At 43.5% G+C, this 72089-nt stretch overlaps 2 pseudogenes; one reads left to right on the top strand and one right to left on the bottom strand.

The window, feature by feature from the left end:
• Positions 1-9231: 9231 nt before the first annotated feature.
• On the top strand, positions 9232-18081 carry LOC101108958 (AKT-interacting protein-like; annotated as a pseudogene).
• Positions 18082-53342: 35261 nt separating this feature from the next.
• On the bottom strand, positions 53343-61617 carry LOC101108692 (S-phase kinase-associated protein 2-like; annotated as a pseudogene).
• Positions 61618-72089: the final 10472 nt, after the last annotated feature.

Below are 72089 nucleotides of genomic sequence, written 5' to 3'. Positions count from 1 at the left end.
TTCTTCCTTCAGGGGATCTTCCTGACACAGGGATCGAACCTGGTCTCTTATGTCTCCTGAATTGGCAGGCTGATTCTTCACCACTAGCGCCACCTGGGAAGCCCATGTAAATGGTAAGCACTGCCATGTCACCCAGAAAAGGAAATGGCAACCCACTCCAGTGTTCCAGTACTCTTGCCTGGAAAATCCCATGGACGGAGAAGCCTGGTGGACTGCAGTCCATGGGGTTGCTAAGAGTTGGACATGACTGAGCGACTTCACTTTCTCTTTTCACTTTCATGCACTGGCGAGGGAAATGGCAACCCACTCCAGTGTTCTTGCCTGGAGAATCCCAGGGATGGGGGGCCTGGTGGGCTGCTGTCTATGGGGTTGTGCAGAGTCAGACATAACTGAAGTGACTTAATAGTAACCAGTGTTCTTGTTTGGAGAATCCTAGGGACGGTGGAGACTGGTAGGTTGCTGTCTATGGGGTCGCACAGAGTCGGACATGATTGAAGCAACTTAGCAGCAGCAGCAGCCATGTCTCCCTTTCTGTTCGGCCTTTAGGGTTGCTCCAGTTCCTTAATATGATCTTCTCTGGTTATTTCTGAGGCTGTGACTAGAGCTATTAAAACCTGCAATTTGCAGGCAGTGCTAATGCTATTAATAATTTTCTACTCAACCTACCTTTCTGTAGGCCATCAGGTGACAAGGATATTTTTAAATAAGCATGAATTATATAAAAGAATTGGTTCATGAATGAAGCCCACAATCATATAGTCTATGCCAAGAGTTTAGAAATTCCCAGTTGCTATATTCTCTATTCAATGGAGAAATTGCACGTGTCTGATAACTATATTTAGATTCTCCATACCACCTTCTTTGGCCAGATATTCTCTTTGGTGATAGCAGCGGTATTATGCATGCCTTTGAGAAGAGAAGTCCTGAGGACTCTGAGGAGGGTGTGGTGACCTGGGTCATTACCCAGACCCCAGATATGAGGCTGCTTAGCAGCTGAGCTGGTGAGTACAAGAAACAAGGAATCTGAGATGTCAGTGGGCAGCCCTCAGGCTTCTCCCCCAGGGCTGGCAGGGAACAAGTAGTCCAGATTATGGTGTACAGGAGCTGCCGTGTATTTAGGCATAGTTTGGGGCACAGCTTGTTTGCTCAGGACTGAGTAATAAAGGGGAGAAGGCAGTGGCACCCCACTCCAGTACTCTTGCCTGGAAAACCACATGTACGAAGGAGCCTGGTAGGCTGCAGTCCGTGGGGTTGCTAAGAGTCGGACACGACTGAGCGACTTCACTTTCACTTTTCACTTTCATGCATTGGAGAAGGAAATGGCAACCCGCTCCAGTGTTCTTGCCTGGAGAATCCCAGGGACGGCGGAGCCTGGTGGGCTGCCATCTATGGGGTCGCATAGAGTTGGACATGACTGAAGCGACTTAGCAGCAGCAGAGTAATAAAGGCAATGCCAAAGAATGCTCAAACTACTGCACAACTGCACTCATCTCACACGCTAGTAAAGTAATGCTCAAAATTCTCCAAGCCAGGCTACAGCAGTATGTGAACCGTGAACTTCCAGATGTTCAAGCTGGTTTTAGGAAAGGCAGAGGAACCAGAGATCAAATTACCAACATCCGCTGAATCATGGAAAAAGCCAGAGAGTTTCAAAAAAATATCTATTTCTGCTTTATTGACTATGCCAAAGCCTTTGACTGTGTGGATCACAAGAAACTGTGGAAAGTTCTGAAAGAGATGGGAATACCAGACTACCTAACCTGCCTCTTGAGAAACCTATAAGCAGGTCAGGAACCAACAGTTAGAATTGGCCATGGAACAACAGACTGGTTTCAAATAGGAAAAGGAGTACGTCAAGGCTGTATATTGTCACCCTGCTTATTTAACTTCTATGCAGAGTACATCATGAGAAATGCTGGGCTGGAGGAAGCACAAGCTGGAATCGAGATTGCTGGGAGAAATATCAAGAACCTCAGATATGCAGATGACGCCACACTTATGGCAGAAAGTGAAGAGGAACTAAAGAGCCTCTTGATGAAAGTGAAAGAGGACAGTGAGGAAGTTGGCTTAAAACTCAACATTCAGAAAACGAAGATCATGACATCTGGTCCCATCACTTCATGGCAAATAGATGGGGAAACAGTGTCAGGCTTTATTTTTGTGGGCTCCAAAATCACTGCAGATGGTGATTGCAGCCATGAAATTAAAAGATGCTTACTCCTTGAGAGGAAAGTTATGACCAACCTAGACAGCATATTAAAAAGCAAAGACATTACTTTGCCAACAAAGGTCCGTCTAGTCAAGGCTATGGTTTTCCAGTGGTCATGTATGGATGTGAGAGTTCAACTGTGAAGAAAGCTGAGTGCTGAAGAATTGATGCTTTTAAACTGTGGTGTTGGAGAAGACTCTTGAGAGTCCCTTGGACTGCAAGGAGATCCAACCAGTCCATCCTAAAGGAGACCAGCCCTGGGTGTTCATTGGAAGGACTGATGTTGAGGCTGAAACTCCAATACTTCGACCATCTCATGTGAAGAGTTGACTCATTGGAAAAGACCCTGATGATGGGAGGGATTGGGAGCAGGAGGAGAAGGGGATGACAGAGTGTGAGATGGGTGGACGGCATCACCAACTCAATGCACATGAGTTTGGGTGAACTCTGGGAGCTGGTGATGGATAGGGAGGCCTGACGTGCTGCAATTCATGGGGTTGCAAAGATTCGGACATGACTGAGCGAATGAACGAACTGAGTAATTTGCAGCACATATTGGTGTATGTGGCACACTGATGATCCTCAGGGCTGAATAAAAACTGCAGATTCACTTGATTTGACTTTGTGAAGCACACATATTTTTAAAAAACTTTTAATTTTGTTCCAGAGTTTAGCTGATTAACAATGTTGTGGTAGTGTCAGGTGCACAGCAGAGCAACTCAGCCATACATATACGTGTATCCATTGTCCCCCAAACTCCCCTCCCATCCAGGGTGCCACAAAACCTTGAGCAGAGTTCCCTGTACTACACAATAGGTCCTTACTGGTTATCCATTTTAAATATAGCAGTATGGATACGTCCATCCCAAACTCTCTAACTATCCCTTTCCCCCAGCAACCATAAGTTTGTTCTCTAAGTTTTGTGTCTCTGTTTTGTATGTAAGTTCATTTGTATCATTTCATTTTAGATTCCACCTATAAGGGATGTTGTACAATATTTCTCCTTCTTTGTCTGACTTGAGTGCATTTATTTTTATATATTACTTAAGTGTCTTTAGGTGAAGATATTTGTTCCACCTCAGCTCCTGTCTTCATAACTCCCTAAATATATTGTTTATAGCTGCTTGATACTCTGAAAACTTGAGGTTTACAACACTTCACTAAGCAATGGTCATCTTCATTGGTAGGTTGATTTCAACATCATGACCTCTGGTTCCAGTGAGCCCTTGGTAGCCCAGGACAGACCCCGACCCCTTCTCTTCCCATTTTTGGGAGATAGGGTTCGTTGAAGCCAGATAAGGATTCGGGGTTCCAGACAGAAGGACAGAAGTTCAAGGTCAGGCCACCATGTCTGCCAGGGCACCAGAGCACGCTCAGGATTCCAGGGGAGCAAGCAGAGCCAGAAGAGAAGTAGAAGAGGAGTGGATGCTGGTACCTCTTTGCAGGGTCCTCAGCTAGCTCCCGACATGCACTGGGCATTGGATGGGGGTAGCAGCCTTGTTCCCAGATCCCACCTGCAGCTCTTGCTAGGCCTGGTCGGTATTCTCTTGGAGCATCTTGCAGCCCTCCATTGAGGAATCTGCCAGTGTTGGGGCAGAAGGATTGCTTCCTCCTGGGGATGAATTATCCCCTTCCATTTTTTAAAAAAAGTTATTTATTTATTTTGGCTGTGCTGGGTCTTCATTGCTGCATAGGCGTTTCTCCAGTTGTGGTGAGTGGGGGCTACTCCTAGTTGTAGTGTGTGGGCTTCTCATTGTGGTGGCTTCTCTTGTTGTGGAGTATGGGCTCTAGGGTATGCGAACCTCAGCAGTCAGTAGTTGCACCTCCCAGGCTCTAGGGCATAGGTTCAGTAGTTGTGGTGCACAGGCTTAGTTGCTGCCCGGCATGTGGGATCTTCCCAGATCAGGGATCGAACAATGTCCCCTGCATTGGCAGGAGGATTCTTCACCATTGAGCCACTAGGGAAGCTCCATCCCTTTCTCAGTCTTCATTTCCCTGCCCTAGTTTTTCATTTTGCAAGAAATGACAATTGAGTATCTGTGTGTGTGTGTGTGTGTGTGTGTGTGTGTGTGTGTGTGTGTGTGTGTGTGTACAGGGGACGATCAGATGATGCTGGGCTCGATTATTATTTGCAAATTTGCCAGATTACTGGCTTGAGAATCCTTAGCCCCCCTGGAGATGGTGGACATTGGTGTTTTGTTGCTAATTTTATTGCTGCTGCTAAGTCGCTTCAGTCGTGTCCGACTCTGTGCGACCCCATAAATGGCAGCCCACCAGGCTCCCCCATCCCTGGGATTCTCCAGGCAAGAACACTGGAGTGGGTTGCCATTTCCTTCTCCAATGCATGAAAGTGAAAAGTGAAAATGAAGTCGTGTCTGACTCTTAGCAACCCCATGGATTGCAGCCCACCAGGCTCCTCCATCCATGGGATTTTCCAGGCAAGAGTACTAGAGTGGGGTGCCATTGCCTTCTCCAGCTAATTTTATTAGGAAGTGACAAATGCAGGACTTTCATAACTCTTCTTTTGTGTATTGAACCTGTCTGGCGGTCAAGTGAAGTTTATGAACACCCTTCTCTGAATCAAGAGTTTAAATGTATAAAATAAAATACATAGGACTGCAAAGGAAACTAATGAAGTAGTTATTGAAATATTATTACTGCACTAAATATAAGATATAGCGGCAGGTCTAATAAATACCATGATTTCAAAGCAAAAGAGGCATAAATACTATTTAGATGTTCTTGCAACCACTGTACTATGACATGAAAATACCAATGATTTCTGCTAGTGACAAAGCCATAGGTAATTCTAATACCACTCTGGTTTATTACCTACATTCATAATTGAAGGGAAAACTAAATTTATGTCGGTTAGTGAAAGTAAAAGTGTTATGATTTTACCCAACTAATACAGAGATTAACAAATATGATTAAGAATTCTTGCTAGTAATTTTTGTTTAAGTAAGATAGCAGTTTTAGGTTGAGCTCTGTATATCATTTTCAGGAAATATCCTTCAGTTTTTATTTTATTGAGTGTTTTTAAGCTGGGTATTAAATTTTCTTTTCAGAATCTATAGAGATGATCTTTTAATTTATTCTGTTAATATGATGATTGTGTAAATGGGTTTCTCATATTGAATTCTCCTTTCTGAGGTCTATCTCTCTAGATCCCTCACTTGGTAATATCTGAACCTTCCTTCTCCTTCAGCCTATGCATTCCTGTCCCGACCCATTTGTGTTTCAATCCTAGCAGAATGTCCTTGCTGCAGGGCTGTCTCCTTTCTTTGAGATTTCTGCCTGACCCATCACTCTAGAACTTCTGTCATCATCTTTGGATAACTCACTCACACATTAGAACCTGAAAAGAGGCACTCCTGTTGATCATTGCCCTCATATTGGCTAGCTGAGTCTTCATCTGAGGATTCCTTCCATTTAGAAGTGAGCACAGGTAGGTCATTTCTAGATTTCTTATTTCTTAGTCCATTCATGTGCCCCTGGGCTGCTCATACACAGCCATAAGACTCTTGTTGACTGCCTCCACCTGCCCTTATTCTGAAGTTCTTGGAAATGTTATCAGCTAGATTTTGTTTTGTTTTGTTTTGTTTTTCTGGTTGCACCGAGGCTTGTGGGATCTTAGTTCTCCAACCAGGGATTGAATCCAGGCCCACAGCAGTGAAAGTGCAGAGTCCTAACCACTGGGCCTCCTGGGGATTCCTGTTATTAGTTTTTATAAGATGTTGTCTATGGGTTTTTCTTTTGCTTTTATAGAGGCACTGGGGGAAATCTACATTTAAGCTGAATCTTGCTACCAGGAGAGATCTCCAATGACCATTTAAAATCTCTTAACGGTTTATTAGTCTACTGGCATGCAGGCTTAGCTGTCCCAAGGCATGTGGAATCTTCCTGGACCAGGGATTGAACCTGAGTCCCCTTCATTGGCAAGTGGATTCTTAACCACTGGACCATCAGGGGAGTCTGTTGTGTTAGACTGTAAATATCTGTTTTCATCAGTACAAAACTGAAGTAAAAAGTCCAATTGATAGTCTCTGATTTAAATATATGGGTCCAATGAGCTCATATTTTCTCTGTTTTGGGGGGTGAAATATATTTACTTCTATCTTATTTTCTATAGTGTGGTATATTTATTAGTTTCTCCTTTCCTGTCTTCTCTTGGATTGGTAAAGTTTTCCTTGTCCTCCATCTCTCTCTTTCTTTCTCTCACTTCTGCTAATGTGTAAATTACACCTCGAGTTTCCTTTTCTTAAAATTTTAACTTATATCCAAAATTGATCTTTTTCTCAAGGTTTAAAATATGCACCTATAACTTCTATTGTCTTTTTGATAAAACTAACCATATATTCCTTAGTGGCTTTTTTTTTTTAAGGAAATTGCTTTATTATCTTAAATTTCTCTGAACTGAATGATCTCCGAGGTGTGTTCAGTGTCTGTCTTTTATGGCATCCGTTGTCCTCATATGACTCAAAATTGCAGTGTATGGTTCAAGAGGAGGAGCCGTTCTTGGCCTTTTTTGTTCTTTTTCTCCTACTTGCCTTCTTTATGTCTAGAAGTTTTATACTGAACTAGGCTTCACAACTCAAAACTAGGACTTATGATAGAAGTTTGAGGCTCCTGTCTCACAGGGATGCTTCAGATTCAGTTCTGGAGCCGATGGGTAGTGTGGCCGAGTTCTGCCTGCGTAAGTGTCTGATTCCTTCTGCTACTTTGCCATGCCGTAACATGCCTTATCACTTAGTTGTGTCTGACTCTTTGAGACCCCATAGACTGTAGTCCGCCAGGCTCCTCTGTCCATGGGATTCTACAGGCAAGAATACTGGAATGGGTAGCCATTCCCTTCTCCAGGGGATCTTCCTGATCCAGGGATCAAACCTGCATCTCCTGCATTGCTGGCAGATTTTTTACCAATGCTGCTACCTTGGGCAGCAGCTTAATGTTGAATATAGCCAGGAAGCTGGGCCAGCTTCTTTCAGTGTTTGTTCTTGAGTGAGGGAGCCCCACCTCACTCTATTCCAGCTCCTGATTTCACAGGCTGGGCCTCACATCAGCCCACTACTGAAGTTGAATATGGGCTACTTGTATTAATGTCCTTGGAGCGCAGAAGGTCCACAGCTCTAGCCCTGCCTAAGGTTATGTATTAATCTCTCATTTTCTTCCATCAAGATGCTTATCACTTTTTAAAAAGCTTTAAAAAAATTATTTATTTATTTGGCTGCACCAAGTCTTACCTGCTACTTGCAGGACCTTGTAGTTGTGGCATGCGGGCTCTAGTTCCCTGACTGGGCATGGAACCTGGGACCCCTGCATTGGGATCTTGGAGTTGTAGCCACTGAATCATGAGGAAAGTCCCTTATCACTTTTTTTTTTTTTTTAATACACCAAGGTTTAAGATGGAGCATTGCTTTGGTTTGGAGTAGAGGACTGTGTTTTGTGTCTTACAGTGCAAATTCACATCATCTGCTACAGTTGAAACTTGGAAATTTTTATACTCTTTGGCTCAGTAATTAAAAATCTAGGAATTTATCCTAAGGACACAATTGGATAATACATGTGCAATGATGTTTGCCACAGTTTTTTACAGTCATAGCAAAGAGCTGGAACCAACCTAAATGTCTGTCAGTAAGGGATTCAATAATTTATAGTATTTCTAAATACTATTAAGAAATATAAATATTATTTCTAAATATTATTACTAAATTATGATATTGTAATTCCAGAGAATAATCCTCTAATTTGAGACTCTAGTTAGGTGGGTTTGAAAAGCTTTGGCCCTTATAATTTTTATTTTAAATAAAAGAGCCATAGGTGATTCTGATTTGCCTATAGGATTATGAACCACTGATAGTAGGAGAACATCTAATATCCTGGGAAGTAAATTAGTTTTTAAAATTGGAGTATACTTGCTTAACAGTGTTGAATTAGTTTCTGCTGTACAGCAAAGTGAATCAGCTATATGTATACATATACATACATTCCCTCCCTCTTGAATCTTCCTCCCACCCCTCCATCCCACCCCTTTAGGTCATCAGAGGGGTGGGACTAAGTCAGGGTTTGCCAAACTATGGCCCAAAGTCTAAATCCATCCTTCTGCCTGCTTTTGTTGGCCTATGAGCTAGGAATGTACTTTACATTTTGAAACAGTTTAAAAAACTTCCCTGAAAAAAAAAAAAAAAACTTTCCTGGTAGCTCGGTGGTAAAGAAGCCACCTGCCAAAGCAGGAGATAGGGGTTCAATCCCTGTGTTGGGAAGATCCCTTAGAGAAGGACATGGTAACCCACTCCTGTATTCTTGCCTGGGAAACCCTGTGGGCTGAGGAGCCTGGTGGGTCCATGGGGTCACAAAAGAATCAGACATGATTTAGTGACTAAACAGCAAAAGAGCAAAGGGAGAATAATATTTTGTGATATGTGAAAATTATATGAAATTATATGAAATTCAAATTCAAATTGAAACCCAGCTACACTCATTCAATTAAAGTTTATCTATGGTTGCTTTCTTGCAGCTGTGGGATTGAGTAATTGTGATCAAGACCATGTGCCTGTGGCCTCAACTACTTACTCTCTGACCTTTACAGAAGGTTTGTGACCCTGTTCTAAACTACTTCTCTCTCTTGCCACTGACTTGACAGTAGCTGCTTAGTCATCAGTGTAGGGGTGTATGTAGGGAGAAGATCATTCTTCCTTAGTTTGTAGGTGAAAGTAGTCCACCCTGCTGTGAAGTCTGAATATGTTTCTCTTTATTCCACAAAATATAAAACAGATGCACCCAAAGAAGGTTCAGAAAATGGTTAACAGGGCTCTTAGAAGAAGCAGAGCAGCATTCTGCTTTTGTTGTTTTGATTAAACCACCTAAGGAGGATTAGACAGAAAAATTATGTTTCAAACCATAGGCAGTGTTGCCTATGGGTGGGCCATCCAGCTTTCCATACCTGGGGAAAGAGCTTTTGAAGCCATATGTAATCCTTAAAGTTCCTCTTGCAGAAACTGTCCATGGCACTGCATAAAATGATGGCTTTGGAACAACTTGCTTCAAGTAACTCGTTCGTCTCATTTATGTTGAAACTTTGCTCTTGTATTGGACGTTGGGCACGGTCTTTCTATGAGCCACCTCGGTGTCCTCCTTCACCACCATTTAAGCTCTCACTAGCTTTTCTCCCCCAGGCCACATGGTTTCAGCACCCTGCCTGCTTCACTTCCACCCTGGCCCTGCTTCAGCATTGCTACCCTCCCAGTACTAGGGTCCCGTAAGTCTTCCCATGTGTCCTTGAGGGGGAAACTGAAAACTAAGGATTTGCTAGAAAGTAAGATACAAGATGTTAGAGGTGAAAGCCCCACAGTGTCTCTCAGAAAGAGGGTTGCAAGACAGAAAAGACCTGATGTGCAGATTGGGATCAAGGCTTTTAAAAGGCAGAAAATAACTAGCAGTAGAATTTTAGATTTAAATGCATCTTGAAGCATGCAGTAATAGGATGTCTGTGGGACCCACGGGCACCATGGTGATGAGTACTGTTACTGAAAGCCTGAAATGCAGAGTCTGGGGGCCGGGAGTGGGAAGCTGAGAGAGAGAAGGGGAGGAATGGAGACGTGAATGGATGCAGAAGAAAAAAGAAATCTTTGGGGAAGGGAGTACCTTTGGTGAGAAATAGTCAGGAGTGGAGAAGGAGAAGTTTGGAGTGAGGGCTTCCTCAACTCTGCTTTGTTATTTGTCATGAGGGGAAGTGACACCCAGGGTTGCTGTGAGGATCACAGAAAGGCAACTAGCGGAACTTTCCTGGTGGTTCAGTGGTTAAGAATCTACCTGCCAATGCAGGAGACATGGATTCAATCCCTGGTCCAGGAAAATCCCCTGTGCTGTGGAGCAACTAAGCCCATGTGCCACAACTATTGAGTCTGTACTATGGATCCTGGGAGCTGCAACTACTGAGCCCACCTACTGAAGCCCCTGTGCTCTAGAGCCTGTACTCTGCAACAATAGAAGCCATTGCAATGAGAAGCCCACGCACCACAGCTAGAGTAGTCCCTGCTCACCACAACTAGAGAAAGTCCATGTGCAGCAATGAAGATTCCGCACAGCCATAAAAAGATGAATTTTAAAAAAGAAAGGCGCATAGCGCAGCCCTAGGCATACAGCAGACCTCCTCTCCTCCCCTCCCCTCCCCACCTCCCCAGCCACACCCCCCCCCCACTTTGTCAACTTCATCCACCTCCCACATCACAGTTTGTGACGTATCACCTCCAGGCTGCTCACAGAGCCTCTTCAGTCTCAGGCTGAGTCCATTTACTCTGACGTCAGTCCTATGTCAGTCATGTGTGCCTTCCTGGAAGGTACCAGAAATGATATTACTTGGTGTCAGTGACCTCTTCCATGCAATGGGTCAAAAGAGAGGCATTTTAAATCTCATTTGCTTCTTTCATAGGAGACTCAGATGTGCCTGCATCCTACTAAGGTGTGTTGAAGGATTACCCAAGGAGCACTTCCAAATTACATGATTATTAAGTGAAAATGAAAACACTAGGGCCAATCACAGGGACCACATCTCTAGTGCTGTACACACAGCCTTATCTTCCACTGGTACTCATCCATGCTTCCCAGGTTCAGAGATGCAAATGTAGTCCCCTCTCTATCTGTGGTATGCAAAGGCCATTGTTGCCTAAAGAGTATCATCGCTAGTGTTTACCAACAAGGCTTTGGATGTGGAAAATGTCCCAGATAGCATCAGTCTTTCAATGGGGGACCCTCTTCTTTAAAAAAAGAAAAAAGGGTATCTTTACTTATTCATTTGACCACGCCAGGTCCTAGTTTCAGTATGTGAACTCTCAGCTGTAGCATGTGGGACCTAGTTCTCTGACCAGGGAAGGCACTCAGACCCCCTGCACTGGCAGCATGGAGTCTTAGCCACTGGACCACTGGAGAAGTTGTAACAGGGTCCTTTTGTGAAAGCTTCTTGTGCATGGGGTAGCCAAGCCATTTTCCTTGCACCCCACCATGTCTGGCCTTTCTCCAGGGACTGTTGTTGGTATTGTCAAAGATGAACATCCAGGAGCTTCCAGAGACTTTTTTTGGCCCTGCGATGCAGCATGCAGGATCTTAGTTCCCTGACCAGGGATCGAACCTGGGTTCCTTGAATTGGGAGCACAGTCTTAGGCACTGGACCACCAGGGAAGTCCCAGGGGCTCCTCTTCCTGTGAACCATTGCCCATAGCTTCTCAGGAGGGCACCTCCCACTCCACTGTGGCCAGTTCGGGTTCACTTCCTGCCAGGAGCCTTGCCTGACGTCTCAGAGCCAGCACATCCCTCCTCTGGAAGTTCGGAGCCTGCTAAGCTTGATTCCCTCATAGCAATTAGCACTGCGGATTGCAAGTCCCCAGTTTCATGTTCCTCTCTTCCTCTAGTGTCTGAACTCATTGAGGACATGGACCAGGTCTCATCTGTCATCTTATCCTCTAGAGCAATGAACTGGAGCCACCAGAGTCTGAGTCGGCAGGGCTGGGGTAGGGCTGAGATCTGTGTTTCCAGAGAGCTTTCAGGTGATGCCGAAACTGCTGGCCTGGGGACCCCGCCCAGGGTGGCAGAGTCTTGATGCCTGACACAGGCCCTGGCTAACACAGAATCTCATTCAGTATTTGTCAAAAGCATACGTGTTCTGGGATCAAAGAAAATGTCACAAAGATTTTGAGAGTGTAAAACATTTATGAGCATATTAGGAGCAGATGTGGCTGTGTATATATATATATATATATATATATATATACACACACATATTTTAATAAATAGACATGCTACCATGCTTTTAGCTACTTGCTAGAATGTTTGTGTGTTAGTCATTCAGTCATGTCCAACTCTTTGCAGCCCCACGGACTATAGCTCATCAGGTTCCTCTGTCCATGGGATTTTCCAGGCAAGAATACTGGAGTGGGTAGCCATTCCCTTCTCCATGGGATCTTCCCAACCCCAGGACTGAACCCAGGTCTCCCATATCACAGACAGATTCTTTACCATGTGAGCAACCAGGGAAAGCCCTATCTAGAGTAGGAAGCTGAAAAATGAAAGTTATGTAAATAAATAAATTAAATATGCACATGACTAAGTGACTGAACAACAACAACACCATATATAAAATTGTTAACCAACAAGGACCTACTGTATAGCCCAGGGAACTCTACTAAATATCTTGTAATAACCTAAAATGGAACAGGATGTAAAGAAGGAAGAACTATATATATATATATACACACACACACACACGCACACACACACACAACTGAGTCACTTTGCTGTACACCTGAAACTAACACAACATTGTAAGTCAACTATATTTCAATAAAAAATTTTTAAAAAGGAAAAGAAAAATAAAATCTACAGACTAGTTATCTACATGAGTTAAAACAAAAAAACAACAACAACAAAATTTGGCTGACATTTTTTTTCTTCTTTCAGTAGCTGATTGAATTGACTTTATATTATGGCCCTGGAGTTTGGAATTCATCTGGACAAAGTCTGTGTATTGTATGTATGGAGGCTGATATTTTATACCTGTTCAATTTTTAAAACACAGTCCCCTCTAAAATCTATGCAAAATTTCTCCATTTCAAGAACTAAAGGAAGCAGAGATGAACCCTGTAAAGTGACTGGAACATGAGGAGTTGTCATTTGAATCCCCTGCTCTTGCCGTCTATGGGGTCGCACAGAGTCGGACACGACTGAAGCGACTTAGCAGCAGCAGCAGCTCTTGTCCAGGTGAATTTAAAATGAGCAGATGGGTCCTGATTTGCAGCTGGGGTTACTGCAGTATAGTTCACAGGGCAGGAGAATCTGAACAGAAAAGATAACCAATTGCTCCTTCCTTGGGCCCCACCTCCCTCTGAGAACAGGACATATTCAAGAACTCTGTGGCTGACCAGAAGCTCTACCTGAGGCTGCCAGCCCTATCACTGATCCTCCAGTGGGAAGTTGGCATTTCTTTCTTGGCGGATGCTTTCAGGATGGGTTAGTACCTTGGTTGGCGGATATGAACAAATTGTCCTGGATGGTAAAATCCTATTGACCAAATTCAGCCCCACCCTTCTTGAAGGAGGAGGGCCTGTTTGAACACCAGCAGGATTCAACACACTCAAATACTTTGGTCACTTGATGCGAACAGCTGATTCATTGGAAAAGACCCTGATGCCGGGAAAGATCGAGGACAGGAGAAGGGGGACAACAGAGGATGAGATGGTTGGATGGCATCATCGACTCAATGGACTCAATGAGTTTGAGCAAACTCCAGGAGATGGTGAAGGGCAGGGAAGTCTGGCATGCTGTAGTCCACGGGGTCGAAAAGAGTCAGACACAACTTAGCGATTGAACAACAAGTCTTCAACACGCAGCATTTCAGTGTAACTTTGGTACCATAAATGTTGAAGTCAGATTCCTTGGAATCATATTCTGGCTCTGCCACTATCTTTGAAGGAGTTTTTTAAACAGTCTCATCCTTAGTTTCCACATCTGTAAATGAGTCCCCCTGTAAGTAACCATCTGATAGGATGGCTGTGAGGAATGAAAGAAATAATCCATATAAACCACTTGGCAGAGAGCCTGGCATAGTGAATGCAGTCTGTGTTAACTGTTTTTATTAGTTTGGATTTCAGCTGCTTGAGTGGACAGCTCAGATATGTCCAGCTGCTGCCTGCCAGGACCTGAATTAATCAGGATGCTCTCGGCAAGGAGCAGAACACTTGACCCACAGCAGCTTATGCAATAAAGACATCTATCATCTCATGTCTTGAGAAGCTGAACTTAGAACAGGCTCTGGGGTTGGCTGATTCAGGGTCCTGGGATGGTCATCAAGGACACACTTTCTCTGTCTCTCCTTTGCCCACCCCAGTGAGTGGGTGGCTGGATCTTCGGGCTGGTTCCCCTTGTGGGTAGTGTCCATAAGTCTGTTCTCTGTGTCTGCATCTCTATTGCTGCCCTGCAAATAGTTTCATCAGTACCACCTTCCTAGATTCCATGTATATACATTAATACACGATATTTGTTTTTCTCTTCCTGACTTACTCTGTACAATAGGCTCTAGGTTCATCCACCTCATTAGAATTGATTCAAATGTGTTCCTTTTTATGACTAATATTCCACTGTATATATGTATATATCACATCTTCTTTATCCATTCCTCTGTTGATGGACATCTAGGTTGCTTCCATGTCCTAGCTATTGTAAATACTGTGGCAGTGAACATTGGGGTACATGTGTCTTTTTTTATTATGGTTTCCTTAGGGTATTTGGTGGAGTGGGAAATGGCAACCCACTCCAGTATTCTTGCCTGGAGAATCCTATGAACAGAGGAGCCTCGTGGACTATATAGTCCATAGGATAGCAAGGAGTCAGACTCGCCTGGGCGACTTCACTTTCACTTTAGGCATATGGAAGGCAGAGTTCTTATGTCACGGAGGCAAAGGCAGAAAGGCCGAGAGTCCTGTCCTTGACCTTGGGGAGAGGACTCAAGTCCCAACCCCATGACTAGGGGACGGTGCTGGGGATGTGCGAGCTGATGGGAATGGAAATGCTGTGCAGGCTGTGAGCAGCTGTGCACACTTGATGGATGTCTATTATGATACACAGCAGCATCCTTCTGTCGTTCTCCGTTTATAGTCTGACTCTTATGTGGGAGCTGACAGATATAGAGAAGACAGCCTGAATGTGTACTAAAGACATTTCTCATTCACCTGGGTCTGAAAGTATCCTCCCCAAGACAGATACCCAGCTCCACTGATTAAGCAACAAGAGTAACAATAATTATGACACTTATGGCCCCGGAATACTTTATGTCTTCAAAGTGCTCTATGATTTCATTTAATGTCTGGAAGCAGGTGATGGTCTGAAGCTCAGAATCCTTCTATGTAGACTGTCTGACACCTCCTTGTGATGTATTTGCCCCCTGTTTTTGGGCAAGGGGTGGAGGGGCTGAGCTGGTCTCTTCCTTTCCCCGGCTTCCTCACACACAGCTGCCCATTTCCCTTTTATGGCTGCTGTTTTGTTTGAAAATAACTTCTTCAAGCTCTCAGCCCAGACGATCTGTCTCTGACATTGTCTCCTCGACTGATTTCCCTAATGTCAATACCATGTCAAATTCTTCCTGGGCTAGAAAGATAAGAACCAGGGCTATATTTAATGTGAGAAGGGACGCTGAGTATAAAACTCCTGCTTTTGCTAAAAATCAGAGTTTAGCAAAAGATGTTTGACAAGAGGGGAAGGGAGAAATGTAGCCTCGAGTCCTTCGAAAATTCTCCTTTCCTAGAAAGCACTTGGAGCTGCTCTCTTTAGAGCTTCAAGTCTCCTGGGAGACAACTTAATGACTGTTCCATCGGTGTGCCCCCCTGCCACCCTACCCTGTGTAATACCTTACCAAACATACTGCTTCCTTTCTCCACCCCACCTGGCTTCATTTCACTCCAAAAACCAGGACACAGACTCTGGTGGCTTCTGACAGGTGTCTTCCTTCCACACCTGGTGATACCAAAATGACAAATGGATCAGCATGTTGGGTGATAGAGTAGGTCTAAGTGCTGCTGTCTCAGGAAGCTGGGGTATTTTGAAGAGCAGAAGTCTGACATTGAAATGCCAGTCTTTTACTAGTGGGCTGTGTGACTCTGGGTAACTTATACAACCTCTCTGAGCCTCTGTGTAAAATTCTGATAATTATTCACCCTCTCTTCTGGGTCATCAATTCCTGGATGCTTGGAAGGGTCAGGAGAGCAGTCATCAACAAGCTGTGCAGACTGGCCTAGATCAGAGCCCTCATAGAGGGCATGGGGGAAGCCAAGCCCAGCTGTTTTCTGCCTCCAGGCTTCTTCTGTTTATGAACCTGCTTAGTGATCTGGGAGGCACTATGGCAGTGAGCTCCCCTGTTTATTACCCACAATGAACCTGCTGGGCCCCAGGTTTCTAGATGAGTCTCACCGGGCTGGCACTTGTACATAAGAATACAACTTGTTCTTTTCTTGGTTCTCCAGTTCCTCCCTAGTGCCCTTGCTGAGAATCCCACCGGGCTGCCAACTCAGGTTTGTGGAATCCACACCCCAGTTTCCTATCTCTGTAATGGGGTGGGGTTCCTATAGAGCATAGAGGGTAGGGGGGAGATGGGGTGGGGGATTGCATTCCAAACAATGTCATTCAGGGCCTTCCCTGTCGTTCATGAGTGCTGACTATTACCATGTTCCATTTTGAAAAGAATACCAAGTGTTTACATCTTTTTAGCTCTTGAAGAAGCCAAGTAATGTTCAGAGTGGGTTTGGGACTTCCCCTGGTGGCCCAGTAGCTGAAACTCCATACTTCTACTCCAGGGTTCCATCCCTGATCAGGGAACTAAGATCCCACTTGCAGGGGCCAGAGATGCTGTAGGGCTGTGACAGTGCTGGCTTGTGGGGCAGCCGGGAGCAATATCTGAAAACACCAATGTAAAGTGAATTCTGAGCATGAAAGTTTGATGACACAGAGCACTGAATTTCTTTGTTTGGAGTGCAAGTTATCACCCTTTCTGGAGCATATTTCAATTCATTTCCTTTCAGCTGTGTCCGACTCTTTGCGACCCCTGGACTGGAACTGCAGCACTCCAGGCTTCCCTGTCCATCACCAACTTCCGAAGATTGCTTGTAAACCGAGCACATTTACAAGTTCTGTATGCAAACAATCTGATGGTGAAGAGCAGACAGTGATGGGATGTGAAAACCAGTCCTCCACACACTGATCCAAATAAACAGCTGCCTTCTCTTCCCTCCAAAATGCTCTGCCCATAATTAAACCTACATCTCCTGCCCCAGCAACACAAATGGCATCTATGCTTCTTACGGACCTTTCCACTTGGAATACTTCCTTCTTGCGGATTTTACCTTGATTATGAAGCAGAAGTCACCAGGTGTCTATGTGCTGCCTTCCTATCAATCTGTGTTTCTGCAGTTTGGAGTCATGTTTGTAGGGTATGGACTCTATCAAGGTGGTGTATTTAAGTTTATATCCCTGATAACTACCCAGATGGTGACTGTCCACATTTGGTGTGTGATATTCCCATCTTTCACCAGCTAGTTGATCCCATCTCACGTGAACTGTGGGCTTCCCAGGTGACTCAGTGGTAAAGAATCTGCCTATCAAGGCAGGAGACATGGGTTCGATCCCTGGGTTGGGAAGATCCCCTGGAGAAGGAAATGGCTATCCATTCTTCTTGCCTGAAGAATCCCATGGACAGAGAAGCCTAGAGGGCTACAGTCCATGGGGTTGCAAACAGCTGGACATGAATGAGTGACTGAGCACACACTGAGAATACACAAAGGTGAACTGGATGCAAAGAGAGTATTTGCAAAGTGGCTGCTGCTGCTGCTAAGTCGCTTCAGTCATGTCCAACTCTGTGCGACCCCATAGATGGCAACCCACCAGGCTCCTCTGTCCCTGTGATTTTCCAGGCAAGAATACTGGAGTGGGTTGCCATTTCCTTCTCCATTGCAAAGTGGAGGCAGAACAATAATTGTATTTGGCAAGTATTGATGTGTGCAAGGTGAGTTTTCTACAAGATTGATCCAACAAGTCCCCTAAACCCAGAGACTGCAATACTGGGTGTAAAATGTATTTAGCTTTTGAAAAGTAAAGTGGTTGGCAGTGTTAAGGTATGCATTGCTCATTTGTTTGGCCAACCTAAAATAGAAGACCTCTACATAATTAGCTTTTCTCTGTGGAACCCTTCTGTACATGCTGAAGCTAGAGAGAAGATGCTGACTCAGACAAAGCCTGAAGAACAGCATAATAAAAGTGTCCATCTTGGCCTGTAATGGGTAAATCCTAGCTAAGGACAGCCTTTCAGTAAAGAAGAGAAAACAGTAACAGCTTAAGAGCGGGTGACTCTGGTGCACCATGAACTTTCCTGCTGGACTCAGGCTAATAGAGTTGACTGATGGACTGTCGGCAGAGCAAACCGGCATGAAGAGTGGCCGATGTGGTGCTTAGGTTCTAACAGCAAGTTCTGGAAATCCTCTTTTTATGCACTGCATTACCTCTGGTAAAAGTATCTTTCCAGTGGTTATCTAGTTTAGTACTTTTGATTATTGGGGCTTGAGACATGTATTTTTTTCTGAATATAATGCTAAAGATAAGTTGCATTCATTTAAACTAGTGAAGTAGGTAGAACTCAGTGCTATCTATGAATTTTAAGGCTTCCCTGTGGCTCATATGGTAGAAAATCTGCCTGCAATGGGGGAAATCGGGGTTCTATCCCTGGGTCTGGAAATTCCCCTGGAGAAGTGAATAGCAACCCTTTTCAGTCATCTTGACTGGAGAATCACATGGACAGAGGAGCTTGGCGGGGTACAAAAAGAGTAGGCTCATGACTGAGCGACTGACACATGAATTTTTTTTTAAATTTTAAAATTAATTAATTTATTTTAATTGGAGGCTAATTACTTTACAATATTGTGGTGGTTTTTGCCATACATTGACATGAATCAGCCACGGGTGTACATGTGTCCCCCATCCTGAATTCCCCTCCCCCCTCCCTCCCATCCCATCCCTCAGGGTTGTCCCAGTGCACTGGCTTTGAGTGCCCTGTTTCATGCATTGAACTTGGACTGATCATCTATTTCACATATGGTAATATACATGTTTCAATGCTATTCTCTCAAATCATCCCTCCCTTGCCTTCTCCCACAGAGTCCAAAATTCTCTTCTTTATGTCTGTCTCTTTTGCTGTCTCAAGTATAGGGTCATCATTACCATCTTTCTAAATTCCATGCATATGCATTAATATACTATATGGGTGTTTTTCTTTCCGACTTATTTCACTCTGTATAATAGGCTCCAGTTCCATCCACCTCATTACAACTGTTTCAAATGTGTTCTTTTTAATAGCTGAGTAATATTCCATTGTGTATATGTACCACAGCTTTCTTATCCATTCGTCTGCTGATGGACATCTGGGTTGCTTCCATGTCCTAGCTATTGTAAACAGTGCTGCGATGAACATTGGGGTACATGTGTCTCTTTCAATTCTGGTTTCCTCAGTGTGTATGCCCAACTGGGTCGTATGGCAGTTCTATTTCCAGTTTATTAAGGAATCTCTGGAGTTTCCCTGGTGGCTCAGACTGTAAAGCGTCTGCCCAAAATGAGGAAGACCCAGGTTCGATCCCTGGGTTGGAAAGATCCCCTGGAGAAGGAAATGGCAACCCACTCCAGTACTCTTGCCTAGAAAATTCCATGGATGGAGGAGCCTGGTGGGCTATAGTCACAAAACATCAGACATGACTGAGCAACTTCACTTCACTTCACTTAAGGAATCTCCACACTGTTCTCCATAGTGGCTGTACTAGTTTGCATTCCCATCAACAGCGTAAGAGGTTTCCCTTTTCTCCATACCTTCTCCAGCGTTTATAGTTTGTAGACTTTTGGATAGCAGCCATTCTGACCGGCTTGAGATGGTACCTCATTGTGGTCTTGATTTGCATTTCTCTGATAATGAGTGATGTTGAGCATCTTTTCATGTGTTTGTTAGCCATCTGTTTGTCTTCCTTGGAGAAATGTCTGTTTAGTTCTTTGACCATTTTTTGATTGGGTCATTTATTTTTCCCGTATTGAGCTGCATAAGCTTGTGCATTTTGGAAATTAATTCTTTGTCAGTTGCTTTGTTTGCTGTTATTTTCTCCCATTCTGAATGCTGTCTTTTCACCTTGCTTATAGTTTCCTTCATTGCTCAAAATCTTTTAGGTTTAATTAGGTCCCATTTGTTTATTTTTGCTTTTATTTCTGTTATGCTGGGAGCTGAGTCATAGAAGATCTTGCTGTGATTTATGTCAGAGAGTGTTTTCCTCTAGGAATTTTATAGTTTCTAGTCTTATATTTAGATCTTTAATCCATTTTGAGTTTATTTTTGTGCATGGTGTTAGAAAGCATTCTAGTTTCATTCTTTTACAAGTGGTTGACCAGTTTTCCCAGCACCACTTGTTAAAGAGATTGTCTTTTCTCCATTGTATATTTTTGCCTCCTTTCTCAAAGATAAGCTATCCATAGGTGCGTGGATTTATCTCTGGGCTTTCTATTTTGTTCCACAGATCTACATTTCTGTCTTTGTGCCAGTACCATGCTGTCTTGATGACTGTAACTTTGTAGTATAGTCTGAAGTCAGGCAAGTTGATTCCTCCAGTTCCAGTTTTCTTTCTCAAGTTTTCTTTCACTATCTGAGGTTTTTTGTATTTCATACAAACTGTGAAATTATTTGTTCTAGGTCTGTGAAAAATACCAGGTAGTTTGATAGGGATTGCATTGAATGCAGATTGCTTTGGGTAGTATACTCATTTTCACTATACTGATTCTTCTGATCCATGAACATGGTATATTTCTCCACCTATTTGTGTCATCTCTGATTTCTTTCATCAGCGTTTTATAGTTTTCCATGTACAGGTCTTTTTTTTTTTTTTAGGTAAATTTATTCCTAAGTATTTTATTCTTTTTGTTGCAATGGTGAATGGGATTGTTTTCTTAATTTCGCTGTTTTCTCATTGTTAGTGTATAAGAATGCAAGGGATTTCTGTGTATTTTATATCCTGCAACTTTACTATATTCATTGATTAGCTCTAGTAATTTTCTGGTGGAGTATTTAGGGTTTTCCATGTAGAGAATAATGTCATCTGCAAACAGTGAGAGTTTTACTTCTTTTCCAATCTGGATTCGTTTTATTTCTTTCTCTTCTTTGATTGCTGTGGCCAAGACTTCCAAAACTATGTTGAATAGTAGTGGTGAGAGTGGGAACCCTTGTCTTATTCCTGACTTTAGGGGAAATGCTTTCAGTTTTTCAACATTGAGGATAATGTTTGCTGTGGGTTTATCATATATGGCTTTTATTATCTTGAGATATGTTCCTTCTATGCCTATTTCCTGGAGAGTTTTTAGCATAAATGAGTGTTGAATTTTGTCAAAGGCTTTCTCTGAATCTATTGAGATAATTGTATGATTTTTATCTTTCAGCTTGTTAATGTGGTGTATCACATTGATTGGCTTGCAAATATTGAAGAATCCTTGCATCCCTGGGATAAAGCCCACTTGGTCATGATGTATGATCTTTTTAATATGTTGTTGGATTCTGTTTGCTAGAATTTTGTTGAGGATTTTTGCATCTATGTTCATCAGTGATATTGACCTGTAGTTTTCTTTCTTTCTTTCTTTTCTGTGGCTCCTTTGTCTGGTTTTGGTATTAGAGTGATGGTGGTCTCATAGAATGAGTTTGGGAGTTTACCTTCCTCTGCAATTTTCTGGAAGGTTTGAGTAGGATAGGTGTTAGCTCTTCTTTAAGTTTTTGATGGAATTCACCTGTGAAGCCATCCGGTCTTGGGCTTTTTTTGTTGGAAGATCTTGATTATGGTTTCGATTTCCATGCTTGTAATAGGTCTGTTAAGATTTTTTATTTCTTCCTGGTTCAGTTTTGGAAGGTTGTACTTTTCTAAGAATTTGTCCATTTCTTCCAAGTTGTCCATTTTATTGGCATATGGTTGCTGATAGTAGCCTTTTATGATCCTTTGTATTTCCGTGTTGTCTGTTGTGATTTCTCCATTTTCATTTCTAATTTTGTTGATTTTATCCTTCTCCCTTTTTTTCTTGATGAGTCTGGCTAATGGTTTGTCTATTTTATTTATCTTCTCAAAGAACTAGCTTTTAGTTTTGTTGATTTTTGCTATAGTCTCCTTTGTTTCTTTTTCATTTATTTCCGTTCTAATTTTTATTATTTCTTTCCTTCTACTAACCCTGGAGTTCTTCATTTATTCTTTTTCTAGTTGATTTAGGTGTAAATTTTGGTTATTTATTTGATTTTTCTCTTGTTTCTTGAGGTAAACTTGTATTGCTATGAACCTTCCCCTTAGCACTGCTTTTACTGAATCCCATAGGTTTTGGGTTGTCATGTTTTCATTTTAACTTGTTTCTATGCATATTTTGATTTCCTTTTTTATTTCCTCTGTGATTTATTGGTTATTCAGAAGCGTGTTGTTTAACCTCCATATGTTTGTATTTTTAATAGTTTTTTCCTGTAGTTGACATCTAATCTTTCTGCATTGTGATCAGAATAGATGCTTGAAATGATTTCAGTGTTTTTTTTTTTTTTTTAATTTACCAAGAATAGATTTATGGCCCAAGATGTGGTCTATCCTGGAGAATGTTCTGTTCCATGTGCATTTGACAAAAAGGTGAAATTCATTGCTTTGGGGTGAAATGTGCTATAGATATCAATTAGGTCTAACTGTTCCATTGTATCATTTAAAGTTTGTGTTTCCTTGCTAATGTTCTGTTTGGTTGATCTATCCATAGGTGTGAGTGGGGCGTTAAAGTTTCCTACTATTATTGTGTTACTGTTAATTTTCTCTTTCATTTTTGTTAGCATTTGTTTATATATATTTATAATTGTTATATCTTCTTCTTGGATTGATCCTTTGATCATTATATACTGTCCGTCTTTGTCTCTTTTCTTTTTTTTTGGATTTTTATTTTTTTTTTAAATTTTATTTTTTATTTATTTATTTTTTTAATTTTAAAATCTTTAATTCTTACATGCGTTCCCAAACATGACCCCCCCTCCCATCTCCCTCCCCACAACATCTCTCTGGGTCATCCCCATGCACCAGCCCCAAGCATGCTGCACCCTACGTCAGACATGGACTGGCGATTCAATTCTTACATGATAGTATACATGTTAGAATTCCCATTCTCCCAAATCATCCCACCCTCTCCCTCTCCCTCTGAGTCCAAAAGTTCGTTATACACATCTGTGTCTTTATTCCTGTCTTGCATACAGGGTCGTCATTGCCATCTTCCTAAATTCCATATATATGTGTTAGTATACTGTATTGGTGTTTTTCTTTCTGGCTTACTTCACTCTGTATAATTGGCTCCAGTTTCATCCATCTCATCAGAACTGATTCAAATGAATTCTTTTTAACAGCTGAGTAATACTCCATTGTGTATATGTACCACAGCTTTCTTATCCATTCATCTGCTGATGGACATCTAGGTCTCTTTTCATGCTCTTTATTTCAAAGTCTATTTTATCTGATATGAGTATTGCTACTCCTGCTTTCTTTTGGTCTCCATTTGCATGAAATATCTTTTTCTAGGCCTTCACTTTCAATCTGTATGTGTCCCTTGGTTTGAGGTGGGTCTCTTATAGGCAGCATATATAGAGGTCTTGTTTTGTATCCATTCAGCCAGTCTTTGTCTTTTGGTTGGAGCATTCAATCCATTTACATTTAAGGTAGTTATTGATAAGTATGATCCCATTGCCATTTACTTTGCTGTTTTGGGTTTGAGTTTATAAACCTTCTCTGTGTTTCCTGTCTAGAGAATATCCTTTAGCATTTGTTGAAGAAGTGGTTTGGTGGAGCTGAACTCTCTCAGCTTTTGCTTGTCTGTAAAGCTTTTGATTTCTCCTTCATATTTGAATGAGATCCTTACTGGGTATAGTAATCTGGTTTGTAGGGTTTTTCTCTTTCATCACTTTAAGTCTGTCCTGCCATTCCCTTCTGGCCTGAAGAGTTTCTATGGAAAGATCAACTGTTATGCTTATGGGGATCCCCTTGTGTGTTATTTGTTGCTTTTCCCTTGCTGGTTTTAATATTTGTTCTTTGTGTTTGATCTTTGTTAGTTTGATTAATATGTGTCTTGGGGTGTTTTGCCTTGGGTTTATCCTATTTGGGATTCTCTGGGTTTCTTAGAATCGGGTGGCTATTTCCTTCCTCATTTTAGGGAAGTTTTCAACTATTATCTCCTCAAGTATTTTCTCATGGTCTTTCTCTTTGTCTTCTTCTTCTGGGACTCCTATGATTCGAATGTTGGGGCATTTAACATTGTCCCAGATTTCTCTGAGTTTGTCCTCATTTCCTTTAATTCTTTTTTCTTTTTTCCTCTCTGCTTCATTTATTTCCACCATTCTATCTTCTACCTCACTTATCCTACCTTCTGCATCAGTTATTCTAATGTTGGTTCCCTCCACAGTGCTTTTGATCTCAGTTATTGCATTATTCATTATTGAGCGACTCTTCTTTATTTCTTCTGGGTTCTTGTTAAACATTTCTTGCGTCTTCTCAGTCCTTGTCTCTGGTCTATTTATCTGTAACTCCATTTTGTTTTCAAGATTTTGGATCATCTGTACTATCATTATTCTGAATTCTTTTTCAGGTATACTCCTTATCTTCTCTTTTGTTTGGTTTGGTGGACATTTATCATGTTCCTTTATCTGCTGAATATTTCTATGCCTTTTCATTTTGTTTAGATTGCTGTGTTTGGGGTGTCCTTTCTGTAGGCTGGAAGTTCGTGGTTCCTCTTTATTGTGGAGCCTGCTCCCTGTGGGTGGGGTTTGACTAGTCACTTGTCAAGTTTTCCTAGTTAGGGGAGCCTGCATCTGTGTTCTGGTGGATGGAGTTGGATCTCTTCTCTCTGGAGTGCAATGAAGGGTCCAGTAGTGAGTTTTGGGGTATCTATGGGTTTGGCATAGCTTTGGGAAGCCTATCTTTTAATGCTTAGGCTGTGTTCCTGCTTTGCTGTAGAATTGGTGTGGTATGTCTTGTTATGGAACTTGTTGGTTCTTGGGTGGAGCTTGGTTTCAGTGTAGGTATGGAGGCTTTTGTGTGAGCTCTTGTCTATTAATGTTCCTTGGAATCAGAAGTTCTCTGATATTCTCCAGGTTTGGAGTTAAGCCTCCTGCCTCTGGCTTTCAGTCTTATTCTTACAGTAGCCTCAAAGACTTCTCCAGCCATACAGCACAGATGATAAAACATCTAGGTTCATGGTGAAACAATTCTCCACAGTGAGGGACACCCAGAGAGGTTCACAGAGTTACATGGAGAAGAGAAGAGGGAGGAGGAAGAGAGAGGTGATCAGGAGGAGAAGAGGGGGAGTCAAAAGGGGAGAGACCAATCTAGCCAGTAATCAGTTCCCTAAGTGTTCTCCACAGCCTGGAACACCCAGAGAGATTCACAGAGTTAAGTAGAGAAGAGAAGGGAGAGGGAGGAGCTAGAAATGACCTGGGGAAGAAAAGGGAGAGTCAAAAGGGAAGAGAGCAATTAAGCCAGTAATCTTTGCTTTTTGGTATTTGTTATCAATTTTGTACCTTTAAGAACCTAATGTTCAGTATCCAAAATGCATATTAGAGGAGAGGTTAGACTCTCAAAAAAATATATGTTAAAAATACAAATAAAATCACAAAAATTATAAAATATATACATGAAATTTGCTTTAAAATAAGGTCTTTTTTGGCAAGATAATAGTAGGTTATAAAATGAAAATTAAAGGAGTAATAGAGAAGTTAAATTTAAAAAATTAAAAAGTGATAATAGTAAAGATATATCTAAGAATTTCTCTGGAGCTATTGTGGGCAGTATGGGGTCAGTTCAGTTTCAGATAGGCCCTTGTTCCAGCTTGTACTTGTTCTCAAGGTCTACAGGCCCCTTCCAGTGCTTAGTCAATGTTAACTACAGGGTTTTAATCTGTTGCACCAGTCACTTCCAGAGTGGTTCCCCCTTCTTTGATTATTTTGGCTTCCTCTGTTCGCAAGTCTCTTCAGTGTCTAATTTCTGCCCTGACACAAGGGTGTGAAGGTGGTCACTTATTTAGACTCACTTGTTCAGTTGTGTTGTGGCGAGGCAGGAAAATCTCAAACAAATATCTCTGGTGTGTGGGGGGAGTACTTACATGTATGGACTGGGTTTGCCCCAAGTCAAGGTGGTGTGTGCTTCCTGGGTCTACACTGCTCAGGCTCCAGGGTGCTCTGCAGGGGCTCTGCATTTTAAAGCAGAGCCTGCATTTTGTGCACCTCCCAAGTCTAAGCCATTCAGGTTCTTGGGTACTCTGCAAGGGCATAGACTCAGTTGGGTATGCGTTTTGTGCCCTTCCCAGATCTGAGCAGCTCAGGCAATCAGGTGTTTGGCAAGCACACTGTCCCACGTGGGCCGTGAGTCTTAATCACCTCCCCAGTCCGAGCCACTCAGTTTCCCAGGTGCACCGCAGGAGCACCGTCTCAGGTGTGCCATGTGTCTCCTCTGGGGAGCTGATCTCTGGGTGCGACCCTCTCGGCAGATGTCAACCATCCAGGATCCCAGGGAGACATGGTTAGCAACTGGGAGCCTGCTCACATTTTGGTGGAGGATGCCGGTCTCTGTGACCAAGATTGCAGCAGCCCCTTGCCTTCCGGCTCTGGCTGTTGCACACCTGCCTCTGTGCCTCAGGGGGGAGGGAGGGGCGTGTCTGGTATTCGCTCAATCTTTTGTTGTGTGAGCAGGCCAATCTGCACGTTAGAGCCTTTCGTGGGAAAGTTCTCTCTCTCTTTTTTTTAAATCTCTGGCAATCCCACAGTTTAGATTGCTGTCTCACATTTCCTCCTTCAGATTGTCCTCCAGGCATTCAGTCCAGGTCCTTACCCTAAGCACTGATTATGCAGCTCACACCTCCCTGTCCAGGCCCTGTTCACTGGTGGGAACACAAGTGTCTGGGCTACTTCTCCGCTGGCAGTTGCAGTTAGGCGTGCATTCTGTGGGTTTTTTGTTTTTGTTTTTTTCTTCTCCTGGTTATGTTGCCCTCTGAGATTCCAAAATTCCCCAAAGACCTGCCTGTGAGAGGGTTTCCTACTGTTTGGAAACTTCTCCTTCACGACTCCCTCCAAAGGATGGGTCTCTGTCCCTACCTCTTTTGTCTCTCTTTTTGTCTTTTATATTTTGTCCTACCTCCTTTAGAAGAGAATGGGCTGCCTTTCTGGGTGCCTGGTGTCTTCTGCCAGCATTCAGGAGTTGTTTTGTAGAAGTTGTTCAGCATTCAAGTGATCTTTTGATGAATCTGTCGGGGAGAAATTGGTCTCCCTGTCCTATTCCTCTGCTATCTTAGGACCACCCCAACACATGAATTTTAAATCAGTGATTTCACTTATATGTATGTAAAGATACACAGAAAGAGTACTTTCCATAGTTTGTTAGCACTTTTAAGTGGAAGAATAGTTAGGGATTGCCCCAGCAGTCCAGTGGTTAGGACTCCAAATTTCCAATGCATCAGTTATGGGTTTGATCCCTAGTCAGGGAACTAAGATCCCACAGGCTGCACAGCATGGCTCAAAAAGAAAAAAAGAAAAACACAAATTATTAATTTAAAAAGTGGGAGAACATTTGAACCTCAGTCTTCACTGCTGTCATGGAAGTCCATATTAGGTAAGGGAGAGAAAACCAGAACATTTGTTCATAGTCTTTTTCCTGTCCATTGGCCTAGGTGAACTAAGCTACCAGCCCTTAAACAGCTCCATCAGGTCTGCATGGGACTAGTGTATGACGTTGAATGTCCAACCACAATTTGGTCCTCTCACCTGTGTGTTCATGTTTTCTCTGGGACGTGGTAACATTTAAGATTGTGTCCTTGACTCAAAGCAGAAGTTAAAGTTTATACTAGGGGTACACCACAGCGTTTTGATTTGCGTTGTTGTTACACAGAAATGAATTTGTCTACTGTTTCCCTCATCGTGCCAACAAAGTGAACCAGGTATATGTATATGTATATCCCCTCCCTCCTGAACCTGCCTCCCACCCCCTACCCTGTTGCCATCCCACCCTTCTAGGTCATCACAGAGCAACAAGCTGACATCCTATGGCTTCACATTTAAGTTTTCAAAGCAGTATTGAAATATTGCATTTTTATTTTTTTAAAACTCAGTTAAAAAAGAGTAAGGCATTTTAAAGACCCTGATGCTGGGAAAGATTGAGGTCAGGAGAAGCGAGTGACAGAGAATGAGATGGTTGGATAGCATCACTGGCTCAATGGACATGAGTGAGCAAACTCTGGGAGGTAGTGGAAGACAGGGAAGCTTGGCACGCTGCAGTCCATGGGGTTGCAAAGAGTCAGACACAACTTAGCAACTGACAAAGTATTCTTCAAAAGAGGTTTCTAAGTGTGTTCCTAATTTTGTATATGGGCTTAGGCTTTGTAACAAATGAAAAAAAAGTTGTTATCAAATATGATAAAACTTTGAAGAACTTAAAAAAAGATCTAGTTTTAACTGCTGCTGTGTTTAAAGCAAATTCCGTGTGTGACAATGATTTATTGAATGCCTGCTCAACACCAGACACCTACCTAGATATGTGAGCGTATCAGCCATTCTCTGGCATGTCCACAGTAGGTCAAGTAGATAGTAATAAACATTTGAAAAGTCATATGTATTGGTCACACGTGGACACCAGTATTCTCAGGCTTATGTGTTCTCTCTTTTCATTTCACTCTTGATTTTCTTCTCTATCTTTTATCTCTGGCTCAAGGTGCTGACTGGAACCACATACAGGGCCTTGACAGGAAAACATATCATCCATTTGCTCTTAAGTGCCTTGATTGAATATAGGTAGCAGGAGCCAACGGTACGTGCAACTAGCTTGGGCTTGAGTAATGTGGATCACTTGTTTGCTGGCAGTCAATGCCAGTTTTTCAAAACCTGCACCTGATCTCTTTCAGTCATATTTTCTGTGTGCACTTTGAAAACTCCTCTGTACTAAGGTAACTTAGTTTCTGATTAAAAATGAATGATGGTAAGTGGACAGGGAGAGGTCGAGACAGATAGGATGATGTTAATGGGATTTATGAGTGCTTTCACTTTTTCTTGGTCAGCAAGCCCTTTAGCTGGTGTCAACTGCTTTACAAACACTTGCTTATTATTTATTCTTCTCAATAGCTCCAGCTGAGAAATAGCCTTGTTTCCATTTTGAAGATGAAGAAATATGTGAAAAGTTGGCAAACATCACTGGCCAGGCAGGCTAATGCAGAATTTGATGAATCTCCATAGAGACTTGGGGGCTTATGAGTCCAATCTGTGAACTCCAGATTGGTGTTCCAGGTAATGGGGTGTTAGGTAGGTTTTTTTTTTTTAACTTTGGAGTAGCACATTTTGAAGATGACCTTTATCGAATAAAACTAGTTTTTGCTGTTTGATCATTAGTCAGGCACCAGATCAATCAATTAAAGCAAGGATTTAGGGATTTCCCTTGTGGTCCAGTGGTTAAGAATCTGCCTGCCAGTGAAGGGGACATGGGTTTTGTCCCTGGTCCAGGAAGATCCCACATGCCTCAAGGCAAATAAGCCCATGTGACATAACTACTGAATCCCATGCACCCTAGAGCCCATGCTCTGCAACAAGAGAAGCCACTGCAGTGAGAAGCCTGAGCACCACAGCTCGAGAGTAGCCTCCACTCGCTGCAACTAGAGAAAGCCTGAGCACAGCAACGAAGACCCAGTGCAGCCAAAATAAATAAATAAAATTATTTCTAAAAGTTTAAGAAGAACAAGAAGGATATGGCTTAAAGGAAATCTACTGATAAGTTTGAGTAACGTTAACACAACTAATGTGGTTCCATACAAATTTTAGAATTATTTGTTATAATTCTGTGAAATATGTCATGGAAATTTTACACAGATTGCTTTGAATTTGTGCAAGGATGTTTTAACAATACTAATTCTTCCAATTCATGAGAATAAAATACCTTTCCATGTATATGTGTCTTCAGCTTCTTTCATCAGTGTCTTATGAAGTTGCTAAGTCATGTCCGACTCTTTGCTTCCCCATAGACTGTAGCCCGCCAGGCTCCTCTGTCCATGGGATTTTCTAGGCAAGAACACTGGAGTGGGTTGCCATTTCCTTCTCCAGGGGATCTTCCCGACCCAGGGATCAAACCCAGGTCTCCCGCATTGCAGGCAGAAGCTTCAACCTCAGTGTACAGATCTTTCACCTCCTTGATTAAATTATTCCTGTTGAAACTGTAAATGGGATTGCTTTCTTAATTTGTCTCTCTGATAGTTCACTATTAGTATATAGAAACGCAACAAATTTCTGTATATTTATTTTGTATCCTGCAGCTCAGCTTTATTGAATTCATCGATTAGTTCTAAGGGGTTTGTGTGTGTGTGTGTGTGTGTGTGTGTGTGTGTGTGTGTGTGTGGCGTCTTTAGGGTTTTCTCTGTATTCCATCCTGGAGAACACTGAGATTCAAAGCAGGGGATGAGGAAGGAGAGCAGCAGAAAAGGGAAAGGAAGAAAAGTCATTTCAGTGGGAGGTAGCGGTGACTCAGGAACCCAGGATCCTTCTTCTGTTTTGTGGCTCTGTTGAACATCAAAGCTCCTCCCATGCCACCCATGGAAAGGGAGAGACGATGAAGCTCTGAGCATGGGAAACACCTTGTTTCCACCCAGCTGGCTAGAACTCAGCCACATGCCCCTCCAGTGTGTGGCAATTGTGGCCTCTGAACCCCCAGAAAGATAAGGAAGTGGGGTAGGAAAGTCTGTGGCATGCCCTTACTCCAAGAACCATCTCAATGGACGCAGGTACATCAGTCGAGACTGTGAAAATTCTGCTCCCTTGGACAGATGATGTCATCTGGTGACATCATCTGATGTCGGTCATTGCTGAGATCTCAGACCTCAGGATCCCTTATCTGAGCAGGCTGTGGGCCTCTAGGGTCTCTGACATGGCTGTGTTCTTGGCCAGTTCCAGCAGTGAGATGAGAGCTTCAAAACTCCTTTCAGTAAAAAGTATCATTGTGTTCTTCAAGAGGGAGCTAAAAACTAATTTCCCCCACTTTAGAGAAACAAAGACAAAACAGGATTACTCTATGAGCTACTCTTCAACACTCAGCCAAGAACAGAAACTCAGGAGAAGTCCCTGAATCCTGCCACGCCTCAGAGTCATAAAACTGGGAAAAACAGAACTGAGTGGCATGCTCTAGCCAGGCAGGTGTAGTGAAATAGGAAAGCAAGCCAGGTGTGCAATGTTGGAGGCGGTACTTATGTGAGCAATTCATAAAATCATGGCAATTAATTTTTAAAAAAGTCTGGGAGGCCAAACACAGCAATAGCTGCAAACTACACACCTACCAGTGGGGGACCTTTGCTTTACAAAACCTTTGCCTTTCTCTCTTACCAAGTTCCTTGAATCTAAGGTAGAGCAGTAGTTTCTCAGCAGGCAGTCTCCTGTGAACACTACTTCAGACAAGTTCATCTTGAGCCCGAGAAGATCATCAGTTAAACATCTGGTCCTGGCAGCCTCAACAGCTGCACACACTTTCCATTCAAACATTGTCCATATGGGCATCATTTGCCTCCAAATTGACCCTCAGGGTCTGGATGAGAAAAGAGGCTGCCAAGTGGTGTGGAAGGAGTTCACAGAGGATATATTGAGAGGAAACTCCCATCTGTTCATGGACCATAGGTTTCCGCAGACATAGCTCTGAGTGACCAGCTCTGATGATGGTGCAGGCAGATTGGCTTAACTCCCGAGGTTCACAGTGGATGTCCACAAACCCAGCCAACCCTGCGCATGATCACCACATTAATGTGAGCCTGAGGACTGGGGGACCTGCAAGAGGAACCCAGATGGCAGATGGTAGGAACTGCAAGGTTTGTTAAGGGTGTGTATGTGTTAGTCATTCAGTCGTGTCTGACTCTTTGCAACCCTGTTATAGCCTGCCAGGCTCCTCTGTCCATGGGGTTTCCCAAGCAAGATTACTGGAATGCATTGTCATTTCTCCTCCAGGGGATCTTCCTGATCCAGATATAGAACCCAGGTCTCCCACATTACAGGCAGATTCTTTACCATCTGAGCGAAAAGGGAAGCCAATTATAGATATTGTTTAAGGCAACCTAGATAGCATATTGAAAAGCAGACATTACTTTGCCAACAAAGGTCCGTCTAGTCAAGGCTATGGTTTTTCCAGTGGTCATGTATGGATGTGAGAGTTGGACTGTGAAGAAGGCTGAGCACCGAAGAATTGATGCTTTTGAACTGTGGTGTTGGAGAAGACTCTTGAGAGTCCCTTGGACTCCAAGGAGATCCAACCAGTCCATTCTGAAAGAGATCAGCCCTGGGTGTTCTTTGGAATGATGCTAAAGCTGAAACTCCAGTACTTTGGCCACCTCATGCGAAGAGTTGACTCATTGGAAAAGACTCTGATGCTGGGAGGGATTGTGGGCAGGAGGAGAAGGGGACAACAGAGGATGAGATGGCTGGATGGCATCACTGACTCAATGGATGTGAGTTTGAGTGAACTCCGGGAGATGGTGATGGACAGGGAGGCCTGGCGTGCTGCGATTCATGGGGTCACAAAGAGTTGGATATGACTGAGAGACTGAACTGAACTGAAGGTTAAAAAGAGAGAGGACAGTAAATATATAGTTTCTCATATATTTGAAGGGGCTTCTCCACGGCCTCATGGGGTAAACAATCTGCCTGCAATGCAGGAAATGCAGGAGACTCGGGTTTAATCCCTGGGTTGGGAAGATCCCCTGCAGGAGGAAGTGGCAACTCACTCCAGTATTCTTGCTTGGGAAGGGATTAGAGGAGCCTACTAGACTACAGTCCATGGAGTTTCAGAGTCTGATAGGACTGAGCGACTGAACACTCACACACACTTAAAAAAAAGAGAGAGAGAGAGAGTTAGGTCCAGTCCTCTCAAGGTGGAGCTGCGCTTCCTGATCCTAATGTGCTCCAGCCTCTAGGGGGAGCTCAAGATGACACATGGGTAGGGCCTGGAGAGAAAAACTGAGGGTTCAAAGGCAAGGTTGCGTGACTGGAGCATTCTCTTAGGGGTATAGTGTTCAGGGAAAGAGGTTAGTTTAAATTCTGTTCCTTTTTAGATTGTTTCACTCTCATTCACCAGTGCCCAGTGTCCTGGCTCTCTCATTTGCTGTTGAAGACAAAAGGGGGGCAAATGTTGTATGTTATGCCCTCATAGGGTCAAGATCAAGAAGCAGCAGTTAGAACCACACGTGGAACAACAGACTGGTTCCAAATTGGGAAAGAAGTACGTCAAGGCTGTATATTGTCACTCTGCTTATTTAACTTATATGCAGAGTACATCATGTAAAATGCTGGGCTGGAAAGCACAAGCTGGAATCAGCATTGTTGGGAGAAATATCAGAAATAATCTCAGATATGTAGATGACACCACCCTTATGACAGAAAGCAAAGAGGAACTAAAGAGTCTCTTGATGAAAGTGAAAGAGGAGAGGGAAAAAACTGGCTTAAAACTCAACATTCAAAAAACAAAGATCATGGCATGCAGTCCCATCACTTCATGGCAAATAGATGGGGAAACAATGGAAACAGTGATAGACTTTACTTTCTTGGGCTTCAAAATCACTGCAGATGGTGACCGCAGCAGTGAAATTAAAAGCTTCTTGGAAGAAAAGCTATGACCAACCTAGACAGCATGTTAAAAAGCAGAGACATTACTTTGCTGACAAAGGTCCGTCTAGTCAAGGCTATGTTTTTTTCCAGTAGTCATGTATGGATGTGAGAGTTGGACTGTAAAGAAAACTGAGCGCTGAAGAACTGATGCTTTTGAACTGTGGTGTTGGAGGAGCCTATTGAGAGTCCCTTGGACTGCAAGGAGATCAAACCAGTCAATCCTAAGGGAGATCAATCCTGAATATTCACTGGAAGGACTGATGCTGAAGCTCCAATACTCTGGCCACTTGATGTGAAGAGCTGAGTCTTTGGAAAAGACCCTGATGCTGGGAAAGATTGAAGGCAGGGGGAGAAAGGGATAACAGAGGATGAGATGGTTGGATGGCATGAGTTTGAGCAAGCTCTGGGAGTTGGTGATGGGCAGGGAAGCCTGGAGTGCTGCAGTCCATGGGATCACAAAGAGTCGTACGTGACTGACTGACTGAACTGAATTGAACTGATGCCCTAGTAGAGATGCCTGCATCTCCACCAGAGCAGGGCAGACAGATGCTGGTAAAAATGACAACTCTGATGACAGAGTCTTGCTGCATGTAGCAAGTCTGCAGCCCAAGGAATTTTAAAAGCAGCTGTTTTCAACAGTGGCCTGTAAATGCACATCTTAAATAGCAGATCTTGCACATGACCCAACACTGAATCAATTAAAACAGGAGAGCTTATTTCTTTTATTAAAGTTTATTTATTTATTGGGGAATTGTTGCTTTACAACATTGTGTTAGTTTCTTCTGTACAACAATATGAATCAGCTATATGTATACATATATCCTGGAGGAGGAAATGGGAACCCACTCCAGTATTCTTGCCTGGAGAATTCTGTGGACAGAGGAACCTGGTGGTCTAAAGTCCATGGGGTCACAGAGTCAGACACAACTGAATAACTTAGTTCACACGCATATATATAATCCCCCCTCTCTTGAGTGTCCCTCCCACCCCTCATCCCACCCTCTAGGTCATCAGAGAGCACTGAGCTGAGCTCCCTGTGCTATACAGCAGCTTCCCCCTAGCTATCTATTTTATACCCAGTGGTATATATATGTCAACGCTACTCTCTCAATTTATCCCACACTCCCTTCCTCCCTATTCTTGCCCTGAAAATAAGTTCATCTGTACCATTTTTCTAGATTCCATGTATACATGAGTTAATGTACAATATTAAATCTCTTTATGACTTAATTTACTCTGTGTGGCAGACTCTAGGTCCATTCACATCTCTGCAAATGACCCAGCTTCACTCCTTTTCATGTCTGAGCCTTTACTAATGCTGCTTTGGCTTGAAAAAAAGAAAGAAAGAAAGCTTTGTGTGGTAGCCGCAGTGCAGAATTCCAGTCCCATATCAGTAACATCTGCTGATTCTGCCTTCTGAACAAAGTAATCAATCCCCGCTGGAGGCTATGATGCAGAAAAGGAAGCATGCTGGTTAGGAGGATCTGCTCCCTGACCTCAGTGATGTGACCTCAGATGCTGTAGAATGCGCTTCACCCCTTGCTCGAAGCATTGAGAATTTCTCCAAGGAGTCCCTTGTTCTGTCATTCTGGAGCCTTAAGCTACTGCTGTTTAGTCGCTCAATCGTGTCCGACTCCTTGTGACCCCATAGACTGTAGCCCTCCAGGCTCCTCTGGCCATGGGATTTCCCAGGTGAGAATACTGGAGCGGGTTGCCATTTCCTCCAGGGGATCTTCCCAACCCCACGATCAAACCTGCATCTCCTGCATTGGCAGGCAGATTCTTTACCACTGAGCCACCCAGGACTGCTCCTAATGACTGAATCTCTCAGGACTCAGAGCTTGAATCAGAGCTTGAACTATAGTCAGAGCTTCCTAGGTGATGTGCCCACCCATTCGGACAACACCCCTGGAGCTGGGAGCATCTGTCAGAAGCAGTACCCATCCTGGTGTCTGGAAGATGATTTATAGCATGTACTCAAGCAGCCTGGTTTTGACGTTTTATTAATCATAATGTCAGATAATCTAAAATGATAATGTATTTGTGATAGGGCTCAATATTTCCAGTTTTCTAAATAAACATTTTAGGGGTTGAGTTGAGGTTTCATTTTTTAAAATAATGCTATTCTTTGGGGGGGAATTTCATCTGTTTTATTTCCTTTTTTTAACCCAAATTGCAATTTAGATCTGTGCACATGTAAGGAATTCCAAGCAGATACCATTCCACAGAGGCAGGAGCTACTATTCTTGTTTTGGATCTGGGAGGAGAAATGAATTATTTCAAATGGCATATTTGTATGTAATCAATAAGTGTGAATTTTGATTGTTTTTCACATTTTTAAGAGGTCTCCTGCATGCTTTGCATTGTGAAGTCTTTTCGCAAATACTGTCACCTTTAACTTCATCTTCAAAACATGTCTGTGTAATAGATATTGTTATCTTTATCTTATGAATGATGAGATCAGGAAGTTTCAGAAAGAGGCAGCTTTCCTTTTCTCTGTCTCCTACCAGCATTCATATACTCCTTCACCTATCGCTTTGATTGGCCACCATCTCTGGGTGTCCGTCTTCTATGTTCCCAGGCTTGAGTTAAACATGGTGCTTGCCTTTGAGGACTTCCTCATCTGATGGAGAAGTCAGAGGGGCAATCAAGAATGTCAACTCAATATGTTAAGATAATTAAGAACGATTTTTAAAATTCTAAACTGTTATTTCATACACATCAATTGAGCGCTTATATAAGTGCAATTCCATAAGAGACACTAGAGACATGAAAGTGAATAAGACATGGACAGCTCTGTTAAGTATCCCAGTCTAGCCAGTGAGGGGCATAGAAAGGCAATACGCCTTCTGCTGCATGCAAGAAATATTCCTGGCTGTCCATAACGTGACTTAATTCTGTTTTGGCTCACGTCATGGGAGAGCCGAGGAAACCTGACCTCAGTCAAGGGTAGTGTCAAGAGTCTTGCATGTCGGTAGGTGCTGGGGTGAAGAATTTTGATGGTGGGTCCACACCCAGGTAGCGCTAGTGGTAAAGAATCCACCTACTAATGCAGAAGATTTAAGAGACACAGATTTGATCCTTGGGTTGGGAAGATCCCCTGGAGGAGGACATGGCAACCCATTCCTGTATTCTAGAATCCCATGGACAGAGGAGCCTGGTGGTCTATGGTTCACAGAGAGTCAGACATAACTGATGTGACTTACCACTTGTGCAGGGAAGAGCATCTTTTATTTCTGTCCAAACGGTCCCTTTCTAAGCTGTTTCTATGCCATACTCGGGGGACTGGGGACATTTCCACTCTTTCTGTCCACAGGTGTGTGCTTGTGGAGGTGTGGGGAAGTTGCCAAGGATGTCTTTAGGAAGCTAGATAAGGTCTCATCTACTTTACTGCTGTTGTTCAGTCGCTAAGTCGAGTCCAACTCTTTGCAACCCCATGAACTGTAGCATGCCAGGCTCCTCTGTCTTCCACTATCTCCCTGGAGTTTGCTCAGATTCATGTTAATTGAGTTAGTGTTGCTATCTAACCATCTCACCCTCTGTTACCCTCTTTTCCTTTTACCTTCAATCTTTCCCAGCATCAGGGTCTTTTCCAATGAGTCGGCTCTTTATCTACTTAGATGTACTTTATATCCATTCTGTTTCTGGGAACTGGCTGCCTCCTCAAAGAGAAAAATAGTTTATGGTACTTGTTAAAAATGGTAAGGAAGACTTTACTCAAGGTAGGATTACTGCAATATTTTAAAGAGTTTATTTATTTTATTTAGGCTGTACTGGGTCTTCACTTTGGTACCCGGGTTTTGTTGCCCTGTGGCATGTGGGATCTTAGTTCCCTGACCAGGGATTGAACCCTCATTCCCTGAATTGGAAGGCAGGGTCTTAACCACTGGACCATGAAAGAAACCCAGATACAATGGCTTTTGCAGGGGAGGAAGACTGGGCTCATCTTTGAATACAATAAGGGCAAGTGGAGATTTATAACCAAAGAGCAGGTAAGGGCTGTAGCTGGAAAATTACTAAGACAAAATAGCAGAATTAAGGAGGATCCTGTCTAAACCAACTTGACAGGATATTTGCTGAGGGCAGGCCAGGGCAATAAGCTCTCAAGGGTGAAAAGTAAGGAATTTGATCAGATAGGATCAAGGATGGGGGATTTTCTTTAAACTAAGCTGGCAAGATTCTTGCTAAAATTGGAATAAGCAGGCCAGGAACTGAGCTCAAGGTTAGAATGAGGACTCAGAGGAGCCTGACTCAAGTTTGGTAAAGCAGAAAGTCTTCGTCACTTCCTGACTCCTCTCTGGTGGGATCCTTTTTCTCCTCTTCCTCTTTTTGAAAATTACTTTTATTTGTTATTATAGTTGCCTTACAACACTGTGTTGGTTTCTGCTGTACAGCAGATTGAATAAACTATATGTACACATATATCCTGCCCCTCTTGAGGCTCCCTCCCTGCCCCTCCTCCCCCCCCAGGTCATCTCAGAGCATGAGGCTGAGCTCCCTGTGCTACACAGCAGCTGCCATCCAGCTATTTATTTCACACACGGTAGCGTATATGTCAGTGCTTTTGGTTGTTGTTCTGTCGCTCAGTCATGTCCAACTCTTTGCAACCCCCATGGACTGCAGCACACTGGGTTTCCCTGTCCTTCTTTATCTTCCAGTGTTTGCTCAGACTCATGTCCATTTAGTCAGTGTTGCCATCCAATGTTCTCATCCTCTGTCACCCCCTTCTCCTCCTGCCCTCACTCTTTCCCAGCATCAGGGTCTTTTCCAATGACTCAGCTCTTTGTATCAGGTGGCCAAACTTTGAATGAATAGTCAGGGCTGATTTCCTTTAGGATCAACTGGTTTGATCTTCTTGCAGTCCAAGGGGCTCTCAAGAGTCTTCTCCAGTACCGCAGTTCAAAAACATCAATTCTTCAGTGCTCAGGCTTCTTTACGGTCCAACTCTCACATCCATACATACATGTTGAGCACCTTTGCACATGACTCTTGGCCCTTTTTTATGCCTTCTTTGGAGAAACAGCCTTTTAAATCTTCTGTCCATTTTTTTAAATTGGATTATTTTTCTGATATTGAGCTGTTTGTATATTTTAGAGGTTAATCCTTTGTCCATTGCTTCATTTGCAAATATTATCTCCCATTCTGAGGGTTATCTTCTCATCTTACTTATGGGTTCCTTTGCTGTGCAAAAGTTTTTAAGTTAATTTAGAGATTAGCATTGACCTGTATAGTCAAAGCTATGATTTTTCCAGTGGTCATGTACAGACATGACTTAGCAACTGAAGAGAACAAAATACAGAGTACCATGCCCAGTGGCTGGCACACAGTCAGTGCTTAATAAGTGCTGAATCTTTACCCCTTTCGTTTTCTTGGAGAAAAGCAACCACATCAGCTAAAGGCAGGGACTGGAATAGATCTTACTCCTCTGTGTTCTTGGCCTGGTCACGGACACTTGAACAGGATCCCCTGATGTGGGACAATGACCAAACCTGACCCTATATCCCTACCCCAGGCCCAGGCTGCCCAGGGCATGTTTTATGGCCTTGGTATACTTTCTTTTCCCTCAGATTCCAAAAATGGCCATTCCAGACAAGGCTTCTCTCGGCCAGCCGCCTCCGTGGCTGGCCACGTTGAAGCCTGCATTTGTCAAATGACAGATTTAATGAAAAACGAAGCACAGACTCAGATGCATTAAAGAAGTAACTGAGCTTTGGGGGCTGAATCACACTACAAAACAGTTCTGTGCAGCCAGGCTCAGTGAGATTGATCTCTTTAAGTCCTGCGTCTAGCTCTGATATTTCATCTCAGGAAGTCAATATTGTGGTGTGGCCATCTAAACAGTACCCTCGTCTGCCCATATATAAATTGTTGGATGGCAGTCTGGAAAATTTCTCCCATGTAGTCATTTCCTTGTTAATCATAAGCCAGTTTCTTTGTTGTTTTCTTTCTTTCCTTTCCTATATTTTGGCTGTACCTCATGGAACGTGGGATCTTAGTTTCCTGACCTGGGATGGAAACCATGCCCTCTGCAGTGGAAGGGCAGTATCTTATCCACTGGACTGCCAGGGAAGGACCTTTGTTGCCGTAATGCAAGAAAGACTTGGTTTGTTGAGCCAGCCAGCCTGTCAACATGACATATATAGACCTGAACATGAGATCAAACTTAGGCCCCAAGAAATGGCTAGATGGGAGGGAAACTGAAATAAAGGAAAGGTCTAGTCTTAGTGCATTACTCGTCTCTTCTGGTGAAGACGGTTTGAGAGACAGAATTCAATAAAGACTTAAAAAAAAATGATCCACATGAAAAAAATGTCTACACACACAAAAAAACCAGGCAATACAGAATAAACGTGTTGATGATGGCTTCTTTTCCTTTAAAGCAGGTGAGCTCAGAGGACTATGGTGAGGATTCACTGAAATAATGCACCAGAGGAGTTATGAGCCCAGTGCATGACTCAGGAGCACCCAGTAAATGCTGGCTACTGTTACTTTTATCCCTTGTCTTCTTTTTGATGGGAAAAAAAAAAGAGCTATGAGCACATAGCTGAGGAGAGAGAGTGTTTTCCAAGAAGTCAGGGAAAGCTTAACCTCTGGGGGTAGGGGGATCAGAGCCAGTGTGGAATCTAGAAAAATGTTATAGATGATTTTATTTGCAAAGCAGAAATAGAGACACAGACATAGAGAACAAACCAAGCGGGGAAGAGAGGATGGGATGAGTTGGGAGATTGGGATTGACACATTTACACTATTGATGAAAAAAAGATTACTAATAAGAACCTCCTGTATAGCACGGGAAACTCTACTGAATGCTTTATGGTGACCTGAGCGGGAAGGGTTTCCCAGGTAGTGCTAGTAGTAAAGAACATGCCTACCAATGCAGGAGACGTAAGAGATGTGGATTTGAGCTCTAGATCAGGAAGATCCCCTGGAGGAGGAAATGGCAAGCCACTCTAGTATTCTTGTCTGGAGAATCCCATGTACAGAGGAGACTGGCAGGCTACAGCTCATAAGGTCGCACGGAGTTGACATGACTGAAGTGACTGAGCATGCATGCACTTTGTTGTACAGCAGAAACTAACACAACATTGTAAAGCAACTAAAGTCTAAGTTTATTTTTTAAGTTCAAGATATGGGGACCCCACATCAAGGTAGTATAATAGGAGATGGAAGAAAGAGGCTAGATGTATGAGATATTGAGAAAGCAGATCAATTAAAAAATGATTACTGATTAAATCCTGGAGGTGAATGAAAGGAATGGATGAGTCTGTTTCTTAAGGTACTTGGAGGGTTGGTGGTCTCTTGACCCAAGAAATGCATTGAAGGAGGAGGTGGGAGTGGAGGAGGGGGAGGTGATTTGAGCTTGGATGGAGGGGGTTTATAGTTACTCAAAGTAGGGTGAGGATTGGACAAGCTGCTTGGTCACTAGAGAAGGTAGAAGACAGACAAACAATTGGGGTGTTCAGAGAAGATATCCCAGGGGAGGACACTGAGACAGTGATGCAGAGAGGCAAGAAAGGGAGACAGGAAGGCAGGTGTGATCAAGTACCACAAAAGGGCAGTGAGATAAGGACTGGCGGAAGAGAGATGCCATTAATTGTCTGGGGTGATGATTTCCAGATAGGTCTCACTCCTGGATAGTTATGGACAAGTGCTAGTGACTCATCCAACTTCACTTTTTTGAAGTTCCTTATTAATCAACAAAAGTTTTTTGGCTGCAATAGAGTTTCTTGTCCACTCTGTTGCCTGGTCCAATGGTGTTTAAAAAAGGGTTGAACAAGGGGATTCTTCCACTTATAGCCTGAAAGCTTGCCTTCCTTCAAGCTGGTTATTAAGATTTCAGAAGGACCTTCATCCATCCAGGAACTCATTGGTATCACTTTAGGTGGATGGTTTCCATGGAAACTCATCTCATTGATTTGTTAATCATCTCTGTGCTCATGTCGGCAAGGGACCTTTCCTGGCTCCTTCTCCTCACTCCATCCATGTGTCTGGGGGTCCAGAGGGTGACAGGTGGGTGAGACCTACCCATTCCTGACTATAAAGTTGGCCATCTTGTCCACACTATTCTTAGCCTTGTGAGGACGAGAGAAAATGGTCTCCATCTGGACATCATGCAAGAGGACTGTGCAGCCTGGTTTTAAGTCCTGGCCACCCCACCTTTGGCATATGAGATGTTCAGAAAGTTATTTAAATGCTCTGAGCCTCCACGACTTCACCTACTAAGTGGAAATAAACTCTAACTTATAGGGCTATTGGGGGAATTCAATGAGGTGAGATATTAAAAGTCGAGGAGAGCAAACAACAGCTTGTAATTGTTGAACATTTGGGTGGTTTCTATTGCCATTACAACTGTTCTAGAAACAGTTAACTTTTGAATGAGGCAGTTAGCTCATTCAGAGTCTCTTCCTCAGGCTCTGCACTTTGACTCATTAAGATCTTTACTTTAAAACAGGGAAGGGGAAGAAAATTCACAGAAATTTGCATGGGGCTGTGATGATAAATACTGCGAAGGATGATAAGCCTTAGACTGGGAAACTGAACGTGTAGCCTGAGATCCTGTTTCCTGCTCAAGGAAGAAAACCATCCCAGTCTCTGATATAGCGCTCCCACCTAAGGGCCAGATCAGACATACCCTTCCATCCCTCCATCTCTCCTGACTGCCTCCCTTCCTCTTTACCTCCTCCCACTGGGGGGTCCATGCTAGAGAATCTAAGCACATCACTGCCCAGCCTGCACTTTCAGTTGAAAACTGGGTTTGGGAAGGGCTGTTTCTTTGTGAGACTGAACAATTAGTTGTCGACTGACCATACTTCTCTTGTTAATTGTTCCATCTTGTCTTTTGCCCAATCAACTTCTTCATTAAAGTGTTTGCTTTTTGTTTGTAATAGTTTTTTGTAGTTGTTTTAGAGGAAATAGCTTCTGACCTACTTTTCAGGAATTTTCCATTTGCATTTTAAAAAAACAGTTCATTTCTTTTCTTTTTAAAAAATCTTCTGGCTGTGCAGCATGGCCTGTGGGATCTTAGCTCCCCACCCAAGGATGGAATCTGTGTCCCCTACATTGTCAGTATGGAATCCTAACCTGGACCGCCAGGGACATCCCTCCCTGTTTGCTTTTAAGTGGGCAGTATACAGTTCTCTAAAAAGTTAAAAACGCACCAAAGGGATCATAGTTAAAAGAAAGGATCCCTCCTTCCTCTGCCCCTGTCACTGACTGCCCCTCTCTAGAGGCAACTACCAACACTGACATCTACATCTTTCCTGGGATATTGCATGAATATCCAGATTAGATGTACATAAACAAATACGTATGTCTGTGTGCATATATGTTAATAGCATATATATTCATTGGAAAAATTGAATATTCATTGGAAGGACTGATGCTGAAGCTGCAATACTTCGGCTACCTGATGCAAAGAACTGACTCATTGGAAAAGACCCTGATGCTGGAAAAGATTGAGGGCAAAAGGAGAAGGAGGCAGCAGAGGATGAGATGGTTGGGTGGCATCACTGTCTTAATAGACTTGAGTTTGAGCAAACTCTATGAGATAGTGAAGGAAGGACAGAAGAGCCTAGCGTGCTGCAGGGGGTTACAAAGAGTCAGACATGACTTAGGGACTGAACAACAGCAATATCTATGTTCCAGATACCGTGCTGCTCAGTAACTATTGCAGGAGATGGATATTTCAATATAAGAATGATAAGGCAGTATGAATAGTAATTTACTATGAATATAAAGTAATTTTTAAAAAATGCTATAAAGTAGTGTAACAACTAGAACCAATCAACATAAGTCAGGTGGGGAAGAGGGAGAAAGAAGAAGAGAAAAGGGAGAGCCAAGGACAGGCTCCGGAGGAAGAGCAGGACATTTACAGACCAGGACACAGGACATGAAAAGGCACAGAGGCATTTCCAGGCCCATCATGCCTGTGTCTTGCCTTCCACTTCCGAGCATCTCCCCATGTTCTTTACCTCCCTGTAGAATGTCCCCTCATCTTCTTTTAAAGTCCAGCTCAAGGGACTTCCCTGGTGGTCCAGTGGTTAAGACACTGTGCTTCCAATGAAGGGGGCACAGGTTCAATTGCTGGTCAGGGAACTAAGATCCCACATACCTTGCGGCACAGCCAAGAAAATCAAATAAAGTCCAGCTCAAGCCCCATTTTCCCTAAGAAACGTGTCTCAAATTCTCTAACTCATGTGCTCTTTCCTTGTACTTTTTTTTATAACTAATTTTTATTGGAGATGCTTTACAGCATTTTGATAGTTTCCTCTGTATAACAAAATGAATCAGCCATACCTATAATACATCCCCTCCCTTTAGGACTTCCTTCCCATTTAGGTCACCAAGGAGCATTGAGTAGAGTTCCCTGTTCTGTACTGTAAAGAAAGAAGAAAGTGAAATCGCTCAATCGTGTCTGACTCTTTGTGACTCTGTGGGCTGTAGCCTACCAGGCTCCTCTGTCCATGAGATTTTCCAGACAAGAGTACTGGAGTGGGTTGCCATTTCCTTCTCCAGGGGATCTTCCCGACCCAGGGATTGAACCCAGGTCTTCCTCACTGCAGGCAGACACTTTACCATCTGAGCCACCAGGGAGGCCCATACTGTACTGAAGGTTCTCATTAGTTATCTATTTTATACATAGTAGTATATACATATATGCCTATCCCAATCTCCCAGTTCCTCCCCTACTTGCCCCTTGGTGTCCATACATTTGTCCTCTACGTCCTTGTACTTTTATTTAGAACCACGTCCCCGAGCTCTAACCATGCCAGCAAACCTCAGACTCCTTGAGAGAAGACACCTTGGAATTCTTAGTATATCCCCTCCTGCCTCTCCCAGGGTCTGCGTGGTGCTGGATACACGGTAGGTGTATTTTGATAGATGAAATGATTGCTCAACCAATGAAATAATTAATACTTGGTCCCATAACCATGGCTCTGAGGGTCCATCTCCCACTGAAATCCCTGTTGGCCTTTGAAGATGAGCAAAAATGGGAGCTACTTGCCTCCTCCGAGCTCTCAATACATGCTCCTTTTCCACAGTTCTCTTCAGGAATCCGAGGGAGTGGGAGAGACCCGGCTGGTGATGACAAAATGGCTCGGAGACAAGAAGGAACGTGGTGTGGAAACCTGGCAAACACAGCCCTCATTGCTGAAATGTCAGAGCAACTGAAGTCAAGCCCATTAATCTTGTTTTATTGCAAGATTCGAAATCGCCATGCTATGGCAGCCACAAAATTGATGGATGGGTTTTCCTGCGTTCCTCCAGCGCCTCGGCTGCCTGGGAAACCAGATCTCAGATGAACAGTGAGAGGAAATTAAAGCTGCCTTTCGAGGTTTTTGGGTAACTGCAAGAGAGAAAGATGGGGCATTCAGGGTCTCTGGCAGCCAAGGTGCTTACGTCTCATTTTCACTGCACCTTTTTGTAAGCAAATCAAAGGAACAGCAGTGCTGAAACCATCACAGTAAATCTTCAGCAACTTCTGTTCCAATGAAGGGGCGAAAGTGGTCACAACCTAGCTGCCCCGTTGCTTGAGGCCACCAGGCTGTGATCTTGTTTGACTTCTTGCTAATGAAGTAGGTGAAAGATGGCAATGCCTGGCTGTTTTAATTTGCAGTGTTTTTGATCGCTGGGGAGACCAGATCTTTTTCCATATGTCAGTTTTCTAGTTGGATTTCCTCTCTTGTAAATAACCACTTTTTCTCATGCCCCTAGTATAATTTATAATTCAGTTCAGCAGTTCCGCATTTACTGTGGGCCTATGTGCTCAGCACATTTAGTGTTAAGATATACAGATATGGCTCGGCGGGTAAAGAATCTGCTTGCAATGCAGGAGACAAAGGAGACGAGGGTTCGGTCTCTGGGTCAGGAAGATCCCTTGGAGAAGGAAATGGCAACCCACTCTAGTTTTCTTGCCTGGAGAATCCCATGGACAGAGAAGCCTGGTGGGCTGCAGTCCATGGGGTCACAAAAGTCACACATGACTCAGCACATACAGATATAGGTGTATTCCATTTCCTGATACAGTGCAGAGATGGGGTGGAGAGAGAGAGTCAAAACCAAAATATCACTTCATTGGGATATAACTGGTATGGATACTTCTAGAATATTTCCCCTGGTTTTGCTGTGAAAAAAAATTCTCTGTTTTTAGACAGCATAGAGGTATTTCCACTTTTTATGTTGTACGTTATATATCTCAGAATTGCCCGGGTGTTATCTTTGCTCATTCTCTTTTCTTTCCTTCTCTTTTTCTTTTCTTTACTAATTTGTAGAGGCTCTTTAGGTATTTTGGAAATTAATTCTTTGTCTTTAGAAGTGTCACACATATATTTTCTAATCTTTTTATTTAACTTCATTGCATTTTTACCATACCAAAAATGGCCATTTTCAGAACATTCTCTAATATCATATAAAATAAACTCAAAATGGATTAAAGACCTAAAGGTAAGACCAAAACCAAAACCTAAATGTAAGACTCCTAGAAGAAAACGTAGGCAGAACACTCTTTGACATAAATCACAGGACTGTTTTTGTGGCTCTGTCTCCTAAAGCAAAGGAAATAAAAGCAAAAATAAACAAATGAAACCTAATCAAACTTATAAGCCTTTGCCTAGCAAAGGAAACCATCAGCAAAACAAAAATGCAACCTATGAAATGAGAGAAAATATTTGCAAGTGATGTGACAGATAAAGGGTTAATATTCAAAATATGTAAATAGTTCATAAAACTCAATAGCAAAAAACAAACAATTTGGTTAAAAATGGGCAGAAGACCTGCATAGAAATTTTCCCAAAGAAGACATTAAGATGGCCAACAGGTGCATGAAAAGATGTCCAATATCCCTATTAGGGAAATGCAAACCAAAACCACAATGAGCTATCACTCATATTTGTCAGAATAGTTATTATAAAAAAGACCAGAAATAACAAATGTTGGTGAGGATGTGGAGAAAAGGATGATAAATTTCTTATCTTACAACTACATGTAATAGTGTCATAACAAAATTTTTCTTTTACTGTCAGTTACCAGATTCTCATTCTCATCTTTAATGTTCTATTTTGTATTTCTTATATTGTTAAAAGGTTGACCAGGGACTTTGTTTGATTGTCCCGTTTGCCTTTCAAAGTCATAGCTTTTAGTATCAATAACACTGCTATTACTACTACCATTCTTACATAAATGGTAACTATCACTTCAACCACTTAAGATTCATTCAGCCTATATCAGTATTTCACCAGACACTGTGCTTTAAGCTTTATCAGACATTATTGAAATTAATTTTTACAACAACCCTATAAAAATGGCACTGTTACCCATATTTTACAGATGAGAAACATGGGGAAATGGGTCACAGAGAAATTAACCAAATGTTCCAAGGTTACAGAGCTGTGTATGTTGGAGTGAAGATAAGTAAGCCAGGTTCACTTGACTTCAGCGTTGGAACCCTTTATACCCTAGAGTTAACAGCTTTTCTTTCTTTTTTTTTTTTCTCATTCCATTTCTTCTTTCTTTCAAATTTTTCTGGTATTGTTTTATTTCTTTTATTTTTCCCTTGTTGTGATTTTCTGTTCCAAATGTGTTAAGTTCATCCTCACTTTTCATTCTCCCATTTTTCACTATCTCTTTCTCTTTCCTGGTTTCAACTTTCTCTCCATCCAAGCAGTATGTAAATCATTTTTCTTAGTTTCTAGATATCTGAGTATTTTTTCTTTTTAATATCTATTTGAATTTTTTAACTTACTGCATTGTTATCTTAAAGTATTCTCCCTAAAACTTATTCTCTTGTGTTTATAGATATGATTTAGTATGTGATCTTCTTTTTTTGCTTATAGACCAGGTATATATACTTCAAAAGAAAAAGTAATCCATATTTGTGGATTATGAAGTTTAGTTTAAGTCTGTTAGATGGACTGCATTTATTGCGTCTCATTTTTTTTCTACATCCTTATTTAATCTCTGTCTACTTGGATCTGTAATAGACTGATAATGCTAAATTACTTTCTTCCTCTCAACAAAAACAAAAAAGCTTGTCTTCGCTTCATTTCTTGTGTATTTTTATAGCTTTTTGCTTTGTGTGCTTGCAAGTCTTAGGTAAAACTTCTACTTAACACTGTGCTGTCCAGAATTAATATGGCTATTCCTTGGTTTGGATTTGACAGGTGTATTCTGGTTCATGAATCATTTTTAACTTCTAGAATCTTTGTGCTGAAGAAACATATCTTATGGGCAACTTAACAGAAACTTAAAAAAAAAATACAACCTTTAGAGAATTCCCTGGTAGTCCTGTGGTTAGGACCCTGCACTCTGCCTTGGCCTGGGTTCAATTGCTAATCAGGGGACTAAGATCCCACAAGCCACGTAGCAGGACCAAAAAGGAGGGGAGGGGAACACTTAAATAGCTTGATAGGCATTTACTTGTTTTTTTCTGCCATGTCACAACACATGTAGAATCTTAGTTCCCCAACTAGGGATTGAACCAGTGCCCTCTGCATTGGAAGCATGTAATCCTAATCACTGGACCACCAGGGAAGTCTCTACTTACATTCATTTTTATAAACGCCACACTGTGTTTACTATCTGTCATCTCACTTTATGTCTACTTGTCCTCCTTTTGATTTTTTGATGTGTGTTTTGATAAATAATTGTTTTATACTTCATTTTCTGTCTTATAGAATTTTAAAAAGTAACTCTCTGATTCTTAAAAACTCATTTCCAATCAATGAATGAGGCATTCCATGAACCTTCTTAAAGCTACAATCATCTTTTTTAATCTTTCTAAGCAAGCACAACTTTTAACTCCCCTTTAGAGCTGATGAAAGATTTTTACAGGTTTGGCTTCTCCCCTTTGTCCTTCTTTCTCAGCCCTTTCTTCATTGGTAAAAATCTGGGTTTTGATGCTACTTTATTTTACTTCACCTTTCCTCCCCCTCCCTCAGTTTTAGTTATCTGTAGCTTATTTGTGGACTACAACTTCATTCAAGTTAAACAAGTTAATTTTCAACAGTCAGTTCTATTTTCTCCAGTTCTGTTATTATTATACTGTATGCATCCTTACTGCTATTAATGATTTTTTTTTTAAATGAACAGCCAGGCATATAGAATTTCCCAATTAGTTTTCCATATCCAAACATCCCTTTTCCTCTCTGTTTTTCAGTGTGTTCACTGCACAGTGGGTCCCTGTGAAGGTCTACTCATAGGTCTTTACTTCTGTTGTGAAGGTCCTCACAGCACACAGGACTGCTGGGGTGGTAGCCAGGCTTAAATGTATCGAGAGTCCAGGGAACAGGGAAGCTGGGCTTGATCTGAAGGCAAGAGCGGGGATGGAACAGCCCTTCTGGTGTCTCTGGACCCCAGGCTGCCTTCCTTTAATCGTTTCTCCCCTGTTCAGGTTGAGTCAGTTCCTGAGCTTCCAAGGCCATTCTGCCATGACCCAGCATGCCTGCCACTTGGAAGCACTGGCGAGGCACGGAGACAGATACGTGGCCTGTGCAAAATGATTTTGCTGAGGAAGGGAAAGACTGAATTTTCAAACCTTTACAAACATGGGATAATTAGGTGTTACAATAGTTAATGAATTTAATGCAGATAATTGCAACTTAATGCCTATAGGCAAAACCATTTAAATTACTGATACACATCAGTAGCTTCTGATTCCTTGGGAATGCTTGTGACATGAAGAGGTCTGCCCTCAGCTTTAATAACAGAGATATTTTGTGTCTCAGAGCACAAGGGGGTTTTTGAGGCATCAACTTGCCAATAGTGAACAGATTCATCTTACAACTGGGCCCACCTAACACACAAATCAACCCTCAATATTCATTAAAAGGAGTGGTGCTGAACCATAAGCCCCAATACTTTGGCCACCTGATGCAAACGGCCATCTCATTGAAAAAGACCCTGATGTTGGGAAAGACTGAGGGCAGGAGGAGACAAGGGTGGCAAAGGATGAGATGATAGGATGGCATCGCCAACTCAGTGGACATGAACTTGGGCAAACTCCTGGAGACAGTGAGGAATAGGAAGGCCTGGCATGTGTGCTGCAGTCCATGTGGTACAAAAAGTCAGACACGACTTAGCAAATGAACAACAACAACAACCACAAACAAGGCTGTTGGTGGATAGAGAGCAAGGGCCCATCCACTGAAATGAGGGCTTCACAAATGGATACAGTAGACATATGTCCTGATGCAAAAGATACACTTTAACTTCAGGAACCAGCTTTGAAATATAGCCTGCTAACTTATAAAGCTGCAGCTGGTCTTACGGGACTAGAAGCCCGGGTGTTAGACCCTGCATTAGAGCAATGATGTGAAACTACTCATAGACTCTGAGAGAGGGGAAGAGTTATGGGAACCCCCTGGAGACCACGCTTCTGAAGCCAGGGCAAACTCTGTGGAAATGCAGGCATCTCAGGGCAGGGGTTGGGGGGGGGCGTGGTCCCAGGACCAAGTCACCGTTTAAGCTGGGATGATGTAGCACCTGGGATCCTTGCCTCTTAGTCATTGGCCAATTGTGGATGGAGAGATAAGAAAGCCTTCCTCAATGATCAGTGCAGAGAAATAGAGGAAAACAACAGAATGGGAAAGACCAGAGATACCAAGGGAACATTTCATGCAAAGTTGGGCTCAATAAAGGACAGAAATGGTATGGACCTAACAGAAGCAGAAGATATTAAAAAGAGGTGGCAGAAATACACAGAAAATCGGTACAAAAAAGATCTTCACGACCAAGATAATCACAATGGTGTGATCACTCACCTAGAGCCAGATATCCTGGAATGTGAAGTCAAGTGGGCCTTAGGAAGTATCACTACGAACAAAGCTAGTGGAGGTGATGGGATTCCAGTTGAGCTCTTCAAATCCTAAAAGATGATGCTGTGAAAGTGCTGCACTCAATATGCCAGCACATTTGGAAAACTCAGCAGTGGCCACAGGACTGGAAAAGGTCAGTTTTCATTCCAATCCCAAAGAAAGGCAATGCCAAAGAATGCTCAAACTACCACACAATTGCACTCATCTCACATGCTAGTAAAGTAATGCTCAAAATCCTCCAAGCCAGGCTTCAGCAATATGTGATCTGTGAACTTCCAGATGTTCAAGCTGGTTTTAGGAAAGGCAGAGGAACCAGAGATCAAATTGCCAACATCTGCTGGATCATGGAAAAAGCAAGAGAGTTCCAGAAAAACATCTACTTCTGCTTTATTGACTATGCCAAAGCCTTTGACTGTGTGGATTACCACAAACTGTGGAAAATTATTCAGGAGATGGGAATACCAGACCACCTGACCTGCCTCTTGAGACATCTGTATGTAGGTCAGGAAGCAACAGTTAGAACTGGACATAGAACAACAGACTGGTTCCAAATAGGAAAATGAGTATGTCAAGGCTGTATATTGTCACCTTGTTTATTTAACTTATATGCAGAGTACATCATGAGAAATGCTGGGCTGGAAGAAGCACAAGCTGGAATCAAGATTGCTGGGAGAAATATCAATAACCTCAGATATGCAGATGACATCACCTGTATAGCAGAAAGTGAGGAAGAACTAAAGAGCCTCTTGATGAAAGTAAAAGAGGAGAGTGAGGAAGTTGGCTTAAAACTCAACATTCAGAAAACGAAGATCATGGCATCTGGTCCCATCACTTCACGGGAAATAGATGGGGAAACAGTGGAAACAGTGGCTGACTATTTTTGGGGGGCTCCAAAATCAGTGCAGATGGTGACTGCAGCCATGAAATTAAAAGACGGTTACTCCTTGGAAGGAAAGTTGTGACCAACCTGGATAGCATATTCAAAAGCAGAGACAGTTCTTTGCCAACAAAGGTCTGTCTAGTCAAAGCCATGGTTTTTCCAGTGGTCATGTATGGATGTGAGAGTTGGACTATAAAGAAAGCTGAACACTGAAGAACTGATGCTTTTGAACTGTGGTATTGGAGAAGACTCTTGAGAGACCCTTGGACTGCAAGGAGATACAACCAGTCCATCCTAAAGGAGATCAGTCCTGAGTATCCATTGGAAGGACTGATGTTGAAGCTGAAATTCCAATACTTTGACCACCTGCTGTGCAGAACTGACTCATTTGAAAAGACCCTGATGCTGGGAAAGATTGAGGGCAGGAGGAGAAGGGAACAGCAGAAGGTAAGATGGTTGGATGGCATCACCAACTCAATGGAGATGAGTCTGGGTGAACTCCGGGAGTTGGTGATGGACAGGGAGGCCTGGTGTGCTGTGGTCCATGGGGTCACAAAGAGTCAGACATGACTGAGCGACTGAACTGAACTGAACTGAACTGTGGATCATCTGCTGGAGGCACAGAGCAGACCAGTGGATCGGATGTGTACAGGGAAATTTCTCTATTTTCTTGAAAAAGAAAAAGATGATTTGGCCACAGTGGGCCTGTGTTTTTAGGGGCCAACAATCAGCAGGAGTTGAGGGCCATTTTTCTATTTATTTTTTAAAGTATTTATTTATTTGACTGTGCAGGGTCCTAGATGCAGCTTGCAGGATTTTTTAGTTGTGGCTTTCGAACTCTTAGTTGAGTCATGCAGGATCAAGTTCCCTGACCAAGGATCAAACCTGGGCCTCCTGGAGCAAGGAGTCTGAGCCAGTAGACCACCAGAGAAGGCCTTCTTTCTCCTTTTTAGAAGGGCAGGTGGCCTCCTGAAATCCCACTACTCTCAGTGGTCTTCATTCATTTTGACCATCTTCCTGGGCCAGAGGCATTCACGTTTGTATCCCAGCCAGGTGCTACGCTAGTCAATAAGATGCAGAAATGAATAACATGGTACATCTTCACGGGACAGGCTCTTGAACACAAATGCCTTTCCTCATTCACTCAACAAACTCAAGTGTCTATTCTGTGTTGGTCTCTGTGTTGGTGCTAGGAATGAAAAAATGGAACACCTCACTGGTGTTCTTAAGAGTATACAACCTCTAGAGGAGAGAGATGTTGACAGATGATTGACATACAAAGTGGTTGCTATGGTAACACAAAAGCCATGGGCATGAATGATTAAACCTTCCTGTTCTGACCATACTGGCCAAAAGACTGGTTAACAGTGTTCCCAGCAGGCCTGGGATTGAGCAACTAGGGGATCAAGTTTTTAGAACTGACCAGAAGTAAGAAGACATTTTTTTTCCTTCCAAGGGCTGTAAATTCTCCCTCATGGGTCCAGATGGGTATTAATACAGAGGAAGTATTAAGTATTAGTCACTCAGTCGTGTCCAACTTTTTGCAACCCCATGGACTGTAGCCCTCCAGGCTCCTCTGTCCATGGGATTCTCTAGGCAAAAATACTGGAGTGGGTTGCCATTACCTCCTTCAGGGGACCTTCCAAACTATACATAAAGGGGACTTCATTAATGTGCATTAGAGGATACCCCAGGTTAACTGTCATAGAAAACTCTCTCTTGAGCCTTTAAATTCTATACCCATTCTACACCTCTGGTTGGCCGATTGTTTGTTTCTTTATTTACGTTTTAAGGTAAATGACCTGGGGCTATTTGTTTCTATCAACCTGATTGCAAATCTAAAGGCGCAGTTGAAATGTCTATTTTTCTTGCCATCCTCAGAAGAGATTGCTGCAGATCTACTCTATGATTCTCATTCTTTTCAGCTTACAATACAAATAGCTTATTATTTTTTGCAACCTATGTCTTATAATAAAGCAGTGCTGAAAAATTAAATAGAAGAATGTTCAGTTGCCATATAGGCTACAAAAATGATTTGCTGGTGGTGATTTTTAAGCTTGATTCTAAATAGATTATGAAGAATGGCACTTGGAAGACGTGGTTCAACTTTTGCTATTTAAGGTATCCTGAAATCATTGGCTCACTGTCCCTAAAATTTCAAAAAGCGTAGAGCTTAGGCTCTTAAGGGTATAGCAGTGATAAAAGCTTTCCTAGTCATTTCTAAAAAGCAACACTTCATAGTTTTCTGTCTCCAATGGTTCTCTAATATGCTTGTAGAAGGAAGGCAACAGAAAACCAAGAATAAAAATAGCTGAGCTCTCCACAATTGGGCTTCCTGCTTACTTTCCCTGTTCAAAGAAAAGAGGAGACACCATCTTGCAATAGAGGCTTCATAGACTACTGGGCTTCTCCAGTGACAGCTGGCATTTGATGCCCCATATCTCTTGGTTCTTCTTGTTGCCAATAGTTGGTCTGGTGATGGTGGTGAAATGGGAGCAATTAATCTGTAGATGAGGGAGGGCTTCCTTTAAAAGTTGAAGGGTACTGTCTGGCACAATTCCAAAGACTTGTAGTGTTTTCAATGTGGGAATTTCTCCAAGTTCAAGTAAAGTTTCAGGTATTATGTCATAGTACTGACTGAGTGATAGGTGTTGGAGGTAGCTGAGTTGGTAAAACTCTGGAAAGCAGTCATTTTTCGGCATGACATGATTACTTAAGTCTAGGGAGACAAGATTGGGACATCTTCCAACTAAGGTAGAGACATCTGATCTCTGCAGATTCTTTCGGTACCCGCTGAGATTCAGCTGGGTGATGGTCTCTGACACATGTGCAACAGCTACCTATAAATGCCTTTCAGTGAAATCATAGAGGTTCAGTTAATCCAATCTGGAACAGCTGCTCAGCAAGGTCTTCAGGGCAGATTCAGAGAATCCAGAAAACCCAGAAAGTTTAGTCGCAGTAAATTTGTGTTCTGAGCAAGATTATCGACAATGGGATCTAAAGTCGGAGGCCTTCCAGGCTGAGATTCTGCAACTTCGAACAGTGAGACAGAAGGCTGTGCAGGGTAGACACATCGATCACAGGTCCAGGTTCAACAGGTCCAGGTGCTGCAGACAAAAACGGCTGAAACATTCAACTAACGGTTGGTCCATAAATGATCGTGGGCAGCAGAAGGCAACCACCCCTTGGGACAAAATACAGAGGAACACAGCTGCAAAAAATTGTCCAGTTATAGAGAATACATTCTACTCCAGGGATTTCAAAAGAAAGGCCTAGAATTCAGTTTGTATTCGGAGCAAAGCATGAATACAGATTGAGACTACAATGGAAAATTTTAGGGCAAGAATCTGGTGCAGATGAGATGGCATAGGAGTGGAAAACTGCAGGGCACATAAGCAAACCCCAGCCCAACATACCTGTAGAAAACCATAATCTGAAAGGATACATGTACCCCAATATTCACCGAAGCACTGTTTACAGTAGTTAAGACATGGAAGCACCCTAAATGCCCATTGACAGAGGCTGCACTGCATCACCCTTTGAAATGGCTCATCACTGATAACATCTTCTGCTCCTTGGTTTCAACATATATATATATATATAAACACCCCACAAAGATAGGATCCAAGCAAACAAGTCTGCAGATCCAGTCTAGATCAGCGTGTCATCGCCATGGTTGTCTTGTGCGCTTAAAAACCTTACTTTCAGTTCTTTTTAATCTCATATTATTAAAGGAGATATCAAGTGTAATTAGCATCCCCTCAAAAGCATGTCGGCTTTCTCATCCTTGAAGAAAGGTTGTTTAATTAGTTTGAGCACACTGAGAATCAAGTTGTAGAAACACAAGCAAGCAAAACCACAAAAAAAGATCTTAACAGTGGAAAACTTCTTCAGTCTGACAACAAACTTATCCTTGGAAATTCATAATTAAGAACTCAAACTTGTAGAGATCATTTTGTGTTTTTGGTTTCTCTCTCTCTCTTTTTATTGGAGTATAGTTGCCTTACAATGTTGTGTTAGTTTCTGCTGTGCAGCAAAGTGAGTCAGCCATACGTATACATATGTCCCCTCTGTATTCCTCCAAGAGAGAACTGTGACTCAGAATTTTGCTTCAGTTCATGGAGTTAATAAGTCAAGAATCTCAAATCCTGCAAGGTCTTTCTAGTTCCAAAGTCCAGGAGATCCACGCTGCCCTCAGCAGCCTCCCTCAAGGTCAAAACTTGGAGACCTTCTGTGCAGCAAAGTGAAGCTGCTATATGTATACATATATCCCCTCTATTTTGGATTTCCTTCCCATTCAGGTCACCACAGAGCATGGAGTCGAGTTCCCTGAGCTATACAGTAGGTTCTCATTAGTTATATATTTTTACATAGTAGTGTACATGTCAATCCCAACCTCCTAATTCATCCCAGCCCTCTCTTCCCACTTAGTGTCCATATGTTTGTTCTCTATATCTGAGTCTCTATTTCCGCTTTGCAGGAAAGATTGTCTACACCATTTTTTCTAGATTTCACATTGTAGTTTATTTGCCTTATTTTTTTTTTTACAAAAGAAATGCATGCTTATGTTTAAATTAAAATCATTTATAAGATTATCAAATGAAAAGTAAAAAAAAGAAAGAAACAAACCCTGGAGACTTTAACTAGACATGTTAGCTGCACATATTGCTTAAATCTGTGGGGCCAGCTCCCCCAAATATGAACTGGAATAACAATCTCTGTTTCATTACCCTAAAGCAGAGGTTATGAAAAAGAAAAATGGGGCAGTAGCTGAAGATCCATCTAAAAAAACTTGTAAGCCCACATTCTAAATATACAGATGTACTTTCATTTCATGGTCAAAGAGAATCACACTTCTCTCCACTCTTTTAAGCATCGCCAAGGCTTCTCAATGTTTTTATCTTCTTGTTTTGTCAGCAGGAAAATATTTCCTTAAATCTCCCTTTCTACCTAGCAAATTTCGCTGTCCCTTAAACCTGGATTCTCAGGCACCAACTCCTCCAGGAAACCTTCCCTGACTGCCTCTTCCATCTCCTTAGCAGCCCACGCCTCTGTCAAAACTCTGTCTCTATTTTCACACATCACCAGAGCCAGAGGTCCTCTGGTGAGGAGCTGTGGTCTAGTGTCTTCTGTACCCCTGGCCAGGAGTGGGATGTATGTTGCAACGCTCTGAAGAGGTCTGTTGAACCTAATAACATGGCATTTAACTATCGAGTCTGAGTTTCCTAGATGGACTTCTAGACCCAAACCCAAGAAGCAACTCTCCCTCTCATCAGGAAGAAACAGGCTGTCCCGAGTGAACCAGAGTGAAGAGCAGAGACAGCAACTCTGCTCTGCCCTCCTCTATCCAGCTGCTTCTGCCTCGCTCACCCAGGTAAGTGGGACACTCTCCTGGGGGTGTTCCTAGGGTGCAGGACTTTCATTTTTAAAACTAGGACAACCTACAGAGGTGGGGCTGGGAGGGAGGCTCGAGAGGGAGGGGATCTAAGTATACATATAGCTGATTATCAGGTGGCACTAGTGGTAAAGAACCTGTCTGCCAAAGCAAGAGATGAAAGAGATGCAATTTCAATCCCTGGGTCAGGAAGATCCCTTGGAGAAGGAAATGGCAACCCACTTCTGTATTCTTGCCTGAAAAATTCCATGGACAGAGAAGCCTGGTGGGCTACAGTCCATGGTGCTGCAAAGAGCTGGATGTGACTGAGTGACTGAGCACACACACACACACTCACACATATGCACAACTGATTTACACATTGCTATACAGGAGAAACCAGCACAACGTTGTAAAGCAATTATCCTCCAATTTTAAAAAAAGATCAAAAAAGAAAACCAGGACAGTCCTAAGTCAACCATCCCCAGATTTCAGTGCCCGAACTTTCAGATTGTTCATTCTAACCCCAAGCATAGAGATGACCCTGCTGTGGGGAAGCAGTACTCTGACATGGAAGTGGTCTGCCATGTCAGCCAGCAAACAGAGAGGCCTCCATCTCACCATCGCCAGGTGGCTGGGACACCAGCAATGGCCCTCCCGCTGTCAGTGTCAGGGAACAGAGAACCCAAGTCCCAGAATCTTCTTAGCCAGACCCTCAGATGTCTGCTGTGTGGGGAGAAGGTCTTTGGGGAATACTCAGCAGCTTTCATGGCTTCTGCCTGCTAGATGCCACTATCGTCTGTTTCTCCAGACGTCTCCATTTCCAAGTGTCTCCTGGTGGGTGTCTGTGTTCCCAGTCACTCAGTCATGTCTCATTCTCTGCAACCCCCTGGACTGTAGGGGCTCCTCTGTCCGTGGGATTTCCAAGCAAGAATACTGGAGTGCATTGCCACTTCCTCCTCCAGGGGATCTTCCTGACCCACTGTTTGAACGCAAATCTCCTGCATTGGCAGGTGGATTCTTTACCACCGTGACACCTGGGAAGCCCCAGGGAGGAGCAAAAACACCCCTGGTTGAGAATCACTGTCTTAGATGGATCGTGGCCACCTTCCACTTTTCAAACCCTTTGCAAGTTCTGGGTGCATCTCTTGCCATCTCTGAAGAGTAGGGTGGGGCATAGTCAGCCGCTTGGAAGACATCCACCATAAAAGTTCATGACTGGGGCTTTCTGGCTCTGTGCTGCCCTGAGATAACTAAGGGCTGGTATGGTGGGCACTGTAGCAGCAGTTTACTTGCTGAGAAGACAGAGCCATGTAGATCTGCTTCTTCGATACTTGCTATTCTGAGTGGGGCTTGCTTCAGCCAAGGCTTTATTTACATCTGAAGGTCTCTGATGAGGCTTTTCTAGAGAGCAGATGGGGCTCTTCTCCTGCAGGGAGTGAGCATCTCAGAATAAGGGTGGAGACGACGTTGGCAGAATGAAGCAGCTGGCTGGCTGACAGTTGTTCCACCGTGAGGCTAATTACAGCGGCATCTTCCTCCTTGTGGATCAGGAGGGAAAACACTGATCACTTACAGCTTCTGTCTTGGTTTTTCTGTGGCACCTGCTTCAGGCCTTATTGGTTGGTAGGCACCTGATGTCAGTTCTTGAAACAAGACAGTGCAGAGCAGAGGATGAAAGACATAAGCTGGGGGAACAAGACTCCACCACTGTGGTTTCCTAGCCCTTGTCAAAATCTGCATAAAAGTCAGCAAGACATACTAGAACATAAAGGACCAGACAAACAGACTCTTTGGAAGACAAGAGATGCAGTGGAAGCAGAGGTGGCTGTCAGCACCCCAACTGTGTCTCTTTGGTTCAGGACATTATGGTCCACCACGGCTGATTTATGCCAGTCCCTGCCTCTTTCTGCCTGAGGGCTTTGGAGGTGGCAGAACCTGTGGCAAGCAGGAAGTACTGGAAAATTAGTCCTCTGCCTCCAGGAGCATGTAATGAATGGTCAAAGGCAGTTGGGGTAGCAATACCCCAGCTCCCTTGTCTCTTCTGCTTATACTCTTGACACAAGTATTCTATATCGGTTCTGTGTTTCTGGATTAGGATTATGCTCCAACTATCTCCTTATCTCAGTAGAGTTTTTTTGTTTTCTAACACACTACATATTGGTTACTTTTTCTCTCCCATCTCACTTCCTCCATCATATGAATGCATATTGGAATCACCACCTAAGTAACCCATCTATTCTCAAATCCTCAATGTATCAATAAAGTTTATCTTTGAGGAAACTCAAACCATTGTATGCAGGTCAGGAAGCAACAGTTAGAACTGGCCATGGAACAACAGACTGGTTCCAAATAGGAAAAGGAGTACGTCAAGGCTGTATATTGTCACCCTGCTTATTTAACTTCTATGCAGAGTACATCATGAGAAACGCTGGGCTGGAAGAAGCACAAGTTGGAATCAAGATTGCCGGGAGAAATATCAATAACCTCAGATATGCAGATGACACCACCCCTTATGGCAGAAAGTGAAGAGGAACTAAAGAGCCTCTTGATGAAAGTGAAAGAGGAGTGAAAAAGTTGACTTAAAACTCAACATTCAGAAAACTAAGGTCATGGCATCTGATCCCATCACTTCATGGCAAATAGATGGGGAAACAGTGGAAACAGTGGCTGACTTTATTTTTGTGGGCTCCAAAATCACTGTAGATGGTGATTGCAGCCATGAAATTAAAAGATACTTACTCTTTGGAAGGAAAGTAATGACCAACCTAGACAGCATATTAAAAAGTACAGACATTACTTTGCCAACAAAGGTCCATCTAGTCAAGGCTATGGTTTTTCCAGTGGTCATGTATGGATGTGAGAGTTGAACTATAAAGAAAGCTGAGCACTGAAGAACTGAAGCACTGAAGATGCTTTTGAACTGTGGTGTTAGAGAAGACTCTTGAGAGTCCCTTGGACTGCACAGAGATCCAACCAGTCCATCCTAAAGGAAATCAGTCCGGAGTGTTCATTGAAAGGACTAATGTTGAAGCTGAAACTTCAATATTTTGGCCACCTGATGCAAAGAGCTGACTCATTGGAAAAGATCCTGATGCTGGGAAAGATTGAAGGCAGGAGGAGAAGGGGACGGCCAAGGATGAGATGGTTAGATGGCATCACTGACTCAATGGACATGAGTTTGGGCAAACGCCGGGAGTTGGTGATGGACAGGGAGGCCTGAGATGGGGTTGCAAATAGTTGGACACAACTGAGAGACTGAACTAAACTGAAACCATTGACCGAATACTAACAGATGAGGACGTGGTATTTACCTCCTCTAAGGTTGTGTCTGTATGTTGACAGAAGGGTGCACTCAGATATGCAATGTCAAATGCATCATTGGCACATGGCACATGTTGAACTTCCAAATTCAGAGGAGGGCTCTCTTGGTGGCCCCATGCAAAATTTAATTTCTTCATATTTCATTTTGAAATTGTTTGGCTTGATTTCTCACTTATGGTCCAGTCACTAAGTCAGGTTTGACTCTTTGAGACCTCATGTACTGCAGCACACCAGGCTTCCCTGTCCTCCACTACCTCCCTGAGTTTGCCCAAACTCATGTCCATTGAGTCAATGATGCCGTCCAAGCACTTCATCCTCTGTCACTCCCTTCACCTCCTGCGTTCAGTCTTTCCCAGGATCAGGGGCTTTTCCAGTGAGTCAGTTCTTCCCATCAGGTGGCCAAAGTATTGGAGCTTCAGCATCAGTCTTTCCAATTAATGTTTAGGGTTGATTTCCTTTAGGATTGACTGGTTTGATCTCCTTGTGTCCAAGGGTCTCTTAAGAATTTTCTCCAGCACCACAATTCAAAAGCATCAATTCTGTGGCACTCAACCTTCTTTGCGGTCCAACTCTCACATCCGTACACGACCACTGGGAAAACCATATCTTTGACTATACAGACCTTTGTCAGCAAAGTGATGTCTCTGGTTTTTACTACACTGTCTAGGTTTGCTATAACTTTCTTTCCAAGGAGTGAACATCTTTTAATTTTGTGGCAGCAGTCACCATCCACGTCAGCTCTAGATGGCAAAGACTTTGTATAGACTTGTGAGTTCTCATTTGCATTGGTTTATGTGTCAACACATTTTAAACGCTCTCATTTCAGTGTATGCACTGGTATATAGTTCTTGCTGATGTCGCGGAACTGATTGAAGCCCCTGCGTGGGGGTGATACCCAACAGTGACATTGACTCTGGGTTAAATCTTTATCTTGAGTGTTTTTTTTTCCCCCTTAGAGAATTGTTTAGATTTAACATCAAAAATTATGTTTCTGAGATTTGAAATAAAATTTTGGGTGATATTTATTAATTCCATTGCCTTTATTAGCTAAAAAGAAAACCCAGTTACACTCTTTGCAATACACAGGGGTTAAAAATATTAATGATCTCCTGAGTAACTTTGTGGCAACACTAAGAAGAACTCAGCAGAACACCATTCCTCCACTCACCTGCCCAGCTTTAGCTGCCTCACAGCTGACGGCCATGCCTGGAGTTCTTAAAACAACCGTAATATTTGCTAATTAGTTTACTACTTAAGAAATGCATGCTTGTTATAGATGTAGCCTGGATCTTAGCCAAGAAGGCTGAGATGTAGAAAAATTAGTTCAAGCCTCTAATTCCACATCCATGGGAATTCCAATGCCCCTCTCTAGATTTCTGAGAACTCCCAGGGGCATAAATTCTCAGTCATGTCCCTCTCTAGTTTTCTGCTTTTGCTCAACTTCTGTTCTCATGGGTTTCTTCCTCCCATGGCTGGTCTCTTCCCTGCGCTGTGCACCCAAGAATGTAATTCATCTCCTTTCCCTGATTTCCTGCAAAAACACACAAAGCATTTAAGTATGTGTTGGACTTAGATGTTCCAGAATTAGGAGTAGGTTATAGCAAAGCAAACAAGTACTATAAAGATGAAGATGAGACCTACCTGCTCTTTTGGGAACTCTGCACTGGAAGTTTTCGCTTGCTTCTTTTCTTCTGCAGTCCTGGTTTCTCGTAACCTGCCACCACACCTGTACCTCTCCCAGCTTCTTTCTCTGTCCTCCACTCGTTTGCCTTTCACTCTTAGGACAGGCAACATCATCATGTCCCCCTCCATTGTGCCCTTCCCTGCAGGAGGATGACATAGCCTATCCTGTTGAACCCAGGAGCGGCTGTGTCACAAGCTTTGTCCAAAGACACGTGACTGCAGGTGATGCAGGTTACATTATGCAAAAGATTTCCAAGTCACAGCACGGTTCATCACCTCTTTTTCCTCACCATGATGGAATTCCAGAAAACAACTGCAGAAGCCTGGGCCCAGGGGCCAGACAAGGGAGATTGGATGGGGCTAAGCGTACTTACCGATTCAAGGAAAAGAGCTGTTTTCTCTGGATTCTTCTTACATGATCAGGCCATCTATGACTAAGCATAATTTTTTTCTTTCCTTTCTAATTCCTTTATCTTCTTATTGAGAATCTCCTGTGAAGTGTTGAGTCAACTGAAGGTAGCAAGAGACTCTGATGCTATCAGTATTAGGGAGAGCTCTGTAATTGTAATGACTGTGACAGACTTTCCACAGATAACTTTTATCAGATTAAGGAAGTCCTCTTTCATTCCTATCTTTATAAAGCTTTCTAACATAAACAGATATTGCATTTCATCAAATACTTTTCCTGCACATAGTTTAAATAATCATATGACCTCTCTCCTATAACTTTTCATTTTTTCTTTGAGATTTTTAATATTTTCCACATGTTCAGAATTAAATCACTGGTTTTGCAACTATATTCTGAATTAAAATTTTACATTATCTTTTTTGAAAAATAATAATAATGACAATTGATTTTTGAGTGTTAAAGCAACCATGCATTACTAAAGTTAAAAAAAATTTTCATGTGTCACTGGATTTGAACTACTTTATTTTATTTAGGAATTTTACATCTACATTCATAAAGAGTCTGGCTTATATTTGAATTTTCTTATAACGTCATTCTCTGATTTCTATCACAGGTTCACTGGCCTCGTAAACTGAGGTGGAATTCTTTGGAACTGGGTTTGGAATTTTCTTTATGTAGGTCTTTCATTTCTTTTGGTTCAATTTGGGTGAATTTTGTTCTTCTAAGAATTTTTTTTTTTAATTTTTAAATTATTACCAGCACCAGTTCAATCCCTGATTGGGGAATTAAGATAAAAAAAATTTGTGGACACGTATACAGAAAGATGGATTTCCCTGATGGCTCAGACAGTTAAGAATCTGCCTGCAGTGAAGGAGACCTGGGGTACTCCAGTATTCTTGCCTGGAGAATCCCATGGACAGAGGAGCCTGGCAGGCTACAGTCCGTGGTGTCGCAGAGTCGGACATGACTGAGTGACTAACATTTTCACTTTCATACAGAAAGATGGGGTTTCCCAGGTGGCACTAATGGTACAGAACCCACTTGCCAATGCAGGAGATATAAAAGATGCAGGTCCCTGCATCAGGAAGATCCCCTGGAGAAGGAAATGACATTCTGGAGTGGACAGACAAAATCCCATGGACAGAGGAGCCTGGCAGGCTATACAATCCATGGGATCACAAAGAGCTGGACATGACTGAAGCAACTTAACATGATGCATACATATAGAAAAAGAGCAATTTCATTAGAGCTTGCTTGCAAAGAACCGCTATTTTGCTTTGTTGATTCTATTACAGATTTTGGCATCTATTTCATTAATTCCTATTATTAGCTATTTCCTCCTGTTCATATTCACTAGTGTCACCATATTCCTATGCTAAATTTATTCCATTGTATGCTGATACAAGTCAAATATTTCTTTGAGTGTTTGGAAAACAAAACAAAAAAAGCAATGACATCCCTCCATCCCTCACTCTCTCTCTCTCACACACACATTTTGTTGATGTGTTGGCAGATTCAGGAGGTTTATGAACCATGGTTCTACACTGGTAAAATGTGAGCTTTAAGATACATTTTTGTTTTTCCCAAAGAGATAAGTTACAGTGCTGAGTCAGCCACACTCACTTATATTGTTTCCCGTTGACACCAAAAGCTCAGACTTCTGCTCCAACTCACCCACCCCTGGGAGCCAGCCTGTGGTCTTGGAACCAGATTGCTCTCATTCCTTATGGAAACCAGAGGCACGACCTTGGCAGATGAGCCGCTGTGTCAAACACTTAGGCTGGACACCTCAGATATTGCCAGGTATTGAGCATTTTGCCCCAAATGCTGCCAGTGAAATGTTCCTGGAAAAGGAACATTTTTCAAGGTCAGTCTGTGTCTTTAAGGGCTCGAGGTTCAGATTTCAGCCACAAGGCTCCCTTGACCAAACTTGAAAGTTTGCTTTTTGCTCTGCATTGGAACAAATGTTCAGTTTGCTATAAAACATCAATTCTCTTTCAGGTCTAAGAGATTTCCATTTCCTTCTGCTCACCTATCTCTGTGATATTAAGAGCACCTGTGGCCGGAAGAGAGGTCTTCTGCCAGGTCTGGGAGCTTGGCCCAAGGAGCTGGTGTTCTTGTGCAGTGAGGTCATCTTCCAGAAGTACCAGACTGATGTGTTTTCATCTCTCTCACCCAGACACCACGTGTACTGGCAGCCATTCCTCCATCAAAGCATACAGGAGAGGGGAGGGCAAGTGTCTCCTGTAGAAATACAGAATAAGGGGTGTCTCCATCAAAGGAGGAGGAAGGGAGAAGTCACCCCTTCTGGCCACAAAGAACCATGGGAGGAAGGAGGGGGTCGGAAGCAGGAAGTCACTAGAGAAAGAGGTGTGTTCTGACTTTCCCAGCTGAAGTGGGAACCCTCCCAGCTAAGACTCCAGAGGCTTCCTCAGCTGCTGGGGAGGGGGCAGGAACACTGTCCATTGTTTCCTGGTGCCCCTATAAGATCAGAGATGGATGGAGTTGGCTGGGAGGTTTACCTGGGGAGAAAGATATTGCTGTGTTATGGTGAGGGAGTGCTAGAGCTGCGGGCTGGAGGGCAGGCCATCCTGACCAAGAGCTGGCTAGGCACGACTTCCTGGTGCTCCAGGGGTTAGGACTCATGCTCCCAATGCAGGGGGCCTAGGGTTTAATCCCTGGTCAGGGAACCAGATCCTGCGTGCTGCAATTAGGATCTGGCACAGCCAAATAAATAAAGCGCTCACTAGGCATCACAGCTAGACCTCCTGGACATGCAATCCTGGAGAAGGTTGAGATGGAATCAAGGCAGCAAGACTACTGAGCCCAGATAGAACCCAGGAGGACACAATTCAGCCTCAGGTGCCAGCTGGGCTCCTGACAATCAGGTGGACAGGGGCATCCTCATAGAGATCAGCAGAGCTGGAATGGACCGTGGCAGCATCACGGTCACACAAACGAGCTCTCTCATATAGCTAGATGCCATCCTGGAGATTAAGCAAGGTGAAGGAAGTAAAAGTCGCTGAGTTGTGTCCGACTCTGTGATCCCATGGATTGTAGTCTGCCAAGCTCCTCTGTCCGTGGGATTTTCCAAGCAAGAATACTGGAGTGGGTTGCCATTTCCTTCTAGAGGGGATCTTCCTGACCCAGGGATTGAGCCAGGGTCTCTTACAATGGAGGCAGATTCTTTACCTTCGGAGCCACCAGGGAAGCCAAGAGAGGTGAAGAGGGATTAAAAAGAATTAAAAAACACAAAACATTTATGGGACTTTCCTGGCAGTCCAGTGGTTAAGACTCTGCACTGCCACTGCAGGGGAAATGGGTTTGATCCCTTCTCCGGGAACAAAGATCCCTCATGCCAAATAGCGCAGCCAAAAACTGAGGGAAAAAATACAAAGCATTTACCCAAAAGAGACTGAATTCTCTGAAGAGGCTGTTCTACATTATTAGATCAGATTGAATTTCCTTACATCAATTGTGGAAAATAAATATGTTTTCTTTGCAATTCTGAGTGTCACTGCTAAATTTGCAACCCAGATACAAGCTGATGCGCAAAGATGACACTTTCAGCTGCAGAAAGGCACGACGCAGAGCAAGGATGGTCTGAGCTGAGTTGTTCATGTCTCCTTCTGCTTGGGAATTGAGAGGGACGAGAATAGGGGGAAGAGGCTGTATCTGTGGAGAGCTGTTTCTCTTCGGTGGGAAAAATAATTGGCCTGGAGGTAGCTTTCATCTAGTTCTGCCCTAAGCTGATTTGTTATGATGACAGGCAGAAGGCATATCTTCAAGAACACCTCAGCTCCTTTCTTGGGACCTGCCCCCCTCCACAGGGTTTGGGATCCAGGAGGTTGTCCAAGCTTCAGCTCCGATTCTGACTGGGTGCACAAGTCCATAGACTTCCCTGAGCTCCTGTCTAGTAAATTGCGATTGAGACATGCGTACCCCTGATCCTCTGGGGGCAGGAAGAGCTGGGGTGGGGGCAGAAAAGTACTTTTTATAAACTGAGAAGCCCCAGTCCTGTGCCCATTCCAACCTCCCAGATGCCTGCCTGCTCCTGCAGTTTCTTCTCTGCATCTTGCAGGTCCTGCAGGTGGAATTTTCCTCCAGGCACTGTTCTGGCTTTTGGCTGAGCAGAGGTTTGTTCATTTGTATCAAGGCCTATGGTGGGTCCCGGAGCTGTTGAGGCCAATTAAATACAATGTCTCAGGACTTCCCTGGCTGTCCAGTGGTTAAGACCGCTTCCATTGCAGGGGGCATGAGTTCGATCCCTGGTCGGGGAAATAAGATCCCACTTGATGTAGGGGCACAGATCAAACAAACAAACAAACAACAACAACAAAAAACACTAGATGCAAAGTCTCCCCTCCAGGAACTTCCCAGAGACTCTCAGGCATGGTTCTGCCTTCTCCTGCCAGGCTGTTTTCCCTTAGTTTATTTATTTATTTAAGGCTGTTCTGGGTCTTTGTTGCTGCACTTGGGCTTTCTCTAGTTGCAGTGAGTGAGAGCTGCTCTTCTTTGCAGTGCTTGAACTTCTCATTGTGGTGGCTTCTCTTGTTGCAGAGCACGGGCTCTAGGGCACGCAGGCTTCAGTACTTGTGGCACGTGGACTCAGTAGTTGTGATACAAAGGCTTAGCTGCTCCATGGGATCTTCCTGACCCAGGGATAGAACCCATGTCCCCTACATTGGCAGGTGTATTCTTTACCTCTGTCCCACCAGGGAAGGAGATGGAGTGCGTGCTGATTTCCAAGAGTGCTGCTTCCTCAGTTGGGTAACTTTTGTGCCCAGTGTGACCTTCATCAGTGAACATGGTGGCCCTGGTTGGTACAGAGACAAGCCAATGGTGAAAGGACACCTAGATATGGTCTGGTCCACCCACTCCTATCTTGGAGAAGGGAGCACTGAGTCCCAGAGAGGGACAAGGGGGTGACTCCATTCATGCAATGTCTCTTCAGCAGAGCACACCACCCCTCCCAGAAGGAGAGCCTTCCCTCCCACCAGCCTGGCCCATCTATCTCAGGGCGAGAAGCCAGCTGGAAGGAGATCCCCTCTCAGGAGCCCAGGCCTGAATTGAATCATGGCTGTTGACAAGACACAGGCTGGAATAGAGGATTTGGGGGAATGGAATCTTTGCAGATGGTTATTTTCCTTCTCATGTGTACATAGCAGTGGACACGTCTCATCTGCCCATGGGAGCTCATTGACTTGTTCTACAAAACTTTTGATCACCTACTGTTTGCCTGGGATTCCAAAGTGAATAAGGCAGGGTCTCTGCCACCTGGGAGGTCCCCAGGCAGTGGAGGAGGCAGACACATGTAGAGACAGGAATGGCACGGACTTGCAAGGAGATGTAGGGAGTGTCATGGAGGTGATGAGCCTTTAGCTGACCCATCTCGGGTGCCAGAGGGAATCAGAGTCACTCATGATCAATCTTCTTTTGTTTGTTTGATTCTGGAGTGCTTCCAGGAACCGAGTCTCTTATAGCCTTAAGGCTTCTCCTCTTGGTTTCCAAGGCCAGGACCACTGATCCCAGGGCTCTCCAATATGGGTCACCATGTTTCTGCTGGTGGCTGACCTGACCAGATGCAGGTGGGCTTAGGGGACCTCATGTTTCCTACAGGGGCTGATCCTTCCAGAACCAACCATAGGTGACAGGGAAATTTTCCAAGAATCACAGTTCCCCATCTCTAATGGTTTCTTTGCTTGAAGGCAACAGGCTTGTCCCCTGGAGAGTGGTGGCGAGAACTAACAAAGATGTCTACTGACCACTGGTGGGGAGTGTGTAGAAAGGAATGAGCCCTCCCACCCAAACCCCTCATGTCCATAAGATATAGCAGGTGATTACCTTAATAGGACAACAATCGGCCTTTTGAGGTAGTTCATCAGATATGATGAATGAGTCTTGTGGGCAGCATGGATTTTTCATCTGCTCTTCTCCCCTTCTCTGTGCCTCTCCCTCCTCCACCCCTCCCCTCTCCTCCCATCCACTTCCCCCATCTCTTCCTCTCTTCTTTCCCCCTCTTCTTCCCTCTTTCTCGCCTTTCTTCTTTAAGCCTCAGAGGAAAGCACACTTGCATCTCAGAATCAAGTTCACTAAAGTGGTGGTCTAATTGGGCCCTGGGAGATTGGTCAAAGGGTGCTTTGTGTTTCAGGTAGATCCTCACGAATGGAATTCTTTATTAGCCTTCCAATTTCCTTCATTAATATGCATTTCCGTTCCCTCTCTGCACACCTGCTCCTGACCCTCAGGCTGCCAAGCCCTGCGTTTGTCTCTGGAACTTAAATGCCAACAGGGATGTACAGTGAGGATCTTGGAGGGTGTGGAAAGCTAGGCAAGCACGTTAGTCAGAGGAAATGGTCAGCCTGGAAAAGCTCGTCCTCAGTCTTCAGAGTGGCGTCTGCTGGATGGCCTCTCAGAGGGTAAGAGCTGCTCTCCCCCAGGTCAGGCTCTGACTAAGCTCAGAGTTGGAAGCTCCTGTTTATTTGTTTTTTTAAATTTATGATTGGCTGTGCTGGGTTTTCGTTGCTGCACAGGCTTTCTCTAGTTGTGGCGAGCAGGGGCTACTCTCTCTCTGTGGTGTGCAGGCTTCTCATTGGGGCGGCTTCTCTTGTTGTGGAGCACAGGCTCTTGGACTTGAAGACTTCGGCAGTTGTGGCTCCTGGGCTCTAGAGCACAGGCTCAGTAGTTGTGGCACACAGGCTTAGTTGCCCTGCAGCATGTGGGATTGAGCAGGATCAGGGATGAAACCTGAGTCTCCTGTGTTGGTAGGCGGATTCTTTACCACTGAGTCACCAAGGAAGCTCCGAAGCTACTGTTTATTATCCACCAGCTCTGCACCAGATTCTTGCTTCTTGCCTCACCAGAACCGCCTCCTCTACTCCCACCCCACAACAGGTGGAAGGAAGTGAGCATCCCAGTCCTCACTGACAGATGAGAAGGATAAGGCTGAATGAGGTCAAAGAACATGCCAAGGTCACTTGGCCGGTAAATGGCAGAGCATAGATCTGACTGTGGATCCAGATGATGCTGTGACTGTTCCAGGCACAGCTGAGGAATAAGGCCAGAGACAGCATACACTCTGCCACACCCACCCGACCCCTGGGTGCCCGAAGCAAGACAGAGTAAGACAGTCATGGCTCTAGAACTTCTTCTCCCAAGGACTCCAGGGGCTCAAGACAGAGGCAGGGTACGGCCTGCTCCCAGCACCCAAAGCGGGGGAGCTGAATCTGTGACAAGGAATAGTCAATGGAACTGATGACTCTGCCCCCAGGCTGGACAGTTGTTTAGGTACAGACTTGTCCTTCTAGGGGACACCAGCCACTCTGGGTGCTCTGGACTGAACTGTGTCTCCTCAAGAGATGCTGAAGTACTCACTGTTTACAACAGCCAGGACATGGAAGCAACCTAGGTGTCCATCATCAGAGGAATGGATAAGAAAGCTGTGGTACATATGTACAATGGAATATTACTCAGCAACAGCGGCGGTAAGGAGATAACCCTCGTCCAAGGTAAGGAGCAGCGGCTGTGCTTTGCTGGAGTAGCCATGAAGAGATACCCCACGCCCAAGGTAAGAGAAACCCAAGTAAGATGGTAGGTGTTGTAAGAGGGCATCAGAGGGCAGACACACTGAAACCATACTCACAGAAAACTAGTCAATCTAATCACACTAGGACCACAGCCTTGTTTAACTCAATGAAACCAAGCCATGCCTGAGGGGCAACCCAAGATGGGCGGGTCATGGTGGAGAGGTCTGACAGAATGTGGTCCACTGGAGAAGGGAATGGCAAGCCACTTCAGTATTCTTGCCTTGAGAACCCCATGAACAGTACGAAAAGGCAAAATGATAGATGACACCACCCTTATGGCATAAAGTGAAGAGGAGCTAAAAAGCCTCTTCATGAAAGTGAAAGGGGAGAGCAAAAAAGTTGGCTTAAAGCTCAACATTCAGAAAATGAAGATCATGGCATCTGGTCCCATCACTTCATGGGAAATAGATGGGGAAACAGTAGAAACAGTGTCAGACTTTATTTGGGGGGGCTCCAAAATCACTGCAGATGGTGACTGCAGCCATGAAATTAAAAGACGCTTACTCCTTGGAAGAAAAGTTATGACTAACCTAGATAGTATATTCAAAAGCAGAGACATTACTTTGCCGACTAAGGTCCGTCTAGTCAAGGCTATGGTTTTTCCTGTGGTCATGTATGGATGTGAGAGTTGGACTGTGAAGAAGGCTGAGCGCCGAAGAATTGATGCTTTTAAACTGTGGTGTTGGAGAAGACTCTTGAGAGTCCGTTGGACTCCAAGGAGATCCAACCAGTCCATTCTGAAGGAGATCAACCCTTGGATTTCTTTGGAAGGAATGATGCTAAAGCTGAAACTCCAGTACTTTGGCCACCTCATGCGAAGAGTTGACTCATTGGAAAAGACTCTGACGCTGGGAGGGATTGGGGGCAGGAGGAGAAGGGGACGACAGAGGATGAGATGGCTGGATGGCATCACGGACTCAATGGACGTGAGTCTGAGTGAACTCCGGGAGATGGTGATGGACAGGGAGGCCTGGCGTGCTGTGATTCATGGGGTCGCAAAGAGTCGGACATGACTGAGCGACTGAACTGAACTGAATTGACTGATGAAAAAGAATGCATTTGAATCAGTTCTAATGAGATGGATGAAACTGGAGCCTATTATATAGAGTGAAGTAAGTCAGAAAGAAAAACACCAATACAGTGTATTAATGCATATATATGGAATTTAGAAAGATGGTGTAACGATGACCCTATATGCGAGGCAGTAAAAGAGACACAGATGTAAAGAACAAACTTTTCGACTCTGTGGGAGGTGAGGGTGGGATGATTTGAGAGAATAGCACTGAAACATGTATATTATCATATGTGAAAGAGATCGGCAGTCCAGCTTCAATGCATGAGACAGGGTGCTCAGGGCTGGTGCACTGGGATGACCCTGAGGGATGGGATGGGGAGGGACGTGGGAGAGGGGTTCAGGATGGGGAACACATGTACACCCATGGCTGATTTATGTCAATGTGTGAGGAAAAACCACTACAGTATTGTAAAGTAATTAGTCTCCAATTAAAATAAATAAATTAATTTTTGAAAAATATTCTAAAAAAAAAAGATGCTGAAGTACAAACCCCAGGACCGGTGAATGTGACTTTATTTGGAAATAAGGTTTTTGTAGACCTTCCAGTAAAGACGAGGTTGTCAGGGTGGACCCTGATCCAGTATGGCTGTATTCGTAAGAAAAGAAGAAATTTGGACACAGAGACCAACTCTCACAAGAGGGTATACATTGTGTGAATTTGAGAGCAGAGATGGGGTATCACCATCTCTGTACAAGCCAAGGAGCCCCAACGATTGTCAACAAACCAGAAGAAGCTGGAAGAGAGGTGTGGGACAGATTCTCCATCACAGCCCTCAAAAGAAACCCATCCTGGACTTCCCTGGTGGGACAGTGGTTAAGAGTCTGACTGCCAATGCAGGGAACAGGGGTTCGATCCCTGGTTGAAGAAGATTCCACATGCCTCGGGGCAACTAAGCACGTGTGCCACAACCACTGAAGCCCATGCACCCAAGAGCCGCTGCTCTGCAACAAGTGAAGCTACCACAATGAGAAGCCCACGCACTCCAGCTAAAGAGTGGCTCCCACTCGACGAAACTAGAGAAAAGCCTGTGCAGCGACGAAGACCCAGCACAGTACGAGTAAAACAAAATTTTTAAAAAGGAATCAATCCTGACAAGACCTTGATTTTGGATTTTTAAACTCCAGAACTATGACAACACAGTACATCGCTGTTGTTTAAGCCACACAGTCTGCGGTGCTTTGTTGTGACAGCCCTAAGACACGGATACACCAGAGCTCCTGGGGTGTGCATCCTGCTTTCAGGCCCGGGCTGAGAAACTCCAGGGAGCCCTGGTGTCACTGCCTGACTCAAAGGGACCCGGCATTGCTGTCTGGTGCCAAGAGAGGCTAACGAGTGCATGGCCTCATCCAGGACTGGCCCCCTGCTGCGTTAAGTAAGGCTGGCAGCTCATCTTCCAAGGAATGGGATCCTTGGAAAACCCAGGTGGAAATCCAGTTGAGCTCTCAAGGCAGCTGCCGGGGAAGATGGTGTTTGTGTCCTGTGATGTTCCAGGGACAATTAGCATCAGAAGATTAAATTCATAATGGCCCA

Source organism: Ovis aries, chromosome 18, assembly GCF_016772045.2.
Source record: "Ovis aries strain OAR_USU_Benz2616 breed Rambouillet chromosome 18, ARS-UI_Ramb_v3.0, whole genome shotgun sequence".
Lineage (NCBI taxonomy): Eukaryota > Metazoa > Chordata > Mammalia > Artiodactyla > Bovidae > Ovis > Ovis aries.
Note: the sequence above shows the minus strand (reverse complement) of the source record. Positions and strands in the feature narration are given on the sequence as shown.